General features: G+C 35.8%; 6 protein-coding genes and 1 long non-coding RNA gene across 10 annotated transcripts; 3 read left to right on the top strand and 4 right to left on the bottom strand.

Moving 5' to 3' along the window:
• Positions 1-5,536: 5,536 nt before the first annotated feature.
• LOC124406366 (thioredoxin-2) lies at positions 5,537-10,870 on the top strand. The gene is made up of 4 exons (XM_046881765.1): positions 5,537-5,692; positions 10,271-10,387; positions 10,486-10,599; positions 10,718-10,870. The coding sequence occupies exons 1-4, from the start codon at positions 5,669-5,671 to the stop codon at positions 10,778-10,780; spliced, it is 318 nt and encodes a 105-aa protein (XP_046737721.1). The 5' UTR covers positions 5,537-5,668; the 3' UTR covers positions 10,781-10,870.
• Positions 10,871-11,780: 910 nt separating this feature from the next.
• Positions 11,781-20,055, bottom strand: LOC124406362 (DNA-directed RNA polymerase I subunit RPA1). The gene is made up of 13 exons (XM_046881757.1): positions 19,944-20,055; positions 19,081-19,268; positions 18,332-18,902; positions 17,654-17,999; positions 17,198-17,562; positions 16,578-16,936; positions 16,378-16,492; positions 15,931-16,294; positions 15,691-15,849; positions 13,223-15,256; positions 12,993-13,148; positions 12,297-12,600; positions 11,781-12,038 (listed from the first exon to the last, which is right to left on the bottom strand). Exons 2-13 carry the CDS (start codon positions 19,262-19,264, stop codon positions 11,920-11,922), a joined length of 5,076 nt encoding a protein of 1,691 aa, XP_046737713.1. The 5' UTR covers positions 19,265-19,268; positions 19,944-20,055; the 3' UTR covers positions 11,781-11,919.
• Positions 20,056-30,008: 9,953 nt separating this feature from the next.
• Positions 30,009-34,949, top strand: LOC124406364 (protein SHQ1 homolog). 2 transcript variants are annotated; one of them, XM_046881762.1, is made up of 9 exons: positions 30,009-30,322; positions 30,448-30,638; positions 31,414-31,631; positions 32,417-32,821; positions 32,955-33,078; positions 33,180-33,343; positions 33,442-33,596; positions 34,043-34,090; positions 34,686-34,949. In XM_046881762.1, exons 1-9 carry the CDS (start codon positions 30,180-30,182, stop codon positions 34,816-34,818), a joined length of 1,581 nt encoding a protein of 526 aa, XP_046737718.1. In that variant the 5' UTR covers positions 30,009-30,179; the 3' UTR covers positions 34,819-34,949. The 2 variants fall into 2 exon arrangements, with proteins under 2 accessions (XP_046737718.1, XP_046737719.1); XM_046881763.1 differs by lacking the exon at positions 34,043-34,090 and having other exon boundaries at positions 30,011-30,322.
• A 121-nt stretch (positions 34,950-35,070) lies between these two features.
• LOC124406363 (protein PFC0760c-like) lies at positions 35,071-40,452 on the bottom strand. 3 transcript variants are annotated; one of them, XM_046881758.1, is made up of 5 exons: positions 40,100-40,452; positions 38,789-39,079; positions 37,342-37,635; positions 35,870-37,265; positions 35,071-35,794 (listed from the first exon to the last, which is right to left on the bottom strand). In XM_046881758.1, the coding sequence occupies exons 2-5, from the start codon at positions 39,052-39,054 to the stop codon at positions 35,579-35,581; spliced, it is 2,172 nt and encodes a 723-aa protein (XP_046737714.1). In that variant the 5' UTR covers positions 39,055-39,079; positions 40,100-40,452; the 3' UTR covers positions 35,071-35,578. The 3 variants fall into 3 exon arrangements, with proteins under 3 accessions (XP_046737714.1, XP_046737715.1, XP_046737716.1); XM_046881759.1 differs by having other exon boundaries at positions 38,789-39,064; XM_046881760.1 differs by having other exon boundaries at positions 35,071-35,796; positions 35,887-37,265; positions 40,100-40,446.
• Positions 40,453-41,660: 1,208 nt separating this feature from the next.
• Positions 41,661-58,451, top strand: LOC124406361 (sushi, von Willebrand factor type A, EGF and pentraxin domain-containing protein 1-like). Its single transcript, XM_046881756.1, has 32 exons — positions 41,661-42,276; positions 42,573-42,860; positions 44,158-44,413; positions 44,493-44,690; positions 44,789-44,953; positions 47,516-47,698; positions 48,192-48,404; positions 48,542-48,742; positions 48,965-49,213; positions 49,296-49,544; positions 49,808-50,014; positions 50,173-50,264; positions 50,389-50,677; positions 50,807-51,022; positions 51,117-51,278; positions 51,372-51,668; positions 51,733-51,875; positions 51,968-52,067; positions 52,316-52,529; positions 52,734-52,891; positions 53,040-53,128; positions 53,187-53,296; positions 53,416-53,588; positions 53,675-53,889; positions 54,122-54,329; positions 54,458-54,631; positions 55,149-55,240; positions 55,307-55,443; positions 55,533-56,583; positions 56,701-56,863; positions 56,963-57,151; positions 57,789-58,451. The coding sequence occupies exons 1-32, from the start codon at positions 41,974-41,976 to the stop codon at positions 57,968-57,970; spliced, it is 6,966 nt and encodes a 2,321-aa protein (XP_046737712.1). The 5' UTR covers positions 41,661-41,973; the 3' UTR covers positions 57,971-58,451.
• LOC124406367 lies at positions 49,208-49,910 on the bottom strand. The gene is made up of 2 exons (XR_006929212.1): positions 49,783-49,910; positions 49,208-49,442 (listed from the first exon to the last, which is right to left on the bottom strand). It is a non-coding gene; the product is annotated as an uncharacterized LOC124406367 (long non-coding RNA).
• A 3,954-nt stretch (positions 58,452-62,405) lies between the features above and the next one.
• LOC124406365 lies at positions 62,406-65,431 on the bottom strand. The gene is made up of 4 exons (XM_046881764.1): positions 65,176-65,431; positions 64,603-65,083; positions 63,618-63,695; positions 62,406-63,534 (listed from the first exon to the last, which is right to left on the bottom strand). Exons 1-4 carry the CDS (start codon positions 65,336-65,338, stop codon positions 63,171-63,173), a joined length of 1,086 nt encoding a protein of 361 aa, XP_046737720.1. The 5' UTR covers positions 65,339-65,431; the 3' UTR covers positions 62,406-63,170.
• Positions 65,432-70,709: the final 5,278 nt, after the last annotated feature.

The following is a 70,709-nucleotide window of genomic DNA, read 5'->3' as shown; positions in this document are numbered from 1 at the left end:
AAACTACTTGTAGCTGGCTGATTTAAAAAAAAAAAAAAAAAATCAAAAAGAAAATGAATTTCAAGTTCATGCCAGAACATCGCCAATGATGCCTGCCCATAGCCGCTTCACTCCAACCTGAATTCTCGGAAGCACAGGTTCGTGAGGGTAAATGTCTTGACCGTGGTAGTTGCTCGGACCCCGGTGGTCAAAGTCGCATTCGCCCGTAAAAAAAATATTTTTTGTAAAATGTGGGTCCGTCAATCAGAAATAATGGATAAAATGCAAAGCAGGAAGCGACGCGCGACTTTTCACTGTTTAATAAACAAAACATAATCGTCGATAATTGAATGCGACGATCGAGTTCTCATTGTATGGCGTATTTTCATTCTCCGTGACTTGTTTGTAACCTCGAACGTGCATTGTGCAGACGATGCAGTGCTTCTCATGAATACTACAAAAATCGTACCGAGAAACAATTGAATATGTTTACTTATGCTCAATATATGCGCCGATTTCTCACCGCAAAAATTTCCTAGATTTACCGTATTTCGTCAGTTCAGAAAGTGACGTCATACCAGAAGTAACATTCCTACTTTTATCGATTTAGCTATCTCATATTTTAGGCAGTTACAGTACAGCCATTAGCTAAGGTACTTTCCAAAATTTGATCTAGATTAGCAATGGGAAGAGAAATGATTAAGCACAGCACTATTTTCATGAAATATTCAAGTAATTAAACTACGATTTACATTGTAACATGTTTTCACATGTTATCATGTGTCTCATTTATTACACGAGAAGATAGAATTCAATATACCCAGTCAACACGGATTTTGGGTTAAACACGTCGTAAAGACGTCGGGTCGCGTAGACGTCTGATGAAGTTTCAACTCACGACGTATGAAAAACTTTATTTTTTTGATCTCTTTTGAACTGCCGTCAGAAGTCAGACGTATTTGGGACGTTACTTTATCGAAGTGGGCCTGATGTACAAAATCAGACGTATTTAAGACGTTAGTTTTATCGAAGCTGGATCTGCGTTGGACATCAGACGTATTTAGGACATTGCTATATCAAAGTCTATACGACGCTAGAAATCGGAGTGTATATTGGATATAGTCAAGGATGATGAAAGAGTAGAGTTGCCATGGCGTGCTCCTATTATTTCGAGGGTAGCTGTGTTCAAAAAGAGGAATGAAGATTTAGTAAACAAACAGATATTTAATTATATTGACGTGTCGACGAAATATTGTAAATTGAATCTCTTTTGAAAAGTTCTGTTAATTAAAGTTCATAGTTTTAATTCTGTTAAATAAACGGTGGTTCATAATGCGTTCCACACACCCAACACGAAGCTCGCGAGTTTTATCTGGCCATTCTCCGACATATAGGTATGTATTCAATATAATTTTCAAATTTTTCCCTATATTTTTATATATATACGAGATAAATATAGGGAAAAACTTGAAAATTCCTGCTCATACGATACGTTGAATATTATTATAGTTTTCAGATACACAGTTATATGTTATATGACAAATGTCAGAGTTATATCACGTATAAAAACTGGAGACGAAAGTTGGACTTAGAAGAACCATATTGTATACATATATACATATATGATTCTCAGAATGAGACTCAAGTTTTTCCCTATATTCGATTCTATAGGTATATTCTGCAATGCACTAATAAAAAACATTTGGCTTTTGCTTGAAATTCTCGAATGAAAAATAATTCGATTTATTTGTATCATTTAATGAGTGGAATTGCATTTTTTTAGTGTTAAAATGTAATTTGACCCAGTGAATAATGTTGCAAATATAGCAGTTTTCATCTTCTATTGGGAGTTTTCATGTAAAAAAAAAATACAAGATATTTTTGCTACGGTAAAAACAGTTTTTTATAATTTTTTTTTTTTCATTGTCAATCGTTCCTTAGACTTTTTTCAAGCTAAATATTAAAAAAAGAATTTTAAGCCAAAATGGCGTATAGGTATTTAAGTTTAAAGCCAAATCGACGTATATTTAAGTTTAAAGCCGAAAGATTTCTCATCCTTCCTATTTTGATAATAAGTACCGCGGTTCTCTTATTTCATTACATAGTTTTGGATCGTTGCATGATAAAATACGAAAAAGTCACACTGATTGATGATGTCAGTTACATTGATCTATATATAGTTATGTTCGGTGTGCATAATTCGGTGGGCGTTCTGTACCATTCTGACTCGGCTTGATCGCGTGTTCAGAAACCTTTGAGGAAATCATACTGTTAACATTACCAAATGCATATTCTGACGTGTACGCTTCTGCAACACGATGCTATCACGTGTATTACGTGACAGTTTGAACAAATCAAAAGACCTTAGATATTAAGAATCCTTTATCATCCATGTAACCATAATAAAGGAAACTATACATGTATATCACTTTTACGTGTTTCAGAAACAACATTTTTCATTTACTGTTGAGTAAATTTTGCAATAATTGTAAAATTCGTTCTGTTGTAATATAATTGTTATATATTGACAAAAATATACGAACTTTAATTTCATTTCTGTGCTACCTTCGTCAACAACTCGACTACACGAGAGGTAGCACATAAAATAGGATTTGGGACATGTGTACACTCTTCAAAAAAAAACCATTTATGCGCACATGCCATGAAATTAATTATTTTACTTTAGTTGCGTTCAGGCGATTCCTTTTAATTCTGACCGTCGGAATTTTTTGGGGCAAGAAAAAAGACTGGTATCGGTGACCTTCAACATAATACTCGCGTCACCTTCTTCCTGATCCGCTGAAACATTTAAGGTCTGGGTCAGAATCGGCCATACTCTGGTCTCTCATACCTCATAGGTATGCAATACATACCTATTCATAGGTATAACAATCACATGGCTGGTTGGTGGGTTCCTAAATCTGTAAAGATGACGGGCTTAGTTTGTACTACGTGGCGGCTGGACATGATACGTCAGAATGACGTGTCTATGGTATCTCACGCAATAATCGTAACCGAATATGCCGTCATGATGTGCAATAGAAACAATCGACGGTTACTATAATAGATGGATGCTCACATAGTTCGAAGAGGAATGATAGGGAATGATATTATTTTATAATCAAGTGAATTCCATTGTATGTATGTACTTCAGTGAAGCATACAGCAGTGCACAATAGCATGGAAACCTCAAACCATGATCCGTACTCGAAACTAAACGGCAATAACGTTTATCAAAGGATGAAATAATGACTAAATTAATTAATGCATATTTCATTAATAATATAATACCGTTGTTTGATTATCCCTACACTTGCGGCATTCGATATAGTTTTTGTACTGCATCCAGGCTAGGTATCACATACGTTGCGAATCATTGATGAATGTTATAACATTGTCATAAATACAGTTTAACCTTTACCAATAAAGGGTCGCATGAATATCGATGTCTCGCTGTAATCTGATTACGAAGAATTTCCTGCACAATGTTCGAGAAATTTGCTAATTTTTTCTTTAATATCGCAGGAAAATATGAAAATGCTTCGTATAGAGAGTGAAATCGCTCGTGATTTAGATTTTGAAAATACAATAGATGATTTCGCCATCGTTAAGCGTAAAATGAAATATAATTACTCAATATCAAAGATAATACAAAACGAGTTTCCCTATATAATAATATTTCATAAAAACTTAATTAGGTAAGAGAAATATTATAATAAAAATGTTTTTCTCAACCTTAGTTGATTTAATTTTCTATCACGACTTTTTAAATTTAACCTATCGGACCATCTTGTACAATCGCCATTCGGTCTTTTTTGTACAGCAGCCTTACGCCTCGTACCCCCTTAATCCGGGTCTCGGCACACATAAACATCATTTTTCGCATACGTGCACATTCGCTTGCTTGTGGAACCGGAACGTTATTATACACGTCTTCAGTCATGCTTATGTCATGTAGATAGCTATAGTGTGGCGATGAGTATCCTTGAGGCTACAGTCCCATGACGAGAAATGAGCAGAACGTGTTCAAAGAATATAGCCAATCATCCATCGAATCCGTTAGGACTTATAGTTTATACCATGGGCTTTTACACTGAGGAATCATTGGCAATAGGAATTACCATTCATGATACTTATACCGTTGCATGATACTTAATGTTGCAATGTATCCTCATGTACAAAAGCTTCTGATTGTGAGTAACCGAAAATGTGACAGTAAAAGAAATTTATGTGCTTTGTCTGTTCATTTCCCGGAATCCTGCAATGCAATTAGGGAAATTAATAAGTATGTTCTTGTGCCAATTTGTTTATTAGAAACATTTGATATGTCCGAATTCCTAATCATTGAAGGGCGTATAACTGCGGAGATTTTGTGAGTAGCAAATACGTAAGATATCAAAGTCGAAAAGTTTACGTAAATTTATGTAAATGTAAAATGTTTCTTTTGAATGATACTTGGAAGAAATGTTAATGAAATGAAGTAACAGCATTTTCAAGATCATACATGCTGTGTACGTGAAGATCAATTATATTGATAATTTCTGTATGATATAATAAATAACTAGCACTCTTAGCTGAGTTCGAAAAACTATATTTGAAGGAATTAGAAAAATTCGACAATACCTTCGCCGCGCGGCAAAATTCAATAATTTGAAATTCATAAGCCTTGAACAATATCACAGAGCAATCATACCAAACGCTCTTTTCCAAGGCCACAATAATGTGAAAAGATCAATCAAATCGAGATCCTATAGCAAAGAATTATACGAGCATCGAAAAATTAAAAATATTTCATTATTAAGCGGGATTTATTTTTCTCTTTTCAGTATGATTATTCCACCTTTCCTCTAAAACGTACAGGCTGTTTTACTCGAAATTCTGACTGTTGAGTAATCGGTATTCCCCGAAGGGAAATTTTACCCGGAAGATATTGCGTCAATTTGGTCCCTCGGTCATTATGATTCACAATGACGTTTCCGATCCCGCATACGAAAAATAATAATCAGACGAGAGTGCAATGAGAGTGTGAAAGGAAGGCACTGAAAGTTCAATCGTATATACTAAAACCGGAAGTGACACCATACAAAGCCCGCATCTTGACCTCACTGAGGATGCGGAATTAGCAAAAATATGGGGGGGGGGGGGGGGGATAAAATCTGGTTTCTTTCACGATTTTTTCGATTTTGCTTTAGTCTGTTGTAGTAATTTTTATTATAATCAATTCATTTAAAATCTATTCTAGGGAATTCTAGTTGCAAGCAAACTACCGTAGCAGGATATTTTTCCGTGAATAAAAGTCACGTTAAGGGTGTGGAATTTCCACATAGATCCGCAATCCGAGTGTCGAGTCTTCCATACAATCCCCATGAAAGTTGGCAGCCATGACACCATATGAAATAGTGTTCAGGAGGCAATACATTGTATATCGATGTTGTATAGATATCAATTCATATATCGGTTCGGGTTTCTTCGGGCATTTCCGGAAACACCTCAATTACACCGTCGTATCCGAGACCATGGCGCTGCCGTGGCGGTATTCGTCATTCGATCATTGGTCTCCACTCCCCTAGTTTTACGTTCACTTTTCCTCACTGATCAGTCCAGCTCAGTGTTCCAAGTGCGGACTTACGAAGTCAAGTGACGGCATCGCGAAGTACGCTGCAAAGAAGCAACTCGTTCATCGTTAAAAATGGTTAACCAAATTGCTAGCTCGGTAAGTCCACTCCCTTCTAGACAAAAATCAAGAGAGAGAGAGAGAAAGAAAATAATAATAAATGACATGTTGAACGAGAACAATAACCAGTTAAACAAGTTTAACCTAAAGATTATTACGCTGTTGGAGGAATAGGCGGGCGGATAACCTTGAAAGGAAATGGAGAAGGCAATAATTGCCAGTGGCGTGTTAGTTGTAACTGGAAGGCTGACCCATCGACGCATGTCTCATTTCCTAAGTCGACCAAGTCTAGGATTATTATCGTTATATCTTTTAAACTTTGTAGTGCCGATTTGTAAAAAATGTCCCACCCGTTGGTTGAACGCGTTCATAGAGTTTGCTCAGTGCACGCGGGTAGAAAGTTTACAACCTCAGTAAAGGGATCTGGATTGATAATCTGTCGATAATTGACCAAGTACTAGAGCGATAACATTTGATAAAATGTCGGCACTCCTCGTCGCACTATTTCCCTCTTTAGGCTCACATACAACTCTTCGGTATTTTTTCCGCCTCTTTTATCCTTCTCATCGACCTTCGCTCCGGCTTCGATTCGCCCGCATCAGGCTTGCTTTTACAATATTGATCATACCCGAGATCGCGAGCGGCCTAAATAATTACGGATCGGAGAAATGTGATCGCATTATGCAACTTCTTCTCTATCCTTGGTACTCGTTTTTGTCTTTGATTACGTCGTTTATACAGCACGCTCTGCATATCTCCCTAATTCGTCGGCGTAGGATGTGTAGATACATCCATTAAATAGTACGCAGTGCCGGAAATACTATAATTACAACCGGCAAAAGACCGCAGCTTATTTTAGACTTGGAACAATTGATAAGCGGCGTGATTCAGCGAATATATTCGCAGCTATTACAACATGAATGAACTCAGCCGGATTCGTTGCTAATTTATCATGTCGAAGTGAGTAACGGTAAAAACCGTTATGCATTTGGCTATTCTGAAATTGTTTGATATCCAGTGAATCGTAATAAAACAAAACATACTCATATTTTGAAATCTTTAATTTCTTCAAAGTCATTGTAAAAATAAGAAAATTGTGATTTTTTCCCCAATGTCTCCTTGCGAACTTTAACCTTCTGCTAATCTTGATTTTTAATAAACATAATCTAGCGCTTCGATGATATGTCTCGAAATGCAGGTAGATTAGGAGTCACGAATCACATGCGCTCACGTAACAAATGTCGATGAAAATAAAAAATTTAAATGCTTTCGTTAACGCTGCAATTGAAATGACGAAATCATCCATGTCTCAAGTCATGCAGACGTATCGTGGAAAAGCATGAGGCTGCGAAGTTAGTAACGTTAACGTGACGAAACATTGGGGGGAAAAAAATTACTATTGTGCAAGTTTATAGTGACTTTGAAGCAGTCAAGTTTTCAAAATATCAATACGTTTTGCCTTATTATGATTTACTGAATTTCAGACATTCCTGCAATTGTGAAATTACAATTTTCCGAAACGTTAATCATTCCAATAGCGTTACCAACTTCATCCTCATGAAAAAACGGAAAGACTATTTTGTTCGTCAGCTAATTTTCGCCCAGTTATATTATAACATAAATTGGTTCACGGATTTTTTATGTTCTTTGCTTTTATCGTGACCCGTCTATACGCTCTCTTATATAAGTGATATTTGATGCATCTTTTAAGGAGATATACAATATTTCCGACCCTAAACAGGTGTCCGCTATCGGGATGTTCCACTGTTTAATTAAATCCTTAAATTGTGGTTTAACAATGTACCCAAAAATAAAAAAAAATCATTGAATTTACCAAGTGATATTTCTTTCGCCCTGTTTAACCGCAACATTTAGTACATTCAAAAAACCCTTTCTTTGTGCAGTATACGATATCTCATGGAATACAATTTAATACTGTTGAACAACAACAAGCTTTGAAAATAATCTTTCCAGTGTAGAATATGATGCATCACTAGACCCTCCGTGTGAACACTTGTTTTTCACACCCGTTGTCAGAGTTTTTTTTCTCAAAGTGTCAACTACATTATCCAAAAGTTGGCAGAATCATAAGTTCAAAAGTATTGTTAATAAAAATTCATATTGAGAAAAAGACTGTTCCCTGAACGACCCAGTGTTGCAATGCAATTCTAGACGGTTTTTCAAGGAGTTGGTTTTTGAAAATATGGGTATGTTTAGTTCAGCTTAGTTTACTAAATTTCAGACTAGTCTTATGGTGCGAAGATTTTTTCTGAACATGCATAGTTACAGCAACGTTACTATCTTCAATCACGCGGAAACGCAACGTTTTCGACACGATAATAAGCTGAACTTGATGGAATAACGTGAATCAAAATACAAGTCAACGAGATGAATTGCTGTCATCTCTTTGATCTATATATAGAGCATGCATGTAAAATGTTATATATATAAATATATATATATATCTCAGTTAAGAGTCATACATTCCGTGCCCTATTGAAACTTTTTCATAACTTACGACACTTCGCCGAATTCACGAAACCGCGATCGCGGCCATATTGGGAGGGGGAGTGACGTCATTTGGTTCGTATAATCGTCAAATCTCATGATAAGGATATAGAGCAATTTTGACAAATTATCGAGTACGAGATTAGCCAAATCCCTCGGAGATGCTGTACAATTTTGTGCAAAATTTTGAAGAAATTTATTACATTTTAGCGAAACTTTACAAAAGTATAGAACGAAATCTTGTACATTTTCACGAAATTTTAAAAATCGACTAAGACAGTTGTTACATTAAAGTTCAGTAACATTTTATAAAGTTTCATGATGTCGTATGGCAATGATAGTTTTATGCAAGTTTTATCGACATTTACGTTATCTCGAGCAATTACATGAAATATGACGTCATTTTATGTAATCTTGTCATGTATCTGGTTAATATCCAAACTCAAGATAAAGTTTGAAAAATCGTATGAACTTTCAGTTATCCTTCAATGCAATGAAATGTTATGAACGTCTACACAATTGGTCTAAGTCTAACAATAAGTCGACTGATGTGATCACTGATATGTCGTTCTTTGTTACTGAGATTTTGATGAGAGAAAAATAGAAGGAAAATACAGCTATTTGAATTACTGGCAATAACTTTCTTTTTTTTTGTGTCAGTTTGACCGCTGTTCGACTTTCGCTTGTAATCGAGTACTAAATACAATTATTTTTTTTTTACACCATTATCAAAACACAGGAAATTGAATTTTTTTAAACGTGTTCATAGCTTGCAATAAAAATTTTAAGCTTTCAAAAATCTGTCATTCTGATTATTCAAATTTGTCAATGTTACAAAATATTTATCAGAATGTAGATAAACAATATTCGATTGATGGAATAGGAAATCACTATGGCAATTGTCAATTGTTCACTTTAAACACATTAGCAAGTCAAGTATCTAAAAAAGCATGACAACATATACTTTTTATTCATATTGATTTGCATTGTCGGACAGAAGTATCTGGGTTATTAAAACTATGACATGTAATCAATCGATTCGTAATGACTGTGAGATACTGTTACATCTAATTTATGTGCGATAAAATTTAGCAGGTAATGAAAAGTCAAGAGGTAGAAAGGATTTATAGATTTTGTACACTACACCGAGGTTCTAGAGCCCTAGAAAATGAATGTATTACATGCACAATTATATTACTGACAAAACTGTGGAATTCTTTGTGAGTGAAAATTCAATACCTGTGTATACCTGTTTATACAAATTGAGACGCCACGTTATACTCTCATAAATTATTCCAGAACTCTAGCATAATAAATTGTATCATGCAAAAGCGTGTTTTCCCGTAATATACTAAACTAAATTACCTGGAATATTTATACCAAACATATATTTTTTTGACATTTAGTAACGAAATCAATATTATGATTGAGCTATCTTCATCATTCTACAATTCTATTAATAGGTCTACAAACCTTGATTAACATACCCCACGACAGGGTAGGACTTGGCCTTGTTTTTCCTGGTTGCCGTGACAACATTTTGTATATACAAGAATTTACTTGAAGAGAAACAATGCTCATGTTAGTTCTTTACTGTTAAATCAGCCTATTGTTAGAGGTGAATTTTATGACCCATAGTTGATGTGCAACGATGTTTAGTACACAAATCATTTAATTGTCTTATTCGCAGTTCTCCTTACTTTCTCAATTTTTTCAATACGCTTGTCTAACATTCTTTAGTTGAAATTATTTGGCAGTTCTATTAGGATTATGTATTAATATTCGATTTCACATTCGTGTACACATATGTAAAATCAACGCAACTATCTAATTTAATGTTTGTACGACTTTGCCCCATTTAAATAACTACAACTTAGGATTAAGGAACATTTACTTTAAAATCTTAGTTTCTTTTTTTCCAGCATTTCGTTACGATAAAGTTATTAACTTCAACCTAGTGAAATTTAGTACTGTCCAAGTGTTATTGTAATATAGCGCAGAAACTGTTTACAGTTCAATTATTGTCGTGCTATGTTCATAGAAATAGTCAATTTCTTATCGAGTACTTTTTTTTAATAAACTAAGTCAATTTCTCTGCTCTATTTTTAGGCTGACCTGAAGGCCAAATTGGCTGAGGCTGGAGGTACGCTGGTGGTCATAGATTTCTTTGCTACTTGGTGTGGACCGTGCAAAATGATTGCGCCAAAGCTCGAGGAATTGTCCAAGGTGAGAAAAAAATACTAATTACAACTAGATATTGAATTTTTATGCAATTCCATTCCAATGTGAACATGTGAAAATTAATTCTCCTGCTTCCTCTCCAGGAACTCAATGACGTCATCATCCTCAAAGTTGACGTCGACGAGTGCGAGGATATTGCCTTCGAGTATGAAATATCGAGCATGCCCACCTTCGTTTTCATTAAAAATTCTACCGTGGTAAGAAGTTTTTCAAGTGTTTTTTCCGGTCTGACTTTATTTTCTACTTTCATTTTCACTGCAAATCATGTGCTGTGTGAAATATTTGTCAATTAAATATCGCATATTATTGTTTCAGCTGGAGTCATTTGCCGGTGCCAATTTCGACAAACTAAAAAGCACTATTCAAAAACACAAGTGAAAATCTTTAAAAAGAAATCTATTCCATTATTTTTAATTGTAAACAATGCTAAACACAAATCATTATATACACATATATATGTATGAGTATATACAAATATATATATGTATATGTATATAGAAATCAGAAATTGAAATATTCCGCTGATTTTTAAAGTTATTGTCAGCGCATCATTTATAATAGGATAAATCCAGTTGAAAACTGTTCTGTTGTGCTGTCGCACAGATATATTATTACATACCAATCTGTATACAATACACAGTTTAATGTTGAATTTTCTTATTACTGAAATAGAATAAAAATAAAGGAAAGAAAACCTTGAAATGTCGACATTGATGCTGTAATTATATATACTCATATACATCGAGTAATATGATTATACATTCATGATCAATTATTTTTCAGTCAAATCATTTTCATATACTTTATATCGGCCTTTTTATAAAATTCATTGCAGTACACAACAGTTCTTAGAAACTAACGTTTAAGTTGTCATCGAAAAATTGTCCGATTTGTCTACAGAAAGAAATTGTATTTTATATTATAATACAATACAGATGGTAGAATATATCGTTAATATAAAATAGGTATATGATTTAGGTGATTAGGTATCACCACAATAACGCTAATTAAAATGTCTGCTTTCATTTTGTTGGTGTAAGGTAAGAAGCAAAGAGAGAATCCAGTTTAGAACAAATTCAATTCATCTAACGATCGTTTTCATTGATTTAGTAGAGTTTTCATTTAAAACCATTGATAAATATATAATTATAAAAGTTACAGAACCGTGTATTATCTTTTTGTTTTTACTATGTAGGTACTTAATTAGTTAACAATACGCTTTGATTGATACAAATCACAAGTTCCAAATACATAAATGAATTGACAGATAAGTAACAAAAAAAGAACATTGTTATCGCAGCATTTGATATAGTTTATTCATTTGACGAAAAAATACCGTGTAAATTATGTCAATGCAGTTAAAAATGACACAAATGAATTCGTAATGACATTTTTATTTTTCAATTGTTCGGGATTAAAGAATATTCAGACCGAATTTTAAATAATTTATTTCATTAATTTCTGCATTTAGCGGCCACATGTTTGTCATTGTGTAAATATAACTTCTGCTCTATTGGTCACTGACTCGGAATGTACATTTCCATTCTATGCATCAAATCAAATGATCCTGTCCCAGATTTGCAAGGTTGACCGATCATCAAGCGACTGGATGGTGAGACGAGGTCATCTCGTTTGTCTGAAATGAATAATTGTAGTGAAAAAACATTGAAAGTTCGACTCCACTGTGGATGAAAAACCAATCTTTATGCAAATGTCAATGGTGCACTTAATTACGGTTTTCTCTATATTATATACCGTATTGTTCCGAACATAAGCAAAGGTTTTTCGTCGTTGACAGCACCCACCAAATTGGTCCTCGTCGTCTTATTCGCGGACTGATCTTATTTTTAGATTTTTGAAGGATTGAACAAAATTTAATAATACGACTGCTTACTGTGTAGCGTAGCATTCTTCAGGAAGGTGAGCGAACTCTCAAAACTGATTTGCTGGAGGGGAGATGCAGAGTTCTCCATTCCTTTACGACTTAGCGGCTGGAAAGTTCCATCAAAAGTCATGTAGTCAGCGATCAGAAGCAAATGTCGCGGATCTACAGTAATTCCGTACATTTTAAACACATCTTTCACTTCTTTTACTATCACTCTATTCGCTGCTTCAATGCCGTAGGTTTGTGCAATCCCATATATGTCGTTAGAGTATAATCTGTTGAGATCTAGGATTTCGTTGTATTTGAACATTTCCTGAGGAAGAAATAAAACGAGTTAATATTTTCAAACCATAAGTAGCAACAAGATTAGACAATTGTCTTTACGATGCTAGGCAAACTATTTTAGTAACATTTTGGAAAAATTAGCTTGCTAAACGTTTTGCTATGACCATCTTTTTAAATTTTATAGCGAGAATGCCAACGATGCAATCTTTTCATAATATCAAATGTGTAGCGATATGAAAATTGCCGTTTGAAAATAATTTTCAGCTATTAAAGCTGTTGTAAATATGAAAAGTAGGACATTTCTGGAATCTAATTGGAAAACTATAACGGAGACCTCAGTTTTACTTCGTGTACTGTTTTTGGTGAGTACTTTACATAATATCGAGGACAATTGAAATATAATTACGATTGTATACTTACTACAATGTTTATTCCATCAGTTTTCAGAACAGTTTCATTGTTCAGATTTTGGAATGTAAATGCTCGCTTTATCTGAGGCGTTTGCCATAATACGACCTTTTCTGCGACAGATTTAATGATCGTAGATAAGTCCAGTTTTGTCATTTTCAAAGGTAGCTGAAAAATGAATTTTTATAATAGCATGTATATTAGTACGATCAATATTAACTTTTTCTAACTATAATACCTACCCAGAACTTTAATTCGCATGATAAATATTTCCTATCGTCGAAGTTGTACTCAATAGCATGGGGGTACATGTCAACAATTAGTTTTTTCCTTTTCTCTGTAATCATATTTTTGAACTCATTGTTCTTTGTCTCTGCACCTCCATTTGATTCAGTTGACACAGTTTTGTCATCCTCTTTTTTCTCATCTTCGTTTTCATCAGACTCGTCGTTCGTTTCTTCAGGGTCATCATATTCCTGACTTTCTTTGTGTCTGGAAAGTGATCTAGCTGCAGTCGCATCTGCATCCTCGGCAGCTTCGTCTTCGTCAGAAGATTCGTGCATTTCCCCAAAATCTAGTCTCCCTTTAGTCGAATTGCTAGGCACACTTTCAGGGTCATCTGCGTCTAGTTGATCATCGTTAGCTGATTCCTTGTTCTCCTCACTATACAACAAAGCCCCGGATACTTGAGCTGCTTTTTTTATTTCTTTAAACAGTTCTTTGAAGAAGAAATATTCCGTTGCTTGTAAAACGTACTTGCGTCCTACGCAGTATTCTCGTTTGTAGCTTTTGTGAGGTAAGAATTTTATCATCAACTTGTAAGTCATCCTTCTCTGAGGTTCAATTTCTAATCTTCCGTCCACACCAATACTTCTCAAGACGTTTGACAAAGTGCATCGGGTTAACTTTAGTCTTAAGTTATCCGATTGTTTTTCTAGATTTTCAAGACTCTGCCTAAATGGAATTTCCATCGAGGGTGTTTTTATATTCTTCGAGGCCATCATAAGGATCTCTCGTAATCTCGGAATTCCGAGGGTTACGTTCATTTCACCACGTCCCGCGAAATGGAAAGTATTCAACGTCATCTGCGTTGACGGCTCGCCGATTGATTGCGCTGCTAGTAATCCTACGGGCTCTCCGGGCTGGCAAAGGGTCTTCATTACTTTGAATGATAAGAGATCTCTGAGTTCGTCTTCGGATATATCTGCAGACTTTTCGACTTTCCTTTTTGACAGATAATCGTTTATCAAGCCTTCTATTCTTTCCGTTAGAACTCCATAGTTGGAGTCCTGTTTGTACTTTGAAATCACAGGGTCAGGGCATCGCGAGCACTTGTAACTTTCCTTCGTCTCTTTGTCAATATTTACCCATTCTCTCATCAAACGTAATGCACCCTTGCTTCTGCCGCAAACTTTATTGATCTTTTTGTACTTGGGATCATCTAGTCGATTTTTTTCAGAAAATTTGGCAAATTCGCTTGCGCGACGCTTCTGTAAGGGATCACCGTGTTTCTTCATCCACTTTTGCATTTTCCGTCCTGTCTTCAAGATTTTCTCAGTGCTCAGATCGTCTTTGAGACGGCTTAGCAATTCCTTTTCAACAATCGCATTTCTATTATGGACCAAAAAATCCAGTTGCTCGTTTTTTAGAAATTGAGAACTCGGTACATCAAGCCCATCTTCTCCGTAATATAACTGAACTAAACTGCCGTCAGAATCGCGAACAGTTGAATCGTAACTGACGGTTAAGCCTTCCAAATGCTTGATTAAACACCTCTGCAAGTATCCAGATCTACTGGTTTTCACCGCAGTATCAATCAACCCTTCTCTGCCTGCCATGCAATGGAAGAAGAACTCTTGGGGTTGAATTCCTGTCATAAAACGACCGTCAATGAAGCCGCCAGCTCTTGGCGTTGGATCATAAGCAGCGAAAGAGGGAAGACTTTTGCCACTGATCATTAGCGGCGGTCTCTTTCCTTCCAATTCAATTTGCCCAAGTAGGCAAGAAATCTGCATGGTATTAACAGTCGAACCTTTAGCCCCGGACTGAACCATAAGTTGCAAATTATTATCCGGAAATTTTTTAAGGAGTCCAGCTGGCAGGCATGTTTTGTTTATGTCATTCGTATAGACATCCAGAGCAGTTTTGTATTTACGATCGATTTGCGCTTGGAACTTAGAATTTCTCAAGTATGATTCTTGTATTTTTGATTTTACTTCTGTCATCGGTGTCTCTTCAGGCAACTCGAGCACCGATTTCTGGGTACTTTCGCCTACCTAATATATGACAATACAGGATGAATATATTGTAGATCTGGTGTAAATCATGTCTTGAGTGAAAATTGAGTACACAGGTCAGACAGGCTTGTAATTTAACATTCCTTTTGGCAGATCTGTTTCCCAGAATACGAAGTAAGCAAGTATACACAACCCAGAAGACAAAAGTGAGTATGCACATTCTAAAACAGTCTCAAATGATTGAAATTGATCTTGAATGACGAGGAAAGTCTTAGGAAACCATCTGGAGTTCTATTATATTCTATAGTCCTCAGAGAATTTTCTGCAATCGTACAACATATTACACAAGCACCCTCTCATTAGAATTTCTGTGAAGCTAGACGTGGTTCCATGGAAGTTACGAATTCTACTTGCATTTTAAATTTTGAATAGCTCAATTTCCATATCTTATTGATGTAAAGTGTCATTGTTACCTTTCTACATGACTCGATGAATTTCGTACGTTCTTCATCAGCGTTTGAAAGAATCAAGATATCTTCTATTCCCAAAGTAAAGCCATCTCTCTGAAGAAATGCTTGGAATAATTTTCCGAACGCACTCAGCATCCTGCTTGAGTATGTACCACCGTAAAGCTGTTTCAGAGATTTACATCAATAGTATTGAAAAAATGATACATTCTGTTGAAATGAATTACAAAATCTAAATGTACGAACCTCGTATACGCAATGTATCAGTCCATAAGGTGTAGCGCCATAATGAATTTTGTCGAGCACGCCGCATAGCAGTTCGCCACTACGTATAACTACTTCAGCTTCTGACATTGTTTTTGGATCACTGAATTCGGTGCCGCATTTCCAACGTCGCGGCTTCCTAGCTTCCCATGCTTTTGGGCCAATCTTTGCACTAGCGGTAAGATTAATCTTTGCTTTGCCACGTGGTGTAACATTAATTATAACTGTTGATAATAACTGTTTACCAGACCACAATAACTCTGGCTTGATAATGGCAGGTGGTAATAGCGTTATATCACCCTGAATATCTGATAATGCGCAGTAAACTAACTGCATGTAGTCTTCTCTGGAGACAAAAGTTTTGTTGATATAAAACAAAAGTCAATTTTTAGATTTTACTTTGATATTAAAAAGTTCTGTAATAATCACCTTGAAAAGAATTTTCCTCTGAGTGTCAAACGTACTCCAGAAACCATGTGATCTTGAATCAAGCCGCTCAACGGTGTACCATCTTTCGGGACGAGGTACTGGCTAGAAACGTTGGCTAAAAAAATTTATGAAATGGTTTGGCATTAGAATTTTATATGATTTACACTGGCAGAAAATTTTGGAGACATTCACAGGTTTACCTATATTGTATCCTTCACTTCGGGCAAGTTCGTTTTGTGGAAAATGCGCGTTCATTTCATCACCGTCAAAGTCGGCGTTGTAAGCTTTACAATTTGCATAATGAAGGCGCAACGTTTTCTCCCCTTTCAATATCCTGGCTTTATGGGCCATGATACTTGGCTTGTGTAAGGTTGGCTGACGATTCAAAAGCAATATATCTCCATTGTGTAAATGACGGTGAACTATCTTTATGCCATTAAAAAATTTGGTCGCCTTAACGCTTGTGGTCAAAAGTCGTTTGGCAATTGATTCTCTTTGCACAGCTGCACTCGCGCTAATACGCGTTGTTGAGCCATCTTCACCCTCCACCATAACTGCCCTAGAATTTAAATAAATGGATTAAAGTAGTAGAAATTTTTTACATAGATTTTTATAACTGTTTTCAGTGACGAATGCTTAAATTATTTACTTATTTGAAAAATCAAGTAGTATTGCTCTTGAAATATTACTATCTTTTCATTCCGAAGAGGATAAAAAAAAAACTATGCTATGCAAAAGTTTGTTTCAGTTCCTACGATTCAATTATTTAAAAATAATATACAGATGTGAAAAAAATGCTTGGAATGTAGAAATAAATTACCCTGGATGGACGTTTGGTCCGTTAATTATCATTTGTCGCAATTCGGCAACATTCCAAGGTGTTACTGGAACTGGATAGGTCAGCTTCAAAGCGAAAGCTTCGGGAATACCAATTTCGTCGATGTTTAAATTGGGATCAGGAGTGATGACTGATCTGGCTGCAAAATTCACCCTCTTCCCCATCATGTGCATGCGAATAATGCCCTCTTTTTTCTCAATCACCTGTTTCAGCCCCTGACAGTTTGCTGATTCCGTCGTTTTGTTTACGTCACGATCCATCAGATGATCGACGTTTGCTTGGAGCTGCTGCCAAGCATTATGAAGTTTTTCTGACGGCGAATTTCCTCTTATTTGTTCAAAAACCATCTACAAAATGGTCAGAGAAAATTTGTAAAGTGAAGTTTGACCGATGAGATCATATGAAATTACTCTGGACAATTGTAATTCCTTCACTTACTCGGCCTTCTTCGGGAAGTTTTGAAGTATCTCCATCTTGAATTGTTTGTATAATGTTTCTGAGCACCAAGCAGTCCTGTATAATAGCTTTATAGACTTGGGATTGAGGATGTTCTATCAGTTGTCCATTGATGTAGTTAACTGGCCTTACGATCGGTGGAAGTACAGGTATTATACTGAAGAAAAGAATGTCTGTTGGATATTCCGTATGCACTGTACTCAAACAAGGCATTATTATTTTCAATACATCTCTTTCCGTATCCCAGAGCTCACGCAAATACTTTTGCGACTGGTCTGGCATCATCAGAACAGTTTCCAATCGTCTAACGATTCCTCGTTTAATTTTGCTGAAACAGTAATTAATCCACGAGAACGTTACTTTCTTAGAATTTCTTAGATTTTACTGAATATGATATCATTCCACATTTTAACGAGATGGACCTATATTCTAAATATCTATAAGTTTCCAAAATTTACAGCTAAATTGGGGACTAAGACTAGTTGCGTGGATTTTTGGTATCCAATATACATCGTTGAACATATGAAAAACAAGTTCCAGTTCATTACGAAGTTTAAAAATGACTTTTCTGTATGATATTAAAATACAAATAGTCCAGTGGAAATTTCTCAAATTGAGAGAAGCATATGAATTGTTCATATCAGTCTCCTAATGGCTTACCTTTCATCCGGTTCATCATTGGCTGATTTAGTGGTCATAATTCGGTTTCTGAACGTACTAATTTTTGGGATACTATCTTGACAATGTATGCAGATATGTCCAGGTTGAAATTGTCTGAGTATATTTTCAACGTGCATCCATCGTTGCATATTAACATTTCTTGCATTAGAACGATTTTCTTCAGAAAGAAGGGGCACAATGTGATTTAGCTTCTGACGATTATGGAGCCTCTCTACGTGAGCCTCAATAACTTCCTTCACGAATTCAACGATTCCAGTATCTTCGCCGCCCGCAGCTATAATGGATTGAACTTCTTGCTCCAAATCACTAAACTCTGAGACAAAGCCCTCGTCCAACAGTTTTATTTTAGCTACCAACAACAGTTTCATAGGCTCTGGTACTTGCAGTTTGAAACAACGCAAGCAAGTCAATTTAATGATGCTAGCCAACTGCTTGTGGAATAACGGATTTACTACTGGCAGTGGCAACTCTATATGTCCAAAGTGTCCTGAACATTTTGTTATATTTCCGCCACATGTTCCGCAGGGATCTGACTTTTCGCTCACTGGACCTTGAAATGAATGTTTCAATACGATTAAACATGCTGAATATTTAAAAAACTAAAACAAAGACAGGATTATTTCGATTCAGTTAATACATTAGCAATTAAAAACTATTTAAATTAATTTAAAATAGTTTTTTTACATGGTTGTAAGAGTAGTATTCTTAAGAGAAAATAGAATCGTTACCTAACGCTGGGTCGTAGAGCCCGCCTTTCAGTGGATTGCCCAAAATGTTAAAGGACAAAGGTGTGCTGATTTTTGTAACGCTTAAATTGCGAATATCCTCGTTGGTAAACATTGAAAATTCCAGGTTTTCTGGGACCAGATGTTTTGCAGACATTGTCATGCCCGATCTTGATTGTTTGTACATTTTGTAGGTGTTGGATGCGGCGATTTCAGACTATTTAGATAAAATCTTGCTGAAGTTTTCCAAAATTCTTTTGAAAATACAATGTAATAACATTACGAATACTAATCACATGTAGTTAATGGATCGTCGACGACACATGAAGCAGATTTAAGAACCTAAAATCAATTTGTCTGATTAATTCTAAGTACACCCTCGATTAGAAATTTTACATAATAGGTTCAGAATCAAGATTTACAGTTGTTAAAAGCAACGTAGTGTCTGTTTGCACGGTGGAGTGATTTCACTGAATGCTACATCGTTAACACAATTCATACGAGAGTCATTTCGAAAATACGTCAAGAACTGGGTATTTATTATGATATCAACCATTTGAGAACGTATATAACAGTGATGTAATTATTACAGATTATTGTCAGTACTATCAGATGCGTTCCGAACGAACCTGATAGCAGACGATGATGGTGTTCCCAGTAGGTTTTGTCGTATGCAATATTAGGATAGTGATAGAATCCGAGAATACCTGAAATCCTCTGTGCCGATATAACACAGCCTGATTGTGAACGTAATTTAACCTCCCGTGCGAGGATGTGGCATGAATTCATTGCGGTCATTCAACCGTGTAAATAGATATTGCGCAAAGTAAAATAAATCAGAAAATACTACCTACGGCTATACATACAGTTTCAAATTTTAGGCTTCAGATTTTTTTTAAAACAATTCATAACTTTTAGATTGTGTTACATTAGTTTAGGTTATGTCCGCTGTGGACGCACATGGCCGGTAATGGCACGTGGTACCCATTGGCGTAGATTGTAAAAACTACAGATCGATGGCCACCTTAGAGCATGTAGTGCATAGAGGGGCCAGTCATATGCTGTCCCATAATCGTGAAGATAATATAGAGGGTGAGTGTATAAAGGATAGATATTGTGGCATGAGTAGCTTTCTCTCTCTCACAAAATTTGATTAGCCGGTTCAAAATAGTCACGTGACTACGTCAGAGCTGCACCAAGCGATGCGGTAAGGGCGCAGACTGCAGTGCCCACGTAGTGTTTGACGTGCGCTTGAGTAGTTCGAAGTGCGCAGTGTGAACATAATATAAATACATCAAAATTTCACGATGGTTCTGAAATGCTGAATTTGTAAAATAGAAAGTGACAAATCAAATGGTTCGAGTGTCAATTTTCACAAGTAAGTTATATTAGAAATTGTAGGTTAGGTTACTGTTTACATTCCCTTGGAGTCAGGTTCTTACATATATTTGATATTACACAGATTACCTGCAGCGATACACGAAATACATTCTTTTTAATCGTGAATAAGTATTACCGAATAAATAAAATAAAATATTACTCACCGAAATAGAAAAAATTTTCACAATTGTACCAAAAGGATCGAACTATCCGGTATGATGCCACTCGGTGCTGATGAAACACACAATTTGATCCCAGTGAGCCCACTCCCATACGATTTGATGGTAAAATGATGAAATGGCAGCTGATCTGGTTTTCAATTACGAAGAACACTGACATCTCATTTTGGGGACATTTTTTTTTTTACCAACATTACATGCATGTCGGTAATGCAGCGTGTAATGTCGGTAAAAAATTACCGGCACAATAATCAGTAGATTCGGATTGTATACTCGGTGGTATTTCAGAGGCATTGTCTAGGTTTTCAGGCTCGGTAGTTTCATGGTGCTGCACGGATGAAGATAATGTTCGAAAATGTTCATTTTTGTAGAAAATGGCTTCGTTCAATAATTCTTTTTTGTTATTGCATAACTGAAAAGGACAAGGTTTATACAGAGAACGGGGAGGAGAGCTGATCAGACATAGTGGCTCCTAAAAGTATCGGTCACACAGAGTTCTCGATTTTTTTCGAATGCATTTTTGTGCAATAAACTTGGACATCAGCTGCCAGCCAAAAATATTGGAAATCTAATCAAGACAAAAAATTGTCAGATACGACCATCCAATGAAAAACTAAAAGCGAACTCGAGAAAATTTTAAATGAAACAATGTAAAAGTATATTGTGCATTGATTCGGTTTTTTAATCTTTCGTTGATGTGATTTTCATGGATGGTTATGAATTCGTCACTCAGTGGTAGTTTATAATTCTTCACTATGGGACTTTTGATATCGGTGAAGTCCGACTCGATGGGTGCACTTGAGGCTGGTACTCTCGCTGGTACTCTTCTGTGCTTATGTACTTCTGTACCGAACTTGTCCCGTGATATACAAGACCATGTAGGCAAATATTTGAGGTCAGTTAAACGACGACTGGGTAGTCTGGGTAGATAATGAGCATTTACTCGATTGCCGCGTTCCTTTGCAATGACTGCTTAGACTTCAGAATTCATTCTTCTTCCCCAATCATGCGACCCGTTTTCGGAAAAATCATCTTCATCTTCGTCGTCAATTTCTATAGAAAAAGGTGATGAATCTGAAGGTATTGCAGCAAAGACCGGGTAAATATATTTACTTTGCATTTACTTTTTCATGATTTCTTATATTGAAAAGTTGATATTGAAAAGTGAATAGCAAAACGGCTGAAATTCGCAAAATAATAGATCCTTCAAATTAAGCAATTGGATTATTTCCATAGTTCGGCAATCGCTGATAGTGATAAGCTGTATAGTTAGCTATAATCTATCAGGACACCTTATTCTAGATAAATAAAAATTCCAAGGCAAATAAGTAAATAAATTAAACATATGACGTATGATTAAACCAAAGGCACGCAGGACATCGATCTTATTTAAATATTTCTATTAACCATTCGGCCTCCAATCTCCATGAGTGTTGTTTCCATCGTTCAATGAAGAAGTTTCACTTGTTATCAAATTCTGGAGGATACCTTTGTAAATTTTGCAGTGCATTTTGTTTCCATTCGTGTAAAGCCTTTCGTCTCTCTTTGCAAGTTAATTGTTAAAATGAATTTGATCAATTTTTCAGCCTGCTCCTCATCACGTGCTAAAATCACCTGCCCCATTGTAGTCATATAAAATTGTTTAACCATCGGCCTTTCGGTTTTCAGGAGATCGGCGTAAGTTTTTATAAAATGGGTCACGCCATGCGGACGTAACAGATCGGTAGATCATTAAGGTAACACACATTATTAGCGTAATTAGAAATCGTTTTGTACTGTGTGAATATACGGATCACTGCAATCAACAATTCTTTCGAAGCATTACATACTATACCTGTGAAATCGAATTTGTTGTTAGAAATTTACGAGTTTGGATATATGCTCCAGTTTCAAAATTGCATGCGTACATGCTTCTTTCGGAGAAGGAGTTCCTGTTTTGACCGAAGTGAGGAGTCAATGCTGAGTGGCAACGGCGTCATGTTGTTACGACAATATTTGTGCCACAGGAAATTGTCCCGAACTTTTATGTACCACGGCTTCGTATAAAAAAATACTTCTTTCACACCATACCTGTCGAAGTATCGGCACTTTCATCAGATTTAATCAATCCTTGGCTGAATGACAAATTCAATTTTAGAACGAGAAGAAGCTGTGAGGCCACGGATTGTTCAGGTTCAGTGACAACTGTCACTTCTCCAAATCGGTGAGTTTTTTTCATCTTGATCAAATCTTTCATCCTCCTCTGTAAGTTTTGTCAGTTTAAACATACCACGAATAAATATGAAATTGATTTAATATACGGGGACCCTCAAGTCAAACCAAGTCTTCGGATACATGGAGCATTCCACGTTAAACCAACGGGTCTTCGACCTGACCCGCTGGGATTCTGATGATCAATGGATTTTTTGGTTTGTTTCGGTTGAGAATAATACCTCTAATTCTTCGGAATTTTCCCACCATTTTGTAAAAGTGTGGCGATCTCGTGAAGTGAGAAAATATCCTTGACATGATGATGGACATTTTTAAAATCGATGAAAGTTTTCTGTAAAATCAGGTACTTGCAAACACATTTTTACGTCACAGTTTCAAACTGGGATGAGAATGCAGAATATTTTTTTTTAACTTTCGTTTTTCAAAATAAGATTTTTTCTTGGAATTTATTTTTAATTCGTTCGCGCCTTTGGCGATCTGTGCGGTTAAAGACGCAGGGCATAGTTAGAATATAGTTTCAGCGCTAAGAACCAGGGGGCAGGCGGGTGCCGCTTACGCCCGAGAGCCGCGAGCGCGCGGACTTGGGCAGTTAAGTTTCGGAAGTGAGCGAGTGCGGACGAGCGCGTCTTGGCGCGTGTTTCATAACTTGCCGTACACTCGATCAGGTCTCTATATTGTGTCCACTCTCTATTATGGTGTTCCATGTATCAGGGTGCATTGGCACAAGGGGCTCGATTCTTAGGGCCACGAGCCAATCGTTCGACTAGCTCATCAAGCTAGTCAGGGGGCATCACCTGAACGAGTCACATGATGTGCTCGCGGGGAGGTGACCTATGTGAAGCTGGCCTGCAACTTAAGATTTTTTAAATAATTAATGTACCAAAAAATTGCTCCCGATTTGCTCCTAATTGCTCCGTACTTTTTATTAATTGCTCCCGAATAGATTCGGAGAAAAACTGAAAAAAAGAAAACCGACAAAAAACTGAAATCTAGGGATATTCTTTGAACGCGGTTTTTGGCTAAACGGAAGGGATTTAAAGGATCTTCTGTGCGGCAAAAAATTGCTCCCCGTATACACTTAATTGCTCCACCATCAGATTTAATGAATTCGCACTCTTTATCGAAAAGAAAAAGGAAAAATGTGATGTGACCATAAAGTAGTGGGGGGTGGGCCAACTTCACAACCAACTTGAAACAAGTCTGACAAACGAAAATTAAAAAATAATAATACTAATTAATTGCTCCTGATTTGCTCCTAATTGCTCCGTAGTTTCCATTATTTGCTCCCGCATAGAGCCGGAGAAAAACTAAAAACAAAAAACCGAAAAGAACAAGAATCTAGGGAAAATGGCTTGAACGGAGTAGGAAATAGATATTTGCATCTATATGAATGAAATACATCAGAAAACAATTGCATTTGTATTGCTTTAATTTGCTCTACCTTTATTTCTAATTGCTCCTTCGTAATTGCAGAGTTATGAAATGATTAAGCAAGCTAGATGACGACATAACCTCCTTTTGATCGGACTCCGTTATACGGAATAAAAAAGGGACAATTGGGCTTATATGCATAAAATGAATCGAAAACGATTGCTTTGCTATTGCTTCAATTTGCTCTATCTTTATTTGTAATTGCTCCCTCGTATTCACAGAGTTATAAGATGATTAACAAGCTCGATGACGACATAACCCTACTTTTGATTGGACTCCGTTATACGGAGTAAAAAAGGGATAATTGGGCATATATGCATAAAATAAATCGAAAACGATTGCTTTTTTGTTGCTTCAATTTGCTCCACCTTGATTTTTAATTGCTCCCTCGTAATCGCAGAGTTTTAACATGATAAACAGGCTCGATGACAACATAACCCTACTTTTTGGTCAGCCTTCGTCATTAGGAGTAGAAAATAGATATTCGCATCTATGTATAGATAAAATAAATCAGGAAATGACTGAATTTGTGTAGTTTTAATTTGCTCCACCTTTATTTCTAATTGCTCCCTCGTAATCGCGGAGTTTTAAGATGATTCTCAAGCACGATGACAACATAACCCTACTTTTGATTGACTCCGTTATACGGAATAAAAGAGGGATAAGTGGGCATATATGGATGAAATAAATTGGCAAACGATAGTTTTTCTGTTGCTTCAATTTGCTCCATCTTTATTTTTAATTGCTCCCCTCGTATTCGCGGTGTTACAAGATGATTAACAAGCTTGATGACAACATAACCTCCTTTTGATCGGAATCCACCATACGGAGTAGGAAATGAATAATTGAGTCTTTATGGATAAAATAAATCAGAAAACGATTGCTTTTCAGTTGCTTCAATTTGCTCCATCTTTATTTTTAATTGCTCCCCTCGTATTCGCGGAGTTACAAGATGATTAACATAAGCTTGATGACGACATAACCATACTTTTGATCGGACTTCGTTCAACGATGAAGGTGATGGATATTTAGGTATATATACATAAAATAAATCCTAAAACGATTGCTCTTCTGTTTCTTCAATTTGCTCCATCTTTATTTTTAAGTGATTAACAAGCTCGACGACAACATAACCCTGCTTTTGATCTACTCCGTTATACGGAGTAAAAGAGGGATGATTGGGCATATATGGATGAAATAAATTGGCAAACGATTGCTTTCCTGCGGTTTCAATTTGCTCCGTCTTTATTTTTAATTGCTCCCTCGTAATTGCGGAGTTACAAGATGATTAACAATAAGCTCGACGACAACATAAACTTTAGATCGGCCGTCGTCATTCGGAGTAGGAAATAGATATTTGCGTTTATATAGATGAAATAAATCAGGAAACGACTGAATTTGTGAAGCTTTAATTATCTCCATCTTTATTTCTAATTGCTCCCTCGTATTCGTGGAGTTTTAAGATGATTAGCAAGCTCGATGACAATATAACCATACTTTCGATCGGACTCCGTTTTACGATGAAGGTGATGGATATTTAGGTATGTATGCATAAAATAAATCAAAACACGATTGCTCTTCTGTTGCTTCAGTTTGCTCTACCTTTATATTTAATTGCTTCCTCGTATTCGCTGAGTTATAATATGATTACCAAACTCGGTGACAACATAACCCTACTTTTGATCGGACTCCGTTATACGGAGTAAAAGCGAAGGATAATTGGGAATATATGGACGAAATAAATCAGAAAACGATTGATTTTTTGTTGCTCCAATTTGCTCCACTTTTATTTTGAATTGCTCCCTCGTAATCGGGATTTTTAAGATGATTAACTAATGACGAAGGCTGACCAAAAAGTAGGGTTATGTTGTCATCAAGCCTGTTTATCATGTTAAAACTCTGCGATTACGAGGGAGCAATTAAAAATCAAGGTGGAGCAAATTGAAGCAACAAAAAAGCAATCGTTTTCGATTTATTTTATGCATATATGCCCAATTATCCCTTTTTTACTCCGTATAACGGAGTCCAATCAAAAGTAGGGTTATGTCCCTTTTTTACTCCGTATAACGGAGTCCAATCAAAAGTAGGGTTATGTCGTCATCGAGCTTGTTAATCATCTTATAACTCTGTGAATACGAGGGAGCAATTACAAATAAAGATAGAGCAAATTAAAGCAATAGCAAAGCAATCGTTTTCGATTCATTTTATGCATATAAGCCCAATTGTCCCTTTTTTATTCCGTATAACGGAGTCCGATCAAAAGTAGGGTTATGTCGTCATCTAGCTTGCTTAATCATTTCATAACTCTGCAATTACGAGGGAGCAATTAGAAATAAAGGTAGAGCAAATTAAAGCAATACAAATGCAATTGTTTTCTGATGTATTTCATTCATATAGACGCAAATATCTATTTCCTACTCCGTTCCAGCCATTTTCCCCTAGATTCTTCTTCTTTTCGGTTTTTTGTTTTTAGTTTTTCTCCGGCTCTATGCGGGAGCAAATAATGGAAACTACGGAGCAATTAGGAGCAAATCAGGAGCAATTAATTAGTATAATTATTTTTTAATTTTTGTTCGTCAGGCTTGTTTCAAGCCGGTTGTGAAGTTAGCCCACCCCCCACTACTTTATGGTCACATTGCATTTTTCCTTTTTTTTTCGATAACGAATGCGAATTCATTAAATCTGACGGTGGAGCAATTAAGTGCATACGGGGAGCAATTTTTTGCCGCACAGAAGATCCTTTAAATCCCTTCCGTTTAGCCAAAAACCGCGTTTAAAGAATTTCCCTAGATTTCAGTTTTTTTTTCGGTTTTCATTTTTTTAGTTTTTCTCTGGATCCATGCGGGAGCAATTAATAAAAAGTACGGAGCAATTAAGAGCAAATCGGGAGCAATTTTTTGGTATATTAATTATTTCAAAAATCTTAAGTTGCAGGCCAGCTTCACATAGGTGGGGAGGTGATCTCAGGATCACCTCCGGGGTACACCCCTCGTGCGACCTTGTGTCCACATCCTGCCACATGATGGCGGCACCGAGGCGTCGGGGCCGGGTTGAAGGATTAGGTGGGGTGTACTTTCCGCAATACTATACAGATTGATCAAGGTCTCGTTTCCTCTAATTGTCAGCGCAGGCTACGGTTGAGTTGATTGTCTCTCGTTCGCAAACGCCATATTTCTCTAGCTACTCTTTTTGATGAAACAGTAGTATTAAATATTCCCTCATATCTTAATGTGTACATCTTGCTTCTTGACAAATCTGTTATCCAATAGAAGTCGAAGAGATACCTACCTGCTGCTTTTGGTTATCCTGCTGTGCATATTGAAGCATGAAAAAGGTGGTTTGTCATTATCGGTCCGGACTCGCTAAACAGGCTCAATATGAATGTTCTTAACGTTAATAGAGTATATGAATTGAAAAGCTGGTTGATTAAATGTTTATTTCAGTTTGATGTCGAGAAATGGTCCAACTACGCGTACCACGAAGAACTTATATCCCTTATAACAGTCGTTGATACCTTCCCTGTTTGTAGGGCAAATGTTAACAAAGCCGTTTTCCTTACTGCCCTACGGCGACAATAAAATCTAATCTCTCCCTCTCCCTCTCTCCTTAGCGAAGGACCAACGAAGCTGAGACAAATTGATGATATCCATTTTGAAATATTAGATGATATGAAGGAGGGAAAAATGGCGGTCAAATTTAACGTTTTTTACGTGGAAAATATTAACAACATAGTTGATTCAACAGAGAGGGATGCATGTGCAGGTCAAGGTAGAAGAAGAATCTTGGTGGGTGGTGGCGTGCAAAACAAAAGAAGAATGGAAAAGTTTGAGAATATCGGAATGGGGGAACGCGAGAATATAGTCAACGAACACCCGATGAAGAAAAGGACCGAAGAAGGTATATCAATCCAAATATTGAAGCTGGTGTTCAGTGCAATTGGCAAGGAGTTTTTTGGTGTCATCAACGAACCCCTAAGGGAGGGCTGTTGCCCTAATAGTTGGGAAACATTGCGAAGGATTTCTGGCGTATAAGCAGTGTCAGATTAAGCCAGCGCGGGGCCTGTAGCAAATTCTATCAAGAGGACCTTGGTTTGCTTTAAGTCTTAAGTTTAGGGTGTTAAATAAAATAGGAGTGTTACAAATAAACTTTTCTGGATTTAATGTGGGCAAATTTCGAGATAACACTATTCATATGGATTTCTCTAAGCAAATCATATTCTATATTCATCAAGGCGAAGCCCAATAACAAATAAAAAAGTTTGGCTAGAGAATTCTCGTGATGTTAGCCCCTCGTGATTTCAATTTGCGTCGTTTGTAGGTGATTGTAAGTGACTGCGTCGTTCGTAAGTCAATAGTTCAATCGTTATTGGTGAAAGAAGTTCGTCTAGGGAGTCGAGTGACAGCCCATTACATCTACAATTCACGATCAAATTGAGTTTTGCTTGCACGGAATCGTTTGCAAATCGCTTGTAGGTAATTGTAAGTGACTTTGCGTCGTTTGTAAGTCAATAGCTCAGTCGTTAATTCGTCTAGGGAGTTCTTGTGTGGTCGGGTGATTGTGAATTATTTCTCGAGGTTTGTAAGTCCATGGACTGAATTATTGACTTACAAACGACGCTGTCAGTCACAATTATCTGCGAACGACCTACAAACATCTCCAATGCATTAGCATATAAATGACTTCTTCTAACCCAAAATCCCAAAAATTCGATCCAAATAACAAATTCGTCAAGCAAGTTTTCTTTCGAACAAAAATTATCCTTTTTTGTTACAATTGTCTTCAATTCTTGAGTGCAAATATAATACAATATGTTATTATGTATTATATTGAAATATACATAACATATTGTATACGATGTACAATAATATTTATATACGTAATTGTCGTACATAATATATACTATAATGAAGGTAACACTTTTCAAAATTTCATACAAAATTTTAATTAGGTGCGTATCATTGATGCGGGCACTAAATTTACCATGCTACGCTTCTGGCCTAGAAAGAGAGAGATACTCATGTTACTCTTTCTCGCTCTGTCTTTCCACTTTACGGCCAGAAGGCTCCCTCTATGTACTACATTCTCTAAGATCCGATTGCAAATTCTGTTAATAGCGACTGAACCACGGACTTACAAACGTCGAGAAGTAACTCACAATCATCCGACGCGTCTCCCGAACTCCCTAGATGAATTTGTTTCATCAATAACGACTGAGCTATCGACTTAAAAATGATGCAGAGTCACTTACAATCACCTACAAACGACATGAATATATATATATAATATATCACATGAATTCCCTAGCTAAATTTCTTTTATTTAACAACGATTGAACTATTGACTTACAAACGGCGGGAAACCACCTACAAACGACCTACAAACGATTAAAAAAAGAATCAACTCATTCGGTTGTTGGCAGTCGGATGTTACACAGCACTGCCGTACACCTTAGAGCATTTGAAGATGATCTCCAGGTTCATAGATGGAGCGGCAATAGGGAAGGTCTCGACCTAATTAAGATCAAAGAGTATATGATCTTACTCATGTTTATGTTGTCCATGGTAAAATTACGACGTGAGATTTCCCGAGGAAATTTCTTGTGCATGTTGCACGTTTTCCGCTAGAATTATAACTACAACTTGTATTTACAATTTTTAAATTAGCAGAAAATGACGTCAGATGTAACGTACTAAAAAGTTTTCTGTAACTACCACAAAAAATAAGTTCAAATTAACAGCATAAAATAAAATAAAAGTATGAAAACCGAAGTCTAATTCATCATACACTCTTCAATAAACGACACATTTATACAATTCAATATAATACTTGATAAATTCTTGACACATGAAGTCTGGGTAAAAATCTTTCGTATTCAATCATTGTCACTTCGAAAAACGAATCATGTTGACCCCACGATTTGAACTGACACAAACAGCAGATGAAGTTACTGTAACTGTTCATGCTCCGTATGCAAATATTAAAGACACAGAAGTCTATGTCGAAGATTATGACTTCAGATTTTACTCTGCCCCTTATTATCTCAGGTATATAGAAAAATATGTGATTGATTTACTTTCATGTTGCCTTTACATTGAACAATTTTTTTAGATTTTATTTTTCCCATTTTGATAGAATATATTTACGGAGATACTCTTTAATTAACTTTCAGATTGAATCTTCCTGGTAAAATAGTTGAGAATGATTCGTCTTCCGGATCATACGATGCTGAAAAAGGTGACTTTACATTACGGTTCTCCAAAGTCAATAAAGGAGAAGAATTTCAGAACCTGGATATGATCACCACACTGCTTGCTCCACCGAAAAAAAGAATCCCGGCTGTCCCGACGATAGAAGTTATAAGTAAGATGGTGATAAAGTTGCTAAAAAAGTATTCAATGTTCAAACATATATTTAAAAGGTCAAAGTCTGCAATATTCGCATCCTGATATAAAAAATAAGTCATTATATTGCAATGACAAGAAAAATTTGTAAGAATTGCAGCTGTCAATTGAATATACTTTGCTGCATTTGATACTTACTTTACAGATTATACTCCAAAATTCTCATTTCTTTCTGACAATCCTCCATCACATAGATATTCTTAATTCTAATCTTGTTACTATTTAAACAATGACGATATAAAACATTATTCCAAATTCGATTATCGAAATGTCACAAGCTGAGAAAGATTGCAATTTTATTAAGTTTAAATGGAACTGCATGAACTGCCTATTTATCACAAAAAACTTATGGTACAATATTATGATTTATGGAATGATCACGCATCAATGACCTGGAATCAGTTCAATTTTGCGAAATGATGCCAGACTTGTTTTTAACTTAGTTGTGTCCTATGAGTGTATTATATTTTATATGTTATTTATATTTAGTTTTGTTTTTGTTTATCTATTTATTCATACCTCAACGGGTTGATACCCTTTTACATAGTATAAAGATAACGAGAAAAAAAGCATATTAATATTGTATTATCATATTGCATATCATTATTTATATGCTTAGTTCTTTTGAAATTTGATACATTAAGCCTGTATTTACTAATGACTTCAATTCCAGAATATATTAAAAAAGCATACAATGTTTGAGGCTTACCACGTATATATTGCTTATTTTCCAGGCAATCCTGTTGTTAGTTTAGCAGAGGAGAAAAATGATGAATTACAAAGCAACGAAGTGAAGTGCGACAGCGAAGAAGCGACGGTCGATGGTGCGGACAAAGACGGAGATGAATGGTTTGTGCCTCAAAATCTTAATCAAGAAAATATACAGTCTTCTATTCAACCTTCCACCTACGGTTTCGGGGGCAAGGTTTCCCGTGCTCTGGCATCGTTCGAGGTTTGTTAGTCATGTTTTAAAACTGTTTATGTTTGTTTGCACATTTCAAGAATTCTTTGAGCCAAGAAACATTGGCTTAGCAGTGTTGTATCCCATCTATTTTCTAGCAGCACGATTAGTATTCCTGTAAAACTTCATGCTAAGAATTCATTTATATTTGAGTTTGTCATGTTATTCAATTTTTAGGTATGACAAGTAATTTTTTGATATTGATTTCTTTTCTTATCCAAATAATCACGTATTATTTTACCATCGCAGTACTTTGCAAGATCAATTATAATTACGGATACATGCTTGTTAATACAAATTTATGCTTGTGTTGTTAGGAAGTTCTTTCACTAAAATTTAGCATCACGTTTCGCGTTTAAACTTTCAAAGTACATGCATTATTAATAAAGACAAAATTTCTACAGTTTCCAATTAACATTCGCCATTTTTCACTTTCAGTTGCCTTGTATACAGCAAACAGTGTGTCTTTCAATCCTTGTAAAGACCTAAGTTTACAGGGGATCTCAAATGATCTCACAGAAGAAAAAGTCAAGAAGTACTGCGATTGTTAAAATACTTTGTATGTTTTGGCTTTATTGATAGATTTCTTACGGAATGAACTTTGGTAGGTCGGTTATTTAGTTTTTTTGGTTCTCCATTCAATAGACAATTCACAAAAGCAATAAAAGTAGTTGAAAACAAGTCAGATGCTGAGCATAATTGTGAGTTTTCGACTACCAAACGTAGTGATCAGTTTTCAATCGGGACATCGTTTATTATAATTTTTTTGATTTCAGTCAGGGTGGACAGGTGAAATAATAGATCTGCCAGCACCCGATGCCACACCTCCCATCGAGCGTGCATGTTTAAGGCAAAAGCATGAATTGGAACAGTTCAGTGAAGAACATTATATGGCTGATTTAATTCAGGAAGAGTACATCAGACCGTACATTGATTTCAAGGCAGAATGGGAGAGCTTGAAAAGCACAGAAATCACGCTTACGGATATAGAAAAAGATTTACTGAAAGAACTACCGAACAAAGAGTATTTGTTGGATAGCAAAGAAGTAGAAAAAGTCTCTTTTGGCTTAGTTGACATTTTATTTGCCAGTTGTTACAATCATAGGACAACCATGGGAGAAAATACAGTAGAAAGTGGATGGACGATAAATAAATTGAGTTCTACGCTTTGCTGGTTTCAGGCAAGTTACAATTGGTATTAATTGATGAAGTAAACTTGAGAGAAAATCGGAAATTTAAGTATTCGAAAGTTTCCAATTTTGTAATGATGTTTCATGTAGATTCTTACATAAATGTAATTTCCCAATGTTATAGGAGTTCAATAATCTGGAAGAGGTTGTTACTGCTTGTGTGCGGAGATCTTTGTGTTACCCATTGTACAGAAACTGGGAGCTATCTGTAAAAGTATTTGACGATGTTAAAATAGTTCTAACTTTAGGTTTGTAGAAATATTTGTGAATAGTCCGTTTGTGAAATAATTTCAAATCTTAACGATTGGTTCTCAGTTTGCTGACGTGAAATTACGCTTCTTATCTTCAGGAAAGAAATTTGTAGTGAAACGTTTGTGTGAAATACACGAGCTCTTCAACAATTCCTACGAACCACGATACATCCTGAATCAGTTGTATATAAAGGACTACTTGATTTGGTTGCAGCAAACACCATTCTCTTTAATTGAATCTCTCAGTGCATCGTTGAGTACGGTAATTCCTGATTGTCAATTAAAAAAAATTTCGTGATTCTCTAAGTTTCCATCCCATTTATTCACATACTCACTTTTACTTTGTTGCTCTGGTTCCAGATACATCCAAACAAAGTCGAAATGGGCTTGGACCTTGTTGAATTAGAAGCAGCTGCTTTCTCTGTTCGAGATGAAGACCTAGTTATAGAAAATGCAATTCATGAAATGGTCGACGAAGTAGACAACTTGGCATTAAACGAAAAGAACGATGAGAAGTAAGTTGATTATCTTTGGAATGCTAATGTTTTAGGAACAGATCACGATTCGATAATTATGTATCGTACTTGTATACAATCCATGTAGTTAGATCGATGATTTTAATGTTTCTTCAGTAGAAGTTGCGAGGTAAATTGTTTCCAGCTGTGTAAACAATTAGATTGTTCTACTCAATTTATTTCTGGCCCGTATTAACTTACCAACACATTTATCTTACTGTCATAGATTTTGGTCCAATTCTCTGTCCTCAAATTAATTCAAGCAGTCTAATATAGACATGTATAATTTTTTATTTGATGAGCGCTGTCAAGTTTGCTAATTATGTAGATATATTCAAATTGTATGGGGCGAAAATTGTTTCAGTTGATATTGAAAGTCTCATATTAAAGTTAGAATTATAATATATAGAACCTAATTGCCACGATAATTTAATCTATTTTTAAAGGCCTAAATTCACGTACACCATGGAGAGCAAAAAGTTCTTAGACTATTTGTAAGTTTTACAAAATATGGTAAAAATTTAATTGAAAAGAGTTTTCATTTTGATTTTTAATAATACTAATTATTTTTGAAAGACTGTTTAATCAAAGACTAAACGTTTTTGTATATATGATTCCTTGTGAATAGATGATGGACTACAAAAAAAAAAGATACTTAACTCCATCACTAGTAACTAAATTTTTTCTATAACAATTTACGGCTACTTTCAATACAGTTTTTTTTAACTATCCTTTACATGTTGTTTAGAGTGTTTTCTTTTCCTCGGCGAATATTTTCTGTTCTCTGTCACGTTATGCTTATCATTGTTCCTGATATTTCTATTACGGCCTTTGAGTTTTTTTTTTGGGAAGTTAAAGCATTTCACCTTAGACAATTATTATATTCGTTTGGTTATGCATTTTTTCGCCTTACAGCTCTTCTTTCATAACTTCTCTGTAAAAGCCACTGTTAAAAGTGAATTATAAAACATGAGTGCGTGTATGTGGAATGTTAGTAATTAACTAATTGGAGAGAACTAACGAATTTACGGTATTATTGATCATTGAACTTATATAATTTGATTATTTTATTATATTCGATCATTTTAGATTGCGGAGAGGAAGTTCAAGCTCGTCGGATAGCAGCGACACTGATTCTGATACAGAATCTGACAGTAGCAGTTCATCAAGCACAAGTACTGAGGAAAGTCTCGATTCCGACGACACAAGCGAAGTAGAATGATTTTCAAGTAAACCTGATAGTTTTATCTATTAGTTCGACAATGAAAACAAAATCGATCAATTTTTGTATTAATCAGGAAAAAAAAAGATCTACGTACTGCAAGTGATATATGTAATATGTATAATAGTATATATCGGAATCATAGGATATATAATATAAGGACGGATATTTTTTATGAAATCCAGAGTTAACTTGAAGAAGTTTTTTTTCTCCGCTGTATTTACATTTCTACCGGTTGTTTATTTATTTAAATTTATCCAAAAGATACTAGTTCATGGCTATCCTTTAGACGTATCATTTTCGTACCAAAATTATGGTTTTGATTTGTCATATATTGCGGTCTTAAATTTGTACAAAAAGTAATTGTTGTTGTGTGCAAAGATAGTTATCACTGGTTTAAAGTAATTTTAGACCGCTATAAAATTCGCCAACCATCGGAGAGGTTGAATAAAAAACTGATCCACAGGTGTAACCGGTTTCCTACTTCGACCAAAACAGCACACCTCACAAATTCTATGTTTCACCTGATCACAGATTTTTAAACTACTTAAATTACGTTACAAGATAGTTTGCTAAAGAAAACTATTGTATATACACCTGATCTTCGAAAGTACTTATGAAGGATATGCATGAAAGGTAACATACAAGGATTACTGTTGAACATGACATAAGTATTTACAGAGTGAGCTTTGTCAAATACTCACAATATCTAGATTTATAAGGAAAAACTAATTTATTAATTTCAAATGCCGATAAGTTATTAATCGAATACATAGTCCAGCCATGGAATAAGCTTACTGTAATGTTCAATTAGACGATTTGTCTTGGCCTCCTCTTCGATAATATCTTTTATAATTTGATCATCAATGGCGGTATCTTCCTCTGATTTTTCCTCAAGCGGATTTGTGAATGTACTCTCCTTGGCAGTTGCGCTATCGATACTTACCTCGTCAAAATTCACAGCATCTTGTGTACCCTAAAATTAAAATTGAAATTATAATTCGAACTGATACTCAGGGCATCGATTAACCCAATGAAGTGGTAAAATCACCTTTACATGTCCTGTCTTCTTATCAGCTTGTTCCGTTTCTAGCTTTTCGTCATATTCTACGTTCTCAGGGTCTTTCCAATATTCTGCATCTTCTCCGTAAAAACCAGGGCTTTCATCTTTATAGTAAATAATGTCCAGATGATCATCTTTGTCCTTCTTTTGATCTGATTTGTGATGATGTTGATGATGATTGCCATGGTGTTGGTGGTTTTTGTTATCATTGTTTTCATATTCTTCGCTACCAGGCTCTGTTTTGTCGCCTTCCTCACTGTCATCGTTATTTTCAGAATTTGGTTTGTTTTCATTTGTCCCAAATAAGTCTTCGTCAGATGGCGAATGCCCGTGATATTCTGGCCTTCCAAGTTTTAGGACCAGGTATTCATGTGTCTTGAATGTCTCATCGTATGCATGCCTGTGAGGTGCGTGCATTATTATCCTAATTGGCATCAAGTAGTCCGCATTCTGCGAATATTCCTCGGAATTCATTTCTCCGAATTCTTGTGCTGTTCTGTTTATATGATTAGCAGTTTTATTCTCGAACAATGCTTCTAGCGGACTTGAAACTTTCATCTCTGAGCTGCTCTCATTACTCTGACTGTTGCTGGATTCGTTAGTGTTTGATGAATAAGGATTTATCTCTGAACTTTCTTCTCCATCCTTATTTTCCCAACCACTCTTCAATTTGAGGGCTTCATAGTTTCCAAGCTTGCGCCGGTCATGTTCATTGTCAAGATAATCAATTTCATCCTCTTCACTATAGCGATCCGTTGAATTTTCTTCCATTCCCTGAGGCATTAACAGTTCCAAATTATCACTGTTATCGTTATAAAGTGTTTCTGATAAATTACTGTCAGGCTGTACTATTTTTGTATTGTTATCAACATTCGGAGTGTCCGTAATGTTGGAAGTATTCTGGTGCTGTTTATTCTCTGCTTCTGGAATCGGAGTTTGTAAATAGCTGATCGCATGGCTGTCATCCAAATTTGCAACTGTCGTTGGTAATAGATCAGCGATATTGATACCTTTTTGTATATTGGCACTCCCATTTAAAAGTTTTATAACACTCTCTGGAATATCCTGGGACTCTTTAGCATGATATTTTTTTGTTGCGGTATTATCGGTGGCATCAAGATTATACTTTTTAACAGCAATTTCTCTCATATGATCAATATTTAAGTTCTCTGGTAGGGATTCCAAAGGCTGTTCAGTGCTAGTTTTTTCACTTTCAATCGTAGTCATTATTGTTTCAGTGGCAATATCTGCTTCACTCTCCGTTTGACTAATGTTACAGCTTCCGCATGGCTGTTCTTTGTAAGTTGAAAGAATTGCAGCTTTAACATAGGGAAAATGTAATATGCTCCATGGCACTATTACTCTGTAACTCAGCCTTCGGCACCTAAGAAGAATTTCAACAGACTGTTAGAATTAGAGGGTAGTTTTATTCTTCGAATTCTAAGATATCGGCCGCGTACTTATCTATAACTAAAACTTGATCCCTCGATGCAGATAACTTTTCCCAAATTTTCAGCTCCGACGTATCTTGAATAAATTCTATATTTGGGTCGATCTTGTTCTTTAAGGCTTCTCTAGTTCGTTCTATCTTCAAAAAATGTTTATCCTCTGCCAGATCCGCTGCTCCCCAAGCTTCTTTTTCGTCTTCTACTTCAATAGCGCTAACTGTAGCTTCTGGCTCCGACGAATTTACGACATAAAATCGGATACCTTTTATACCAGTCTTTTCTAAAAGACCTTGAAGTGTTTTGAGCCTGTAAATAAATTATCGTAACTCAAAATAGTGTAAATCAACTGAAATCCGAGCTGCAGAAATTTTTTTTCTCATCTCAATAACCAATATTAGTTAAACTCTCGTTTTCCTTGTCGACTTAAATTTGTTCTGCTGGTTTTTAAGTACGTGAAAAATCTTTCCTCTCGTAATCCTATCCATTTATATAAAATTTCAATTCTGCGTGAAACATTTGTTTCAACAAAAATGATTTAGTTCGAAAAAATTTAGTATCAGCACGAAATTGTGTTCTTTTGAATTTGATACCGACAGGTAAATTTTGTAGTAGCTGGAGTTTCTAACTTCAGTCACTCTTGCAAACTTATAATTATTTTAATTAATCGTTTCACAGAAATTGTCGTCAATAGAATTGATATAAATTAATAATATGAAGTGACGGATTCTGGAATAATTGCACAAATGTTTATATACCCGAGAAAAATGTTCATAGGAAACTAAGTCATTGAAGTTTTCTTCATATTCCTGACCTCGGGTTATCAGCATTATGCTAATGCTGCAGTTTCAGCATTTTTTGACAATGCGTCAATCGTCACTTGTATAGACGATTTTGCTAACACTGGCGCTACGATATCATGCAATACTTCCCAAAGTTGCATCAATTCATCTTTTTTATAGCACTGATGTAGATCAGATGCTTGGTTGTCATTTTCATTTGTAGCAAATGGATATTGAAATGATGAGAACCAAATAAGGTCAAGTCAAGAATTTATTGAATATATTTTGCAAGAATATTCATTTCTTTATTACCCTAATATTATTCTATTGTAAATAGATAATGGGAGAAAAACTGATGATTTGTGGACTAAAAATAAGATAAAGAAAGTTGAATAATCCAAGTTCATTAATATTTTTCTTTTTTCCAGCGTCTTAATAATTCTTAGAACTTCTGTTGGAAGATGAATTCAAACGATTCAATTAATGTTCTCGCTGACAATTCTGATTATTATTATTCTGCGAAAATACTTGAAGCAAATAAAAATTCAGCGCCATTCTCATCAGCCTTCCTTGACACTTTGACGAATTCTACGAATTCTACAATTGTTTTGTAACTGACATTCTACTGTGCAGTAACAGAGAGGATACTAAATGAAGATAGATAAATGCAATGTGCTTACATGGTGGCTTGTCGATGGCTGTATTGCCACGACGCGTCTAAAAATGCTATGACGCTTATGACCCCAGGTTCTTCCTGCCAACTTTGAACCGGAGCACATTCCTCGATGTACCCATTGTCGTCGGTGTTTTTTCTCACTCTTATTGTCAACGCCGAAGCCCAGGAGGAAGCGTTTTGCCAAGAGAGACCCGCTGGTCGTACTCCAATCGGATTGCAAGAGCATTGTGAAATGAAAACCACAAGACCAAATACCAGGAAGAATCGCATCTTAGTAAACCTTGATTAGAAAATACTGTTATTTATGATGATTTTTCATTGTACTCAGAAAAAATTTACGAGTGGTACTATCATTTGAGCTCAACAAGTGGGAAAACAAAGATTCAGACACGTTTTAAATCTAATCTAAAAACGTGACGAAAAAAATTAGTTATCATTTTGGTAAATACGATCCAGATTTTCTCAAATTCACTTCAGCATATTATAGACCTCAAAAATTATTGAATGAGTGCAGGTTTCAGCAGAATTATTCTCTAATTATAGAGTCCAAACTAAGAAATTTCTTCGTTTTCGATTGATGGGCGCTAAGCTTTTTTAGAATCATATCCTGAAGAGGTCCGAACTTGTTTTGACGTAAAATCGCTATTTTTCAAACAAAGTTAATACATCTCCGCCAAATTAACTTTCTATCGTACTTTCTCCTTTAGCCACGGCAGAGGCTTCTTTCATAAAGAGTTAGAAACCCTAGGAATCAAAATGAGATTAACGATCAGCTTGGAGTCTTGTTACCACAAAATTATACCATCGAAAAAGGAAGAATAACGATCAATTTCGCTTCTCGCTTTTTGCAATCGCGTTCAAATCTATGTCTCGTAAAAAATCTCTCAGGTTTCGGCTTTTCGAGAAAAAATGACATTTTGAAAATATGTGGCTCTAAAGTGACGAAAAGGGCGTTTCAGATTTTCAAAATCGGATTGTGAATGTCAGAAGTTTTACCGTTTTATGTAATGAAATAAAAGGGATGTTGTTTAAATAAAAAGTACCTAACTATAAATGAGATATTGAGATATAAAGCTACGTTTCGTAATGCGTTGATATTAATCTTGTATAATATTTGGCTGATTGTGAGTTTTTTTTGTTTTTCGAACGGTCGTAACGTCTGACACTGAACGAAATTCGTCGATTAAACTTGAGGCTTGACTAAAAATTGAAACAAGAATAGGTAATGTATTATTCTTAACTGGTAAGGCGACGGCTAGGCGAGAAATCCTCGGAGTGTATGGTAAGAAACTAATTAATAAAAATTAAAACTTACAATGTGGCATCAACTCGGCGCCACGATACTGCAGAGGCAAGTTTAACGAGCGCCTATCAGTTGAAAACTGCCTCCGGAATTGAAATCCGTTTTCCTTGATACATATCTGTATTACGCAGCTGCTGCTGCTGACATTGGTCCACAAGTTCTCCCTCTTTAACTTAACATACTTATGTCCTCTCCCTCGCTATATATTATACTAAAACGTGCCCGCATATCCCGCGACGCACAACGCTCGATTATTATACACGTATCGTCTTGAAATAACTGTAAATTATATCCTTACTAATAGTATTTATGTATTATATTGATATATTTGTATGGATTATTGTAGATTTAAAAAGAAAAAATGGAAACGCAATAACGTGTAACTGTTTTCAATTCAACTGCCGTTAAGAACTGAACGAGATCAAACTTTGTACTGCAGTTTAATGTATGATTAATGTAATTGTACACTTGAAATAACTGACAAAAAGACTGAAGTATTTTTAACAAATATAAAGTATACATGCACGTAGCGTTATTCGGGATATTTTGTCACACGTGCCTTATATTTCGTTGTAATAATAAAGGTAAGAAATTCGGGATAACGATTGGTGCCTAAAAAATTAGCCTCTGTAATCGAATCTAGCGGTAAAAAATCATATATGTCTCATTAAGTAATTGCCTGCTTATCTTTACTATTTAATCAGCTTTGGCGTGATATGTTTAATGAGAACAAACAAATTCATTCGGTAATAATTTTTATTCGATTCTGACAAACAATTTATTCTCAACTCGAGAATGTAACCAGAAACATTATCGACCCCAAATATGCGAAATATATGTTTGCTTCCATGAAAGAAGTAAACACGTCGCAGCTGAATTGGGTGGCAGCAAAATTGTTTTCTGAAGATAATGTTGTCTTCTCCTTTTGATAATAATTTTTTTTAACAAATCAGAATCGAATGAAGTTTGGGAGTTGGTATCTCAATCTACGAATAACGGTTCCAGTCAAAGTCCATTTGCAAATTAATTGAAATAATGCTTGCGAATATTTGCAGTTGTGTAGTTTTTATTTTCAGTAAAAAAAATTGATAATTGTGGTAATTTTCTTCACGTAATTGACTGATCATATATTTTCAAAACTTAATATCACTATGCCTTAAATAATTTACTCGAACGACTAACGATGAAAAAAATCGCTTTTGTTCCGTAGTAGGTCTTTACAGTGATCAAAATATTTGATATTTCAATAACACACGCTTTTGTGTATTTTTATTTTGAATTGGTTGAATAGAATTATATGCGTAATTCACGTAACTCATTGAAACAATAACAATAATAATCGATGCTGGATCCTTGATGTACATACATAAGATGTATATTATATAATAATGAGAGTTATAATTCTCAGCTTCTCTTTATATGGACTATTATACACATATAATGCATGGATGTTTATATTGTATCACACATGTACGAAATTTACTTTTAATACGTCCAAAGCGAGACACAGATTGTCACGTGAACTTGAGCTGTGTGTGATTACAAGAACAGTGTGTCCCTTGTTTCAACGCATTTCTTTTGCCTTTTGCCATCCACCCGCGGGACTATTAGACCTCAGGCTTTAGAGTTTCATACTAATTGAAGTAATATAACGCAGTCGGGTCTTGGCGTTCGTTTCATTGATACGTTCTTAATCGTCCTTAAAATTTTCACGGGCACCAAAGACATAAGAGAATGATTCCTTGTACCCGTATAAGAAGTGAATTATCTCTTGCTTGAAAATTATTGTTTAAAGATTCGAAATTTCTAATCGGTTTAAATATTGTGTTTTCACCGTGCGAAACTAATTTCAGCGGCAATAAATATAATCCATATATCGTGTGAATATGTTTTCATTGAACCTTAGAATTTTTTTGTTATTATTTAGTGTTTTTGGCCTAGTTCGTCGTGATTATTCATTCGAAGTTCATCAATCGAATGAATTACACGATTTCAATGGCACCCGTTCAGCCAATCAGGATCAAGACGCTGGGTCTGCAAACTCTTCGGCTGCGGACTTCCTCAACAACGGACTGAGGAAAAAATCATTTCAGCAACAAAGTTTCCCTCATATTTCTAAAATGAAAGTCGAAGTTCTGTCGAAAATGCTCAAAATCCACGTCGATCAATTGCGGGATAAAACTGACCAGGTATACACACAGTTTGTAAAATATTCATAAGGAAAATGACAAATTATTAAAGTTAGTAAATTAATTGACTAATTATAAGTAAAACGGTTTATTAAGTATATACAAAACTTTCCATTGCACAATTATTGTAAAATCTGTTTTTGATAATACAGAAAGATATTTTTCCTGTATAATGTCGTTATTGAAAATATCACCAGAATGAAATACATTTGAAATTTGTGATTAAAATATCGAATAAATGTAATTGACAAAATCACAAATAACGGCTAGAACTGTGATAATAATTATTCTTTCAGGTGGAACTGGTTTTTCTTGTTGATGCATCGGCGTCAGTTGGTTTGGAAAATTTTCGAAGTGAGTTGAATTTCGTTCGTAAATTGCTAGCAGATTTTACCGTAGCCAGAGAAGCCACGCGGGTTGCCGTTGTGACCTTTGCTGGAAAAACCGACGTAATACGACATGTGGATCAAATATCGAGCGTCGAAGATGACAATCATAAGTGCAATTTGCTCAATCATCAGATCGGAAGCATCGAATACACAGGCGGTGGAACTTACACCCGAGGTGCTCTACTCGAAGCCCTTGTAAGTACGCAATTGAAGAGGAGAGCTAAAAAAAGGCTCATATGAGTGCCAGCCAACCAAAATTTCAATAAACGGTGAAAAATTGTTTTTTCCTCGCTGCATAGTTACTGTTATAGGTCATGCAGTGGATATTTAGTAAATATTACTGGCAGGATATCGAGATTTACAAAAAGATTTTTTATTGATCACAGATAAAAAAAGTCTTTTACATTTTCTTGATTTACAAGTATGAATTTGGTATCGAAAATCGAAACTTAAAACTCGATACAATGGAGGTACTTAATCAATATATTGCACAAGGCGAGTTTCTTTGTGCGCGTAAATGAAATCATTGATATTCAACAGTCAAGTCAACGACAGTTATTTTGTCTTTGGATTAAAAAAAAAACATGGCCCCCTACAGCCTTTTTATGTCTCCTCTTCAATTCGAATCGAATTATTGTTTCATTTGTCGTAACGAATCAATCGGTGATTGTTACAAGAAGTAACTAAAGAAATCGGAATGATTAATGGTATTTTTTAATTAATCACACTAATATTATTGCTTCTGAATTCCGAAATTATAACACCATATCCTCAAAAATAAATTCTGAACTCTGTTATAATATTGTAAAATATCACTGGCGGAGGAATTTTTCTCAGAGATATGAGAAAGGTTTAAATTTCCTTTTAGAGATACTCAGAAATTTCGAAGGATTTCACCAAGCTTTCAGAAAACTGTACGAGTATTATAAATTTCATAAGTAAAGTATGTAAACAATTCAACTGAAGTTATCTCGGAATTGTAAAAAAAAACATTGGCAATTTATTAGCCAAATTTATCTCGAAATTGTGTTATTTACAGAGTTTTTCAGAATTTCTTTCGAAATAATTATTTAAATTCGTTTCCAATTTTAATAGAAACTCAGAAAACGGACGGACATCTTACATTTTTCAGATTAATGTCCTTATTTAGAGCTGCTGTGTTTCTGTCTAAACAGTATCAATTCAGTACTTTATATACTTTTTAAAATCACCAATACCCGAGAAAAAGTTATTTCTATGTACGAAATTTGTTTTTACCAGATGACGTATAAGTACATACTTATTTTTTGAATTCATTTTAGTACAGAAGCAAAAGCCTTTCTTAGCTTAGCACAAGTGCTGTATCACTTTTGTGCTATCTTGCTTTAAGAGCAAGTTTAATTTTTTATTAAATATTCAATAATTGAGAAAATCTCTCTTAAATCAAAACTTTCTTTTTTGCATCGCATAGATATTGTTCATACAATCAACTCTAGTAACACGATAATTGCAGGATATTTTACAACACAGACGACTAGGTGCCCGTACAGCTGTTTTCCTGGTAACGGATGGATTTAGCAACGGAGGAGACCCTAGGCCAGCTGCCACTCTGTTAAAAAACGCTGGTGTCGTTGTTTTCACCTTCGGAATTCGAACAGGAAATATTGGGGAGTTGCACGACATAGCGAGTGAACCTGGCTACGCTCACAGCTACCTCTTGGACAGTTTTCCTGAATTCGAGTCACTGGCTCGCAAAGCATTGCATCATGGTGATTCGTATAGAAAATTTTCACTCATAGTTGTTGTCACTCATATTAACACGAATAACACCGATTATTAATATTACAGACTTGCAGACCGGAGAATATATTAAAGTTAATTCGTTACAAGACTGTGATTTACTGTGCTCCGATAATTCGACTAAAATCAATGAGACGCAGTGTTGTGACATGAATGCATCTTGTGCTTGCGGAACAGCCACTGGCCACTACGCCTGTTTATGCCACCCTGGTTATTTTGGATCTGGATTTCATGGTTCCTGTCAACGTTGGTACCCAGATATATTTTCACATCGTATCACTTCACACGTAATTCTTCACTGCGGCATTTCCATTGGATTGATTTGTGGATTTCATTACCTACAGTTTGTCCAAATGGAACATTCAGTCCTGGTGATATCCCAGGAGATTCCAATGCTGCCTGTATTCCTTGTCCAGACTTGAATCACGTTACTATCAAGAGCCCTGCAATTAGTTCAGCTGATTGTGTTTGCACAGCAGGGTTTACCACCAATGGCAATAAATGTGAAGGTCAGTTGAATTTATTGACAAAGGATTTATTTCGTGTATCAATTCCATGTGAATAGTGTATAGATATATTTTACAAGTAGTAGTTTATTCATAGCAATGTAACTGCGATATAAGCTTTCAAATGAAACCCTTGCCAGCTGCAATAGTGGGGAAGTCTCCTGGTATTAAAACCGGCTCTTCGATGGGATACGTAAACATGTACGAACCATATTTTTCCAATTTAAAATCCTGTTTTGCTGCGAGCCATCCGTACTGAACAGAACACAAGATGTAAAACGACAGTGTTAAATATCAACTTATAAATACTACACTGATCCGATGAAAATTTTTCTAAATTATACATTTGTACATCATGATAATCGAAATGCACGAAAATGGTGTCCATGATATCTGGTCTCAGTTGTACAAATTAAGATACCACATACCATAAACACTATAATTAAAGCCAGTTCATTTTGCAGTCATTTATGTAATATTGCACAGAACCTTGCATGTAAAAAAAAAATCAGGGTAACTTGATAACTGTTTTGATGAGCCCTGTTGTAAGTAATGCAATATTTACTTCATATTTCTAGATTCTACATTCCCACGTACTTGACCACTAGTTGTTTCAGGATAAGGTAGACAAGATCTCTCATTCCTTTTGGTTTCTGGAAGTTTTAGTTCTCCTTTTCGTTCTCTGCACAGTTCTTTTCCTTCTTCAAGAATCTGTCTTCAAATTTATAAGTTCGCTTTCTAACTATATCGTTAAGCTGTGTAGCATTTCATTCATCAAACAAAGAGCATACCAACTGACATTAAATATTCAAAACAAATTTTATTGTATTACGTGCTATTTGTATGTATCTTGCTTTTAATTGTCAGCTCTACATCTTTTGCGAGTATAAGAATAAGTTGTAAAATATTCTTCTCATGTTACTATAATCAAACTATACAGTCTGCATCTTACTTACTCGTATTCATTGAGCAGCCATCCATATCTTCTAAACCAACTATCGTGAATTCTTTTGGTTTGATTAACGCTTTCCTCAAAATTTTTAGAAGCTGCCACAAAATCAATAGATTTTTTACTTCGAAAGTTCATCATTTTGATCGATATTTATTGTGCTTCTGAGTATAAAATCATTCTCGTAGATTATATAATAATTACCGACATATTAGGGTTTGCAAAACTTGGTCCATATAACAGTTGAAATAACAAAATAAATGCAATGTTCTTTCTACATATTTGGTGTCAAAGAATGTATAACACTATGTATTATGAGATAAGTACGAGTTTTCATTATAATAATCATTTCTAATTATAATGAAAACTCATGATGAAAATATGATGGATGAAGGATTTCTGTCGGATGCTCAAGAGAAACAGGCAGAGAAATACGATGGAAAGCGCAAATGGAACCCATTGCACAGATCCTGCGATCAAAAAAGATCCCGTTAATAGTTAAAAAAAGCGAATGACTAAAATTCTATCTACTTGACAGTTGTTGTTCGTTATTTATCATTTTCGAGGTTATGTGATTATTGGAATTTTAGGTTATGATAGGGTAAAGAGGTTACGAGGCCAAGGGGTGAAGAGGTCGAATGGTTATGGGGTTGAGAGATTATGAGGTTTAATATATTTATATATAATGGGCTCACTGGGCTTGGATTGTAAAATTTTTTAGGGTTATGTTAAAAACCTGACGTTATGGGGCGAAATGAACTTCGAATCCGAATTCAGCGACCCCAAAAACATATAGAAAAAATAGCCTGACCCCAGGGTCAAAATTTTTATTTTGTGTGGCTGTGTAAGGCATATTAAACGGTCACTTCATTTACAATCTTCCCTTTAATTAAAAAAATTCTATTTGAACTTAACTTTGTAGTTATAAAACGGATCCTCTTCAGTAGAGAATCATCAAGCCTATTCATGATATAAAAATTACTTTGATATTCTGAACTTTTCTGACAATATTTCAAATTCATGAAAATTGGTAGTCAAATAATTCCACATATATTCATTTCAGTAAAAATATAGATCAAAATATCTGATATATTATGCTGATTTCCGTCGGACTTTTTGGAGTGCTTATTTTTATAAAATTTATAGTTTGAAGTTCTGCTGTTTGAAATAATTCCCCATTTATTTCATTAAGTATCTAAATGAAAACATCTGAAATATCATTTTGATTTCAGTCTGACTCTTTGGAGTGCCTATTCTTATAAAATTTATAGTTTGAAGTTCTGCTGTTTGAAATAATTCCCCATTTATTTCATTAAGTATCTAAATGAAAACATCTGAAATATCATTTTGATTTCAGTCTGACTCTTTGGAGTGCTTATTCTTATAAAATTTATAGTTTGAAGTTCTGCTGCTTTTATTTTCCGACACAAACCGACACGAAGTGATTTCATTGGTCAGATCTAACGGAATAGGCCAATGAAGTGACTAATTGTCGTGCTGTGTCAGAAAATTAACGTAAAAGGAAAGCGCGCAATATATTTTGACCACTTTGAATTACGCAATGATCGTGCAGGAAGACAATTTCTTGTTAAAAACATTTCCTCTATTATTTACAGCCATAACGTGTCCCAAACTGACAGTGCCAGAAAATGGGTATTTAGTGAAAGCAAGTGCCTGTAATAATGTTGTTAATGCTGCGTGTGGAGTTCGTTGTAAAATTGGTTTTCATTTAACTGGCGACAGCATTCGACTTTGTCTTAACAGTGGTGTGTGGTCTGGTACTCAACCACAGTGTCTTTGTAAGTATAATTTCATTTCTCAATATACCAGAAATAATATTTCCACAATGAGAATATTAATTTTATTTCTGTAAAACGTTTATTTATAATTGTATTAAACACTTGGAAAAATAATTATGAGCTTAACATAAGTGACTCCTAAGATTGTAAAATTAATGTAATTGTTAATAAGTGGAATAACGCGTACTCAAAGTGTTCAATAGAATTTTCCAGATTATTTACAGGAATTTATTTATGGGTCTTATTTCAATTCCTGAGCATTCAAGCATGTGCATTGACTATAGGGATTAGTTTTGGATAATAGTTGAGATATATTTGCGTCAAAGTATACCTTCCACTATCGTAAACAGTTAAAGTATTATCTTGGCCATCAATAATGTTTAGGTATAGTATAATCTCTAGAAGTTTTTTTATCTTCCAAACAAGTCTGGAAATACCAAATTCCAAATAATTTGACTAGATCATTATATGTACTACCAAAATAACGTTCCAGTAAAAACATGTCCGGCACTAAAAGCACCGCCGCATGGAAGAATACGGTGTGAGCACGAGGACGAGCATCAGGTGATAAATGCCGGCCTCACTGCATATCCAATAGACACTCATTGTGAATACAAATGTGATCTGGGTTATCAGTTGCGTGGAAGCAGAGCCAGAAATTGTTTGCCTCTGTCAAGATGGGATGGCCTTAGGGTCTCTTGCCGACGTAAGTTTTTTATTATTTGGTTTGATCAATTTCTTGATTCTCTCGGAAAGAAATAATAAACATTACACCTCAGGTACTATTTATGTGGTGTATTGGTAATAATCATAATGACAAGCTTTTATTGGTTTCTGAAACAGCAATCAAATGTCATCCCCTGAGATCTGTGCCAAATGGTGAAATAACTCCGGCACAGTGCACAGGGTTCAATAAACTGCCTTTCGCCACAAACTGTACCATCCGATGCAAAGAAGGCTTCACTCTCACGGGTCCAGAGAACAAAGTCTGTGTTGGACTCACCGGCACTTGGTCGCATCGTCACAACGCGACCCAATGTATAGGTGAGCAAATAAAATAAATGGGGGGGGGGGGGGGGGGGGGGGGAATCGTGTAGAACTAGATCTTGTGTTAGGAAAATTCTGTTATTTTTGATTTTTCCAATGTCGTCATATCTCTCTCTGAAAATTGATTTCCGTTGAATTGATATTGAAAGTATTAGTCTTGAATCGAGATACTCAATTACTTTTCACTAATTGTGATATAATATTTTTGAATTTCGATAGATAGCACTCCCCCAACTATAACTTGTCCTTCGAACATCACTGCTGAGACCTTGCCAGGAAAAAACTATTCCATGGTCAATTGGACAGATGCAGTAGCAGTCGATAATGCCGAGGCTGCTCCCATGCTTTGGACCGAGCCAGCTGTCAAAGCACCATGGAAATTCAGTATCGGAACTCACGTGGTTACGTACGTAGCACAAGATGCTAGTAAAAATAGAGCGGAATGCAACTTCAGTGCTACTGTTATAGGTAAAAATCTGGTAAATTGTTCTAATATTAACCAATAATATATTCTGTTTTCAGTTCAAATGCATAAACAGATATTTTACAGACAAGGAACCACCCACTGTTGAAAACTGCGTTGATCCTCCTATTTTTCTACTTGAGAACAAGTCGACAGCAATAAATATTACCTGGGACGAGCCTGTATTTTATGACAACTCTGGACATCCTCTAGAGATCAGTAAAAGTCATACACCTGGGACAGAGATTTTTAATCTTGGGATAACTCAAATCGTTTACAATGCAACAGACAAGGCTAATAATACGAGAACTTGCGCATTTAATCTCACTGTAGAAGGTAAATCTAATTAATATACCCACAGCCATTGAATTGAAAGTTTAAATCGTAGTAAAGTCATAAGTATGTTATATAAATTAAGAAATGCTTAATAATGTTTTAAGGAGTAAAATTTTCGTTACAGAGTGTGAAATTCATTGCCAATTAGCAATTGATACTACGTTCTACTTAAATTAAGCTGGTTATTAAAGTCAATATCTTTATTCAATTATTCATTTCAATGCTAAATATTGGTTACCATTTTTGCGCAAATTCCAATTTAGATGCATGTAAAAACGTTCCATCTCCAATAAATGGGCATAGCGATTGCTCCGTGCTGCAGGAAGGGATTCAGTGTGTTGTGGTATGCGCCGAAGGCTACGGTTTCGTATTACCTGAAACAGCTTCATACATAGATGATCAGAATGTAACTTTGACTTGTAACAATGGCAATCATTCATGGAATAACGACGTGTTTCCTGATTGTTCTGGTTAGTATGTAGATTTATTAACATGCTGATAGCGCAGAAGCGTGATGAAGGTTTCTCGATATTTTGCAAATTAGATAATTTGAAAATCGTTTTCTTAGCTATGCAAAATTTTCCTGATAGGAAAGTAATCAATACCATTGAATACTCAATACTTTCAGTGACGCAAGTACCCTATGCCATATCTCAAGATCTGACTGTCGTATTGGATACAAATACTTCTAACTGCAATAATTCGACAGCTCTGAATTCAGTAAGTAAACTCTGATGAAGCAATATATGATTATGGTCTTTGGATAAAAAATCTCAAATATGTATAATTTAATTGAAAATGTACCTTCGTGTCAGATTTTTAGTCGCATAATTTTCTTTATCAGTTGAGTCAGAACATCAAAGCTGGATTGGAATCACGATTGAAAGAGGTGTGTGACAATGAAGTTGAATGTAATGTTTCTCAATCTGCGCTCGATTGCAATAGCGGAATGGATGAAAACAGCAATGCTTCGCATACCATTCTGAATATGTCGACTCGTAAACTGAGAAGAAGTGTTAAACGTTTTCTAAAAAATGACAAAATTACTGTTAGAAGAGCTCAAAATTCTCCAAAAAACAACACAAAATCTGACGATAAATGGGAAAAAATTGAATTGAAGTACAAAATTATTGGTAAAGATTCAGTAATTATTTGTTGGTTTATTAAGATCATTGACTATTAATGTTTTATTATATTCAGGTAAATATAGAAAAGTCGATAAAATACAATTTGTTTACGGCTTGGCAATCCTTTTATTTCAGGAAAAATGATTGATGATAATGGAAATAATTCAAATCAAGAAATCATTCAGTTGAGACAGAAAATAGAAGCAATGATGGAAGGTGGTCAGTTAAGTCTTCTCGACAATAAAACAAGCCTACAAGATATCAGTAAACAAGTGCTACGTCTTTATGTAATATTCGAAGAACCAAAAGAACTCTGCTCTACTGGGAGCGTCCTGAAGAAGCACCGATGTGGTAAGCAAATGGTTTCCTCACGGCGATTCGATTCTTTATAAGATAGTTTTGCTCATATCATATGACAAATCACACCTCACAATATTTATTTTAGTCAAATGTCCAAGTGGTACATTTCACAACACAACAAAGAATCAGTGTCAGTCCTGTCCGTTGGGAGAATATCAAGAGGACATCGGATCTAGCACCTGTAAGAAATGTCCGGAACATACTTCTACTAGAAGGAAGCATTCCAAACGCGCGTCAGACTGTTTAGGCGAGTCATTTGTTTGAAACAATGAATAAATTAGTTGAAGTAATTTTTTAGAATTATTTTAACGTGATTACTAAGTCTTATTATTAACTATAGATTTTTGTCGTCCTGGTTACTATTCTCGACGAAAACGCCACCACAAAACGACTCTTGCCTTCGAGCCGTGTGTCACTTGTGCAATAGGATTTTATCAACCTGATTATGCTCAGTTGAAATGCATACCTTGCCCAGCAAACTCAACGACGCACAATCGTGGCTCTAGTAGCATTCACCAATGTCTTGTCATCGATAATGCTGACAAGGATCCTTGTGATGAAAACCCTTGTCATAATGGAGGAAGATGTGTGCCAGTCGATAGTGACTTCAAGTGTGAATGTACTGGAGATTTTATTGGTGAGGATAAAGTATATCGATTTATTTGTATTTACAGTGATCTGATCGATCATGCTATTTCCAGGTTCCAAATGCGAGATTCGTCCAAATCCATGCGATTCTTTGCCTTGCTTAAACGAAGGGCAATGCATTGCTGTAAATAGCATTAAAAATTCGTTAGAACATAAATGCCTATGCAAGAGCGGCTACACAGGAATCAATTGTGAGGTAGAGAATATACAACTATTTCAAAAATCTTGGAATACACTTCTCGAAGTTGTGGTATTTGTTTTAAACTTTCTATAATTGCTATTTCTCAGATTTATGTCGACGAATGTTCAACAAATCCATGCCAGAACGGAGGATCGTGTATTAGCACAGAGGCGGATTACAAGTGTGTTTGCAAAAATGGATTCGAAGGTGAATACGAGTTTTCATATACATTACACCATATGTCACTTTCATTCCTCTCACTATATATTCATAAACGAGTATTAGATGAGATAACTACCTTATTCTGACTTTGGTTTTTATGCTGATTATGTTTTTGTTTCACTCAATGGATCGACAAGTAAGTTGCTTCAAGTTCAAATATAATAAAAGCTTCTTCTGAAGGTATATTGTAATCCCTTACACTTATGACAATGTTTTCAAATTCCATGCTCAAGGTGATAACTGCGAAATAGAGATCGACCATTGCGAGACATCGCCCTGTGAATCCGAATCCAAATGTCGTACCATTAATGAGACGTGGCAATGCATCTGCAAACCGGGTTTCTTAGGACGTCGTTGTAGCCGGCTTCCTTGTGATTGGTTACCCTGCCACCAAAACGCTGTGTGCATTAATATCGAGGAATTAAATGCAACCAAAAAAAGTTACAGGTTCGCATGTTTGGTTTTATCAATCTTATACAGACAGCTAATATTAATAGTCAAATGTCAAAGATTTTTTTAAGTTACTATTAATTTTCACGAAATAGGTATTTAAATTTAGTTGTTAACCATTTTAAAGCAATGTCTGGAGAATTTTTTTAACAAACATTTCTTCGGGTTCTGTAATATGCAGTTTCTGATTTCTCGTTCCAGGTGCGAATGTCCAGAGGGTTATACAGGAATCGATTGTACTACAAGGGTGGATCACTGTAAAGATTCACCTTGTATGAATAATGGAACATGCATAAACAATCTCTCGAATTTTAGTTGCGAATGTCGGAAAGAATTTAATGGATCCAAGTGTGAAAATGGTGTGTAAAAATTTTTGTACAACTAAACAAAGCGATATGTTTACTGCAAACTAATGTTGTGTTCTTAAATTAAATCACCATTTAAATTTATATCATTGTGGTTTTCTGATGCAGAATCTCGTACTAAAAAACTGTTTAATGTTTACAGAATTATCGTCCTCGTATATGATGAACTTTCCCAAATCTGGGACAACAGATTACGTGATGATGAGTGGACCAAACAAAAATCTATCACAAGTGAGTAGAGAAAAAATAATTGCACGCAGTATGTAAACTTAATTGAGATTTGTTTCAGTTTACTGTTTGTTTGTGGCTTCAATCGGTAGATACGTTCAACTATGGCACAGTCCTTTCCTACGCTACACGCATTCATGACAATGCTCTTACACTGACAGATTACAATGGGTGAGAATTGCAACAGATAAAAGAAATCTCGTTTTTCGTTCACCGGAAATACGAACAAAAAGATACTTAATTGGTTACATTTCACTACCTTATAATGGCTCAATTCTATTGTTCTACAGGTTCGTTGTTTACATCAATGGGAAAAGAGTCGTCACTGACATTACTGCCAATGATGGCTACTGGCATTTTTTATGCGTTACTTGGGAAAATGTCTTTGGATTTTGGCAGGTGTTTGTGGATGGTATCGTTAGAGAAAATGGCACTTTATTGGCAAGTGAAACGGTGATTGAAGGTAACGAAAGCGAACGTGTAAACAATTATCGAGGATAATAATACTTCACAGATAACGTGCAGTCTTTGTACCATTTATTTAATCAGGAAATGGCACTCTGGTCATTGGACAAGAACAAGATCGTGTAGGTGGTGGCTTTTCCGAATCAGAATCATTGCTAGGAAAGCTTAGCTCGTTAGATATATGGGATGAAGTTTTGAGCGGTGATGTCATAAAAAAGTTAAGTCAGCAGTGTGAGACTTATCACGGATCGTTGTACAGTTGGGCTCAGTTTCAACAATATGTTCATGGTAATATTGAGGTAAACTTACTTCAAACTAATTTCTTTCCTGTTTAATTGTAGCATTTAATGTATTATGTGAAGTCTGTGGCATAAGTTATTCGTACATGATATGTGCTGGATCATCGATTGTTTACGTATAGTTGAAATTTTCACAAATAACAACATGATCGAGAAATGTGTTTGTTTCGAGTGAACATTTTCTTACCAAAATATTTTTATTACCGTCGAATAAATTGTTACAATTTATTAGATTCAGAATAGCAGCTTCTGTCGCACTTGCTCATTACCTGAAGCTCCGTTCAAAGGACGAATCGAAGTAAATGACGATGCTTCGGAGATAGTCTATACGTGTGATAAAGGGTACCTGGTCAAATTTGGAAAAAAAGAAAGTGCAGTGCTTAACAGGAGATGTTTAAAACAAGGACAATGGGAAGGTTACTCTACTCCAACGTGCACAAGTGAGAATTACATAGCAGAAAGTTTTCTTGTTTGCATAAATAAACTCTTGTCTAATATCATTAAACATTTGCGTTATTCAGTCTGCGATTAATTGTTGATTGACGAAATCGATTCAACGAATTTTCAGGAGTGAAATGTGGTTTTCCTGGATATTTTCCAAGAGGGCAGTTACGTGGGAAATCTTACAGTTACGGTGACCAAATTCATTACTCATGTAAAAAACGTTCGTTATTAAGAGGAAATCCAAATCGAATTTGTATGGCTGATGGAACATGGAGCGGAGTGCAGCCTTTATGCATCAGTAAGAATGTTTTATACAATAATTGCTAGGAAATATTTATTTGGCTTTTTGCCACTTTCTCATTCTCTATTAGGCATTGCTTGTCCTTGAATTTAAGAAAATTGGCTATCAAAACAGTAATGTAATGATGAAGTAATGATAAATATTTTAGAATTACTATTACCATAAAAAAGGTTGAGGAATTTGTCTTCATAAATCTAGAGAAAATTCGATTGAAAATCGAGTCTTTGAGAAAAGTATCTCATGAAGAAACCAGACAATCATAATTTCGACTTGAAAATGTATAATTGAACACAAAACTGTCCGTTCAATAATAAATATATTTTGGGCGGTTTGAGGAGAAAGCCGAGTGTCCAAAAATGGTTTCTTTTTCTGTTACTGAAATGACGGTCAATTTACTTCATCACTGCTAGGTTTCATGAGTTTCTTTAAAGCTAGAATATCGTTACCAATAATTTAAAATACTAAAGTTGTAATCGCAGTATGAAATAATGCAGAGTTGACATGTTTGTAAAAGGTAAAACATGCAAAAACTTACTCGCCCCAGACAACGGTGACATCGAATACTTGATCGAGGATCATGAGCGAAATGACACATCTATTTTGCAGGTATAAATATTACTTTCTATCCTTTTTGCGCATCTATATTACTATAATTTATGAACCCTGCAACAGGTTGGACATCAGTTGGCATTCAAATGTAATCCTGGCTTTCGTGTACTTGGAAATATGTATTTAACTTGTATGGAAAATGGAGAGTGGGACAATGCTGTACCTCAATGCATCGCGTTTGGTTGCCCTCCGCCGGAATTGTAAGTTAATTATATTTTCATTGTACAAAATATACACAAAATTATCAGGCAGTCATAAAAATTTAATATTTACATTGTTGTTTTATCAGGATAGAAAATGCGTACATAGCATCTAATATTTCGACTGGTGTAGCAATGTTACCTGCAGAAACTTCTGTAAACTCTGAAAACTACAACTTGTCAGAGGACAGCGCATCCTTGGTATCTGGCTATTTTTATGGCGATATTGTCGGATTCTCATGTCACCAGGGTTTCAAATTTCTTGGCAATCGTAATATGATTGCAGAATTTCGAATGCAATGTACTAATAATGGATCGTGGAATGGATTGGTTCCAAATTGCGTTCCGCTGCATTGTCCCAGACCAGAGCCGATTAAAAATGGAAAATATTACCTTTTGAGCAGCAACGATACTACGACAGAAACTTCAGGCAGTGGCGCTTTTGGGAATTTAACATTCGTGAGCAAATTGGTACCCATTAGCGCTGAACCTTTGATTGATTTTGACGGCCCCTTTGATGTCCCTATTTTCACTGACGAACGAAACTCTTCGGATTCCCAAAGTAATATGACAAAAAATAATACTTTGCCTGACGATTTTAAAATCGAGTTCAATACTTCTTTCACACCCGGGGCACGGATTTTGATAAAATGCAACAAAGGATACAAACTAGTTGGTCCTTCTATTAGGCAATGTACAAATAACGAAACATGGTCTCCTGATGCATCGGATTGTGAACCTCGGGAATGTAACGTGGAAAATCACCCAATAATAAATGTGTTAAGTACAAATATGGATGAAATAAAATTTGACAGTGAAATAGAGAAGGATATTGAAAACCAAGATATTGTGGATATTTTTCGTGCAAACAAATACGTTCAAGGGACTCTGCAGAACTTCATATTCAAGAATACTGGGAATGTTTTTAGTAACACGATAAGCTTAACGTGTGTAAATGACACAAAGATTCATTTTGATGGTATTGGAACAAACAGGATTTTGAGAAACGTTACATGGAAATGCAATGAAAACGGTGTGTGGGAAATTATGCATAAAGAGATGAGCAACGAGGATTTTCAACGGGTTGTGGATGAGAAAAAGGAAACTCTCTGCCGAGAAACTGTTTGCAGTTTACCAAAGGTATAGGAAATGTAACTGCTATCCAAAGTGGACAAATTTTCAACTATATTGGCCATAGAATCATTTTAGTAACCAACACATGACTGTGAAAAGTATTACATTTGAACTGATTTTCAGGCACCAGCAAACGGATATATAGTTGACGATGTTACTAACGGCAGTGTGATAAAGGTGGGTGATTCTGTTAGGTTCAAATGTCACAACGGACACATGCTTGTAGGTGGTGAAAGCGCAAAATGCCTTTCAAATGGCACATGGTCACCAATAACTAATTGCAAATGTAAGTCTTTTAAAGAAAAAAACACAAGCCGATAAGCTTTAATCACTTATGTAATTAAGACGTGAGTATCACACATCTATTACTCTTGATTTTTTCCAGCTGTAACATGTGGAAAGCCACCAACCCGTCGTCATACAGTCCTTTATGATAGCAGTGCTGAAATTAGTGGCTATGTTTCTGGTAATATGGTTTCGTATCGATGCATTTCTGGTTATAAAATGTATGGTCGTGGAACTGTGCGATGTTTGGCAATCGGAAAATGGTCCAGGATGAGCGGAAGATGTTCTAGTGAGTGAATTTTCGAATTGAACTTGACTTACAATTTGCTAGTTGAAAATTACGATGAAAAATTTGCAGTAGTTGAAAGTTATAGTAAATGTTTTGAGCATGTTTGCAGTACTTTAAAGTGATAGTAAATGTTTTGAGAATGTGTGTAAGATTTTCGAACTTATCCCTAATTCCTAAGAAATCACTGTGAAACGTGGTTAATACTAACTCTGTAACAATGATTCAGATCAGAATTACATAGGGATGGGTCAATGTGTTATATATATTTGAGACCACTAATTTAATCGTTATAGTTGTACTAGAATTGGATCATGATAAGGCATGTATGTGAAAATATTGACATATATGTTCTTCCACAAATACATATTGAATTAATGTTCAAGAGTAAAGGAATTTTATTTTTAAAAATCAGTTTCACTGGCGAAATCATAGTTATTATTTTATCGTAGCTTCCGCTCCCAAATTCTATGGACTCGGACTAGGGATATCGTATACAAATTTTGGGAATAATCTAATTTTATCTGATCCCACATTTCTCAGAAGAATAAAAAAATTTTCTAAATAATTCAAAGCGGAGTCTTGCATTCAAAACTTTTATTAGAGATGTATTGGGTTATGATAATTTTCATTTTTCTAGGAATAACTTGTGGAAAGCCGGCCGTATCTCCTGGGGTTGAAATTTTGGGTTCATCTTATCTCTATGAAGCTGAACTCACTTACATTTGCCCTGATCAAATAATAAAAGGCAAGATAATGTGCAAAAGTGATGGTAAATGGAGTGAAGTACCCGACTGCACAGCACTGAGTAATCAGAAATAGGCCAGGAAGTAAAGTAAATATACAGGTAAATTCTGACGATATCCATATTGGATCACTTCTGTGTTGTATGAATTGATGCCATGAAATTCACGTGGATTCCGTGTACTTTAATTGTATAACGCTGTGAATTGTTAGTCGCACAATCTTTCTTGTTTCAGGAATATAGTCCTACTACGTCGTATTTAAAATAACGTCTGAATTTTCCATAATCGTCGACTTTGGGTCCTTAATTTTTGTAAAACGTCAAATTTTTTCAGGCGGAATTTGATGGATTATTATGATGATTTTTTTAAAGTTGAATTTAAACTTTCTTGTGTTGTTCAAACTGAATCAGATAGCTTATTGAATGTCACTGCTGAATAAAGTCAACGCTTTGCATAGAAAACATCACTTATTACCAAGTGATAAAGTTATAGCAGAATACAGGACCACGATTTTATTAACTTACAAGATCCAGAAATGCCTTGCAAGTACCATAATTATCACTTTCAACTTTTTTATGTATTCTGATATACAGTAAAAAATTAAACAAGACATCTAATTTAAAATTTTTTTCAACAGCAAAACCATATTCATTATTTACATACATTACTGAGAAAGGGTAAGGTTGATATTCTTTCATTTTTTAGAAAAAATATCGACTCTTAAGAAATGTTAGAATCAACTTATCGACACACTATCCACTTCGCTTTATTAACTCGATTGTATACAACGGTAATTAATAAGTTTGAAGCTAATAAAAATTTATTTCATCTGTATGCTCCAGCACTCCATACTGGTTACTTGACGCATCAAGTATTATTAACCATTTCCATTAGAGTGTTAAGTAGGTGTCCCAATGACGCAGGCAAATCATTATGCGATATGAGTCATTTTCAATCTGTTGTTAAGGATGAAGCTCCAAGGCATTAACGAATCATGAGAACTGGTTAGCCATCGGTTTCATCCATTTCAACGTAAAGTTTATTCAAAATAGGCAAAGACTACCAAACTGGTAATCCTGCCAGCAGTTAAAGTATGTAGGCTGCTCTTGTGCTGCGCTCTTAATGTTAGCTAACAGCAGTGTACAGGTGTTTCATTCACCTCGTGGAAAGACAAAGTAAGTTTTTTATAGTTGTGAAAACTTGATAAAATAAAGTCACGAAACATTCAGATTACAAAATTTTAAACTCAAACTCATGGAATTAATAATAAAGATAAAATAAAATAAAGTGCAGTACATTGACACTCATCTTTTGCACAAAAACCAGAAGAAGCAGAATCATTTATATTCTGAGTCATGGGTGAAGTGGTCTAATTCTGTTTCTTAATGAATATGAATTTCCATTAGCAGTTCGGTATGTATGAGACTGTAGTAAAGTATGAGCCTAGTGTCGCAAAGTCTAGAACGCTGGACTTTGTGTTTCTTAATGTTCAAATTCATGCGAGAAATTTATACGTGTTTTGCCAATAGTAGATACACATAACAACTACCCTTAATCAAGTCATCCAGTAACATTCTGGTACTCTTTGTTTGAACCACATTTAGAACCACAATGTATCTGCCTCAATAATAGGCTTTGATTGTTGAAAATTGAATCTCTAGGAAGAGTTGATAAATACAATTAAATGAGTTGATGAACGTATCTGTAAGACCGAACGTATCTGTATGTATAATTTGAAGTTCTCTTTTATGGCGAGAGGGGAGAGCGACCATTCGCCGAAAGGTAGTTGTCTATGATACTTGCACTTATGTCATAAACATCCAATGAAAAGCCCTTACCAGCTTTAATCTGACTATAGATATTGGGAATTTCTGTAGATGTCTATTAGAGATGCACCATGAATATGGACTTTTTATGAAGCTGTAGACCCTGTATGGATCTCTGATAGATAGATAGGAGTGTTCATGTGGGGAGTGAGAGAATATATCAAGAAATGGGCATAGAGGATAATTAAGATGAAAAGTTTGACTCTTGGTGACAACAGAGTGTTAAAATTAAGCTTAACAGACTGTATTAACTGATTTTAAACCGATCTTTCATTGTTTTTTTTTTTTTTTTACCTTTATTGTTTTAACGTTACATTCTCAATAGGCTTAATGTTCTATATATTTTCAGTCATACTAATGTCACGTTGAGCAGCTAAGTGCTGCAATGTTATTCCTAGATTATCTCGAATATCGATATCTCTGCCTTGCTCTTTCACCAGCCACTTAATCATCTGAAGGTTTTCTCTTTGGGTAGCCACGTGCCGCAATGTTATCCCAAACTTATCTTGGAATATCAATATTACAGACTCGCTCTGCATCAGAATTCTTCTATCACACGTGGGCTTAATGTCAATCGACTTTTGCGGATCTGGAAAATTATTTGCAAGCCAAATGAAGAAGAATTTTTTTATCTTACAGTTTCTTTTCTCCGTAGAGATGTCGAAAATATTTTTATAGTATTGGTCACATATGATATCGTCCAATACTATTTCTCAGAAAGAAGTCTTGGATGTAGAGCTCAATAGTTGTTTGGATAACTGATCGTTGAAAAAGGCACGAATTATTTCATTGGTCAACTCAAGCAGAATTTTCTTCTAAATAAATATTTGTAATTTCGAGATGGAATGGATTTCATCTGATTTTTTAAATCATACATTTAGATAATCGGCGACAAAATATTCCATAAAAGTAAGGTGAATGAAATGTGCTCTCTGGTTGGTTATATTGTCACAATGCTAGTTCGATCGGTACCTCTACTGATATTGTCTTTCAATTTCTTCATTTTGTCCATTCCTTTCAGAGACAATTTGCATGTCCCTGAATATTTGTCTTCAAGCAAGTCGTACATTGTTAATCGTTCTTAGGCCTTCAGAAATTGTCTCTTCAAATCTTTAAAAGCAAAAGCTATGCTGCCCTACACGTTAAGACGCTACGCCATTTTTTTTTTTTTTTTTATACCAACAGTTATGGGATATTAGCCCATGTACGAATCAGTCAAAATTAAATTTATTTGTGCTTTTGCTATGCTTTTGCCGATGAAGAATTTTCAGCTTCGATCGGTGCTACTCACACTATGAGTTCGTAAGTGGAGTATGAAATACGACTTTTAAAAAAATCTCATCATAAACGTGGTGCGTTCTGATATAGGTTCTCAGTGCTGTTAACAATCTCTTATCTCTTTTGCGCTGCCGAGGTCGTGGGTGGCTCTGTCTCTGTTCTAGGGAGTTTGTTACATTGCCAGCTAATTTTGGAACGCACGCTACACCAGGAACTCAAAATCACAGAGAATGCGGTGTGTTTAGGGGTGCAGCTTCTTTCTTTAAAAAAGTTTTCCTCTCGCGCCAGACTTGACTTAAGTATATGCGGTACCAACGGCGCCAAAATACCCTAGATCGGTGGTGATTAATTGTTGTGACGTTGAGCATCTGCGTGGGGCAAAGATGAGCGGGTGTTTTGAATACCGCTGGAGTTGTAGCGATGACGGCGATAATGTTAAGGATTGATATTCTAGTGAATATACTTATTTTTTGGATCATTAAATAATTCGAATATTAGTGTGAGGTCCAAAAATTAAATCACGGAAGTTAAGTGTTACGCAATGTGCACGATGACATTCATGTTATGTATTAATAGATGAATAATACTCGATTTTTGCAAGGCTAACCAGAGTTTAAGCAAACTATATAAAAAAGAACTGAGCCCCATTTAAGAATGTATAGGAAGTACCGTATTCAAAATTCCATTGTAATGAGATTTATGTGTTCTTGAACATATAAAATTCTGAAAGAGACTCTTCCACTTTATTGACAATTGGAAGAACAATAAGTTTTAACAAGAATAATGTCAAAAAGTTATTATGAAAAACCATGATAAAATTGGTCGATACCAAATATTTTGATGAATGTATTTTTTTGTTATATGTATATTGTAACCTGATCTGACTTATTTTTGTATAATTTTTCACTGTTTTGTTTTATATTCAATATGTTTTTTTTAACTTCAACATTTAACTTCAAGATGTCTGAAAATTTGCATTTATTTTCTTGCTTAGGATTCTTCATATCAAAGATTTTTTCAACAACTTTGACATTCTTTCTTAAATCTGTACTATAAAGTACAAGCCTTTTGGAATGACGTGTCATATGCAACTCCTGGACTCAAACATATCGAAAATTGATTGGTTTGGTATTTATGGGTATAGATGAATCATGTACAACCGAGTTGAAGTGGAGTAACAGTAATATACTTATACTGTCATAAGTCTATTCTATAATTTTATGTACAATTCAGAGCTTACAATGAAAAAAACGCGGCAGTGTTGTGACGCCACATATTACAATTTTTTAAAAGTACCTACTGTAGCCTCTTGCACAGTAAATTTGCCAAATATACGTTAAATTTGAACTTATTTCATACTTAAGTAATTATTATTAATAATAAAATTATTGATTACATATTAATAAAAGAATGAGTTAATAATATACGCAGGTCCATTAATATACTTATACTGTTATAGGTAATACATTAAAGAGCATATCATAGTCAATATCTGTCTTCACCACAACCAGATAAATTAATTAGTCATCCACATACTAATTTTGTAATAGTTTCTAAGGGTGTAAAACATCAGTGACAGTGTGTATAAACGCGTTGTTAATCGTAGGGTGCGGAAAATAGTGAGTATCACTGTTTATGCCAAGCTCTCCCCAAACTCCTTTATTACCAATATCACAAGAGCAGGCGACTACTTCATATCCGGCTAGGTCGAACAGTGATAAGGCTTCATTTAATATTAATTTATTCATTGGTTGATCAAATTTGTAATACATCAGTTTTTTCCAGTTATTAAAGAGTCCACGAACCATAATGACTTGAACTTTCGTACAAGGACCAACCATTTTTTCCAGTCTCAAGTCAAACCATATTTCCAGTGTAAAAGCCATCTCATCATAAGTTAACACCGCAATTTTTCCCATGGGTGTCAATACTTTGCTTTTTTCACCCATCACTGTCAAAACGTCTGAGATAAATCCTTCAGATATGACGAACTTGGTTAAAGCCCATCTTCACAGTGACGATAGTGAAGGGAATGGAAAATCCAATTTATTCCTCAAGTATCTATAAGCTTTTGGGTTCACACTCTGTAGGGAAATAGCGCAGCAAAATCACAATGGATCAATTGACCCATTTACACCCTTCTAAAATGTAACGAATTTGTCCTTCCGTGACTTAGGATTGCAGGATGGAATGTAAAATACTTTTCTGTTGTTGTTTGCATGCATTCTGTTCGATTTCCGCTGATCCCAGTTTTGTATACAGTTTCTCATTTAACTTCTGCAATTCACTGATTTCGACAAACAGTTTGTTCTTTTCATCCTGTTCCTTTTTCAAGTCAAGAGCATATGCTGCACATTGAGCCCGAAGTTGTTCAATTTCCCCCTCGTCTTTGGTCTTTGAATTCTTGTAGAATTGAACAAGCGTTTGGAGATAATTAATTTGTTCAATGGGCGATTTAATTCTTGTTTCAGGGTCTTCTTCGGTAGGCTTTGCCTCATTTGCAGTTTTTCTTTCGACGAGGTGCTCAGTAATAAATCTGAAAACAATTTTGAAAAATTATGTTGCAATGATCGAAGTAAGAGTGAAGTAATTCAGAAAATTTTTCGGAAGAAGCCTTACTGTTTCGTTCGCTTCCATGCTGGAGATCCTTCTTCGCCGACAGATTCACGTTTCTCTTCTTTCACGGTGTAACTACAACTAAATTAATAATAATGACTTCAGCTGTAATTTACAAACTAATTATTTATTTAAAACGGCACCTCTTAGACGGACTAAAAACAAGCGGAAATTCGTGATTTTTTCACAATAAGTGTATTTTTTTATTCGAAGATTTTCTGCATCATTGACTTCATCAAGTTTGGTACTTTGTGTATTTTTTTAAATTAAATTGGCATAAGTGCCATTGAATAGCTGCTGGTGGCATACTGCATGCCAAACATAAAAACAGGTTCTGAATATGTTATAGTAAATGCTGTTTCTATCATTAATTTTTCTTATTAACAAAATTATAGTCATTTCAAGTTGAAAGTAAAACTTTTGTACTCGACTTCCAGTTAAAAGCTGAATTTTTGTTTTCAGCTTTCAACTGGAAACGACCATAATTTTGTTAATAAAAAAATCATTGATCGAGCAGCATTTACACATTTTGTGAAATTTTTTTTTCGAGTTTTAGATCACCAAACTCTAGGTTTTCTTGATCACTTCAGAGCATGACAATAATGGGAATGCAGTACGCCACTGGCAGCTATTCAATGACTTTGATGCCAATTTCATTTTAAAAAATACACAAAGTACCACATTCGATGGAGCCAATGATGTAAAAAATCTATCAATGAAAAAAATACAGTTCTTGAGAAAAAAAAAATGAATCTCCGCTTCTTTCAGCCCGTCTACACTGAGATACATCCTTAACATAGAAGATCACACATCTCCAAGACCTACTTCAAATTCTCAGGTTTCGCTGTGCACCTCATGGCTTTGTTAGTAGCAATATCATGATGGTGCTTTCGACATCTACCCAATCGTTCCGATCTTAAAAAACAAGGGATAAATACTATTGCACAATGAGCATTGCGTAAAATAAATGACTGGCTTATGTATATACCTCCTGGGAAATGTTGCTACAGCTCTCACGTCATGTTTTGTGTTCTCATCAATTGGTGTATCATCTACCTGGTATCTTGTACTGCACTCGGTAGTATTATACAACGATTTCGGTATCATATTTTCAGCGAATTGATCTGAAAGTTTCTCACGTAGCGTCGGAGTTGTAAAGAGAGAAACGATTTCAGGACTCTGGTTCGATGCAGATACATTGAGTTTGTCTTGTTCACAGCTAATTTCTTCAGCATCGGGCGGTTTTTTCTTTGACACTGAACTTTGCGTACGAAGTACAAATTCTTTACGAATAATTTTGAAATCCAACTGTTCTCTTACTCTCGAATTACTATCTTCTGTCAGATACAACGTAGGAACTGCATGAGGTACAAGGCGCCTACGTCTTTTATTCCTTGTTGCTGTTTGTATTTCAGCGCTAGCAGGATTCACGAATGATTGTTCGGTAAAATGAATCGAACATATTCTAGCTGAAAGAAACAAGAAAAATAGTTGTTCATTGACAGAAAGAGGTGGCGTTCAAAAATAATGAATTAAATTCATATGGATAATTAATACTCACCATGTTGGTGGTTTGCCGGCATTTTTACCGTCCCAATTCTCTTCAGCCAACCTTCACGCATCACGTCAACATCAGGCAGACGAAAAAAACTGATATATTCATCAGAAATTTTTACGTTTGAACGATTATTTCCACAACACTGCACAATGCAAGAATACGCCATTTCCAATATAAACTATATATTTATCTGCGATTAACAATTGGAATAATCTATTTTCGAAATTGTAATGACCATTGCGTGTTTATGTACTCTACAATACGCTACACTCTCTACACGATAGCGCTGCCGAGCAGGGGAGCATTTGCCGGAAAAATAATTCCCTAACAATATAGGGATTTCTTTAGACAGCTGGTACACATCTCACTTAACGGCCTTGACCTCGAAAAAAAGGGCATTTCGTAGAAGTTCTGGACACACCGTGTATACTCACGTGGCGCTCTACACGATGGCGTTACTGAGCAGGGTAGCATTCGCCAGAAATATAATTCCCTAATAATGTGAGGATTTCACTAGACAGTTGGTACACATCTCACTTAAAGACTTTGTCGCGAAGTGAGGGGGATGTCGTAGGAGGTTGCTGGCCATGACAGTTTTGTTGTTAGGGTAGGTTCACATAAACGCGGCGGCGCGGAGCGAAGTCAAACGGTAATCAATCAAAATGCTTCAAATCTAGTGAACGATATATTTCCAGCATTTCGATCAGTTACCGTCAGGCCACGGTCGTTTCATGCCTGGTGTTGACTAAAGCAGTATCACCAACATTTGAATTTTCCCCCACGCCCCTAAGAAATTCAAAAACCCCTCATATCAAACTAAAACCCTCTCAATCGACAAATGGGAAGATGGAAAAATAGGTAGAAAATGTACGTTTCTGTTATAATATCTATGCATGACTGAAGATATATTTACGGTTTACAGCCTTGGGTTAATTTTCGTAACAGTTTGGCGGGTCTGGGCGAGTTTGTGGGTATCAGCAGTTTCAGGTATTATCAACCAAGGAACTAATCACGCCGGTAAAAGAAGATCTTCATGACCAACAACCATCGCGTGCAAAGCGTTGGTAACATACCGAAGTCGTAGTGAATTTAAAAAGTTGAAGAAACCTCGCGTAAGAAATACGTAACGCCGAAATTATACGACAAAAAAATGAATGTCGATAAAATACTAAGATGTGTATCGTTTATATTTACCTGAATGTATCAAATCTTCTGAGGGTAGCACTAGCATCTCTAAGATGTTCAATTTATGTTGTCAAAGTTTTTTACAAAGTCAACTTTAAGCTGCAAATACTTCCAAATTATGTTGAACCATTTCATGATTAGTTCCAATCGATTCAACAATATTTCGAAGCGGAAATTTGTCGATTTGTTGAGCAGTTTTGAAATTGTAAATTAACATAATTCAATCTGTCGAGAAAAAGTAAGATGAAGGTAAAAGCGCCTTTGGATTTTTGGCAGAAATTTATACGACTTTGAAAAGTGCTGCAATTAATTCTGTGGGGCACTATTCCGACGTAATTTGGCGAGAGAAATCGATTAAACGCAGTCCCAATACGCTGCGAGCAACGCCTGTAATGTTACAGCCGAAAAACTCATGATTTTCGTCGTTCTTTCTCTGCTGCTGGTCCTACGCTATTTCTGATGTGTTTTCTGAGTTCCTGGGCGTCGAATTAGTGTAGAAAACGTCATACGAATCGATTCCCTGAAAAAAGATTTTTCGGCCAAAAAAAATCCAAGGCTAACCCCTTTGCATTTTTGGTGAAAATTTCGACGACTTTGGAAAGTGCTGCAATTAATTCTGTAGGGCACTATGCCGACGTAATTTTGCGAGAGAAATCGATTGAACGCAGTCCCAATACGCTGCGAGCAACACCTGCAAAGTTACAGCCGAAAAACTAATGATTTTCGTCGCCATTTCTCTGCTGCTGGTCCTACGCTGGTTTGGATGTGTTTTCTGAGTTCCTGGGCGTCAAATTAGTCTAGAAAACGTCAGACGAATCGATTTCCAGACAAAAGATTTTTCGGCCAAAAAAAATCCAAGGCTAACCCCTTCGCATTTTTAGTGAAAATTTCGACGACTTTGAAGAGTGCTGCAATTGATTCCGTGGAGCACTCTTCCGACGTAATTAAGCGAGAGAAATCTATTAAACGCAGTCCCAATACGCTGCGAGCAACACCTGTAAAGTTACCACCGAAAAACTCATGATTTTCGTCGTCATTTCTCTGCTGCTGGTCCTACGCTGGTTTGCTTGTGTTTTCTGAGTTCCTGGGCGTCGAATTAGTCTAGAAAACGTCATACGAATCAATTCCCAGACAAAAGATTTTTCAGCCGAAAAAAATCCAAGGCTAACCCCTTTGCATTTTTGGTGAAAATTTCGACGACTTTGAAGAGTGCTGCAATTAATTCTTTAGGGTACTATTCCGACGTGATTTTGCGAGAGGAATCGATTAATCGCAGTCCCGATACGCTGCGAGCAACACCTGCAAAGTTACAACCGAAAAACTCATGATTTTCGTCGTCATTTCTCTGCTGCTGGTCCTTCGCTATTTCCGATGTGTTTTCTGAGTTCCTGGGCGTCGAATTAGTCTGAAAAACGTCATACGAATCGATTCCCAGACAGAAGATTTTTCAGCCAAAAAAAATCCAAGGCTAACCCCTTTGCATTTTTGGTGAAAATTTCGACGACTTTGAAAAGGGCTGCAATCAATTACAAGGGCACTATTCCCACGTATTTCTGCGAGAAAAATCGATTAAACGTAGTCCCAATACGCTGCGAGCAACACCTGTAAAGTTACAACCGAAAAACTCATGATTTTCGTCGTCATTTCTCTGCTGCTGGTCCTACGCTGGTTTAGATGTGTTTTCTGAGTTCCTGGGCGTCGAATTAGTCTGGAAAACGTCATACGAATCGATTCCCAGACAAAAGATTTTTCGGCCGAAAAAAATCCAAGGCTAACCCCTTTGCATTTTTGGCGAAAATTTCGACGACTTTGAAAAGTGCTGCAATTCAGTCTTTAGGGTACTATTTCCACGTGATTTTGCGAGACGACTTGATTAATCGCAGTCCCGACACGCTGCGAGCAACACCTGCAAAGTTACAGCCGAAAAACTGCAGATTTTCATCGTCATTTCTCTGCTGCTGGTCCTAGGCTATTTTTCATGCGTTTCTGAGTTCCTGGGCGTCGAATAAGTCTAAAAAGCGTCATACGGATCGATTCCCAGACGAAAGATTTTTCGGCCAAAAAAAATCCAAGGCTAACCGCTTCGCATTTTTGGCGAAAATTTCGACGACTTTGAAGAGTGCTGCAATTCATTCTTTAGGGTACTATTCCGACGTGATTTTGCGAGACGAATCGATTGATCGCAGTCCCGATACGCTGCGAGCAACACCTGCAAAGTGACAGCCGAAAAACTGCAGAATTTCATCGTCATTTCTCTGCTGCTGGTCCTAGGCTATTTTTCATGCGTTTCTGAGTTCCTGGGCGTCGAATGAGTCTAAAAAGCGTCATACGGATCGATTCCCAGACGAAAGATTTTTCGGCCAAAAAAAATCCAAGGCTAACCGCTTCGCATTTTTGGCGAAAATTTCGACGACTTTGAAGAGTGCTGCAATTCATTCTTTAGGGTACTATTCCGACGTGATTTTGCGAGACGAATCGATTGATCGCAGTCCCGATACGCTGCGAGCAACACCTGCAAAGTGACAGCCGAAAAACTGCAGAATTTCATCGTCATTTCTCTGCTGCTGGTCCTAGGCTATTTTTCATGCGTTTCTGAGTTCCTGGGCGTCGAATGAGTCTAAAAAGCGTCATACGGATCGATTCCCAGACGAAAGATTTTTCGGCTAAAGAAAATCCAAGGCTAACCCTCTTTGCATTTTTGGTGAAAGTTTCGACGACTTTGGAAAGTGCTGCAATTAATTCTGTAGGGCACTATTTCGACGTAATTTTGCGAGAGAAATCGATTAAACGCAGTCCCAATACGTTGCGAGCAACACCTGTAAAGTTACAACCGAGAAACTCATGATTTTCGTCGTCATTTCTCTGCTGCTGGTCCTACGCTGGTTTGGATGTGTTTTCTGAGTTCCTGGGCGTCGAATTAGTCTGGAAAACGTCATACGAATCGATTCCCAGACAAAAGATTTTTCAGCCAAAAAAAATCCAAGGCTAACCCCTTTGCATTTTTGGTGAAAATTTCGACGACTTTGAAAAGTGCTGCAATTAATTCTGTAGGGCACTATTCCGACGTAATTTTGCGAGAGAAATCGATTAAACGCAGTCCCAATACGCTGCGAGCAACACCTGTAATGTTACAGCCGAAAAACTCATGATTTTCGGCGTCATTTCTCTGCTGCTGGTCCTTCGCTATTTTTGATGTGTTTCCTGAGTTCCTGGGCGTCGAATAAGTCTAGAAAACGTCATACGAACCGATTCCCAGAGAAAAGATTTTTCGGCCGAAAAAAATCCAAGGCTAACCCCTTTGCATTTTTGGTGAAAATTTCGACGACTTTGAAAAGTGCTGCAAATAATTCTGTAGGGCACTATTCCGACGTAATTTTGCGAGAGAAATCGATTAAACGCAGTCCCAATACGCTGCGAGCAACACCTGTAAAGTTACAGCCGACAAACTCATGATTTTCGTCGTCATTTCTCTGCTGCTGGTCCTACGCTATTTTTGATGTGTTTTCTGAGTTCCTGGGCGTCGAATGAGTCTAGAAAACGTCATACGAATCGATTCCCAGACAAAAGATTTTTCGGCCAAAAAAAATCCAAGGCTAACCCTTTTGCATTTTTGGTGAAAATTTCGACGACTTTGAAAAGGGCTGCAATTGATTCTGTAGGGCACTATTCCGACGTAATTTTGCGAGAGAAATCGATTAAACGCAGTCTCAATACGCTGCGAGCAACACCTGTAAAGTTACAGCCGAAAAACTCATGATTTTCGACGTCATTTCTCTGCTGCTAGTCCTACGCTATTTTTGATGTGTTAGCTGAGTTCCTGGGCGTCGAATTAGTCTACAAAACGTCATACGAATCGATTCCCAGACAAAAGATTTTTCGGCCAAAAAAAATCCAAGGCTAACCCCTTTGCATTCTTGGTGAAAATTTCGACGACTTGGAAAAGTGCTGCAATTAATTCTGTAGGGCACTATTCCGACGTAATTTTGCGAGAGAAATCGATTAAACGCAGTCCCAATACGCTGCGAGCAACACCTGTAAAGTTACAGCCGAAAAACTCATGATTTTTGCCGTAATTTCTCTGCTGCTGGTCCTACGTTGGTTTGGATATGTTTTCCGAGTTCCTGGGCGTCAAATGAGTCTAGAAAACGTCATACGAATCGATTTCCAGACAAAAAATTTTTCGGCCAAAAAAAATCCAAGGCTAATCCCTTTGCATTTTTAGTGAAAATTTCGACGACTTTGAAGAGTGTTGCAATTGATTCCTTGGGGCACTATTCCGACGTAATTTAGCGAGAGAAATCGAATCAACGCAGTCCTAATACGCTGCGAGCAACACCTGTAAAGTTACCACC

The sequence above is a fragment of the Diprion similis genome, chromosome 5 (assembly GCF_021155765.1).
Source record: "Diprion similis isolate iyDipSimi1 chromosome 5, iyDipSimi1.1, whole genome shotgun sequence".
Lineage (NCBI taxonomy): Eukaryota > Metazoa > Arthropoda > Insecta > Hymenoptera > Diprionidae > Diprion > Diprion similis.
Note: the sequence above shows the minus strand (reverse complement) of the source record. Positions and strands in the feature narration are given on the sequence as shown.

Bases quoted from the DNA above. Each gene is read 5' to 3' on its own strand.
- LOC124406365 (XM_046881764.1), bottom strand. From the start codon at position 65,338: ATGGCGTATTCTTGCATTGTGCAGTGTTGTGGAAATAATCGTTCAAAC. The intron at 63,696-64,602 runs GTATATACATAA...TTATTAATTTAG, and splicing joins GTAGCAACATTTCCCAGGAG to TTGTAGTTACACCGTGAAAG. The intron at 63,535-63,617 runs GTAAGGCTTCTT...AATTGTTTTCAG, and splicing joins GCATGGAAGCGAACGAAACA to ATTTATTACTGAGCACCTCG.
- LOC124406362 (XM_046881757.1), bottom strand. From the start codon at position 19,264: ATGTACAAACAATCAAGATCGGGCATGACAATGTCTGCAAAACATCTG. The intron at 18,903-19,080 runs GTAACGATTCTA...ATTCATTTCAAG, and splicing joins GCTCTACGACCCAGCGTTAG to GTCCAGTGAGCGAAAAGTCA. The intron at 16,295-16,377 runs GTGATTATTACA...TTTTGTCTCCAG, and splicing joins AGAGGAAAATTCTTTTCAAG to AGAAGACTACATGCAGTTAG.
- LOC124406363 (XM_046881758.1), bottom strand. From the start codon at position 39,054: ATGCGATTCTTCCTGGTATTTGGTCTTGTGGTTTTCATTTCACAATGC. The intron at 37,266-37,341 runs GTACGCGGCCGA...AATTCTTCTTAG, and splicing joins CAAGTTTTAGTTATAGATAA to GTGCCGAAGGCTGAGTTACA. The intron at 35,795-35,869 runs GTGATTTTACCA...TTTTAATTTTAG, and splicing joins AGAAGACAGGACATGTAAAG to GGTACACAAGATGCTGTGAA.
- LOC124406366 (XM_046881765.1), top strand. From the start codon at position 5,669: ATGGTTAACCAAATTGCTAGCTCG. The intron at 5,693-10,270 runs GTAAGTCCACTC...CTCTATTTTTAG, and splicing joins TTAACCAAATTGCTAGCTCG to GCTGACCTGAAGGCCAAATT. The intron at 10,600-10,717 runs GTAAGAAGTTTT...TTATTGTTTCAG, and splicing joins TCATTAAAAATTCTACCGTG to CTGGAGTCATTTGCCGGTGC.
- LOC124406364 (XM_046881762.1), top strand. From the start codon at position 30,180: ATGTTGACCCCACGATTTGAACTGACACAAACAGCAGATGAAGTTACT. The intron at 33,344-33,441 runs GTAATTCCTGAT...CTCTGGTTCCAG, and splicing joins TCAGTGCATCGTTGAGTACG to ATACATCCAAACAAAGTCGA. The intron at 34,091-34,685 runs GTAAGTTTTACA...CGATCATTTTAG, and splicing joins AAAAAGTTCTTAGACTATTT to ATTGCGGAGAGGAAGTTCAA.
- LOC124406361 (XM_046881756.1), top strand. From the start codon at position 41,974: ATGTTTTCATTGAACCTTAGAATTTTTTTGTTATTATTTAGTGTTTTT. The intron at 44,691-44,788 runs GTTGGTACCCAG...CATTACCTACAG, and splicing joins ATTTCATGGTTCCTGTCAAC to TTTGTCCAAATGGAACATTC. The intron at 56,864-56,962 runs GTAAGTCTTTTA...GATTTTTTCCAG, and splicing joins ACCAATAACTAATTGCAAAT to CTGTAACATGTGGAAAGCCA.